Source organism: Pinus tabuliformis, chromosome 3_1 (assembly GCF_031772625.1).
Source record: "Pinus tabuliformis cultivar Carrire ecotype Pingquan chromosome 3_1, CPIR1, whole genome shotgun sequence".
Taxonomy (NCBI): domain Eukaryota; kingdom Viridiplantae; phylum Streptophyta; class Pinopsida; order Pinales; family Pinaceae; genus Pinus; species Pinus tabuliformis.
The window spans coordinates 920,816,500-920,888,588 of record NC_142301.1 but is presented as its reverse complement, the minus strand read 5'-3'; the positions used below and the strand labels follow the sequence as shown (position 1 = coordinate 920,888,588).

At 39.0% G+C, this 72,089-nt stretch overlaps 1 protein-coding gene across 5 annotated transcripts; it reads right to left on the bottom strand.

Annotated features, from left to right (window-relative positions):
- Window positions 1-35,187: 35,187 nt before the first annotated feature.
- Window positions 35,188-52,716, bottom strand: LOC149190751 (V-type proton ATPase subunit G 1-like). Of its 5 annotated transcripts, XM_089412253.1 has the most exons (6): window positions 52,550-52,716; window positions 52,210-52,421; window positions 39,231-39,384; window positions 38,955-39,055; window positions 38,637-38,827; window positions 37,974-38,349 (listed from the first exon to the last, which is right to left on the bottom strand). In XM_089412253.1, the coding sequence occupies exons 3-5, from the start codon at window positions 39,316-39,318 to the stop codon at window positions 38,684-38,686; spliced, it is 333 nt and encodes a 110-aa protein (XP_089268379.1). In that variant the 5' UTR covers window positions 39,319-39,384; window positions 52,210-52,421; window positions 52,550-52,716; the 3' UTR covers window positions 37,974-38,349; window positions 38,637-38,683. The 5 variants fall into 5 exon arrangements, with proteins under 5 accessions (XP_089268378.1, XP_089268379.1, XP_089268380.1 ...); XM_089412252.1 differs by lacking the exons at window positions 37,974-38,349; window positions 52,210-52,421 and adding an exon at window positions 35,188-35,439 and having other exon boundaries at window positions 52,550-52,715; XM_089412254.1 differs by lacking the exon at window positions 52,210-52,421 and having other exon boundaries at window positions 39,231-39,426.
- Window positions 52,717-72,089: the final 19,373 nt, after the last annotated feature.

Genomic DNA, 72,089 nt, shown 5'->3' with positions numbered 1-72,089 from the left:
TTCCTCGATAGAGGAAGTGGTGATGTTGTTGCATCAAAAGCTAAGTATATTGCAACTAGTTTGGCAATTTGTGAAGCAATATGGCTTCAATAATTTCTCACACGAATGTTTGATCAGGTGCAGGAGACAACCATGACGATAGGTCGAAGCACATTGGGATCAAGTACTGAGACATGGTACATAAGGGAGCAGTGAGGCTCCAATGCATTTCTACAGTCGAGTACGTTGTTGACATCCTCACAAAGCCTCTTTCCCATATAAAAGTTTGTACACTTCAAGGAAAAACTTGAAAAGTTTGTATACTTTAGGGACAAGCTTGAGAAGTTTGTATACTTCAGGGGTAAGATGAGAAGTATGAATACTTCAGGGACAAGCTAGAGTGGTTTAGAATGTTTTCCTCGATAGAGGAAGTGGTGATGTTGTTGCATCAAGGGGAAAACATTCTCCCTAGGTCAGAATATAGACAGGTCAAAGTATTGACCAAAGGCCACAAAATGTGGTTAGGGAGAATGGCCTAGAGAGCATAAAGGCCCAGAGTACTCCCCGAGTGGGTGAGTGAGTACCTCTAGCATTGAGCAGGATAGTTACAATTCAATTAGCATGCAGGAATGGTAATATCCCAGGGTTTTCACCATAGGTCATAGGTGTTGATCAGGTTCCAAGTGACAACTTGGATAATTGGTGAATTACTCCAAATGACGACTTGTTGAGCATGATATTGGTACAGGATGCTTTCCATAGGTAGTGGATTAACACATCAACTTATCTAGTCATTCAGAACCGTCATTCTCTATAAGTCAATTATGTTGACTGAAATTAGGGAGAATGGTCTGGCAGAGGACAACCATTCTTCCTGTGTCAAGTATGTTGACCGAAATTAGGAAGAATGAGCATAGAGGCCCAAAATCACTCAGTTGAGTGGGTGTCTTTCAGCATCAGACTTAGATTCTCCAGATAGGTTGAGTGAACACATTTAACATCGGGCCCGAAATTAGTCATGAAGAACAAGGTGTTTGGAGATTCACCATGAGTCAAAGATATTGACTAGGATGATGGTGAACCAAGACTAGTATGTATACCATGTGTCAGAGGGACTAGAATTATGGTGACTAGTTGATGCTAATGTTATACCATGTGTCAGGAGTACCGACCAGGATTATGGTGATGATGCACCATAGGTTAGAGGAACTGAGAAGAATTATGGTACCTAGTTGATGTTGTAGATATTTACCATAGATCAAAGATGTTGACCAGGATTATGGAAATTAGATGATGTTGATTCTGATGATAAATGATGAACCTTTTCTTAGAGAAATTTGTCAACAAGAGAATATCTGGTAGTCATTATGAATACCTCCCTAGCTAAGAGGGAGTGTTGAATTTTGCAGTTATGGTTGTGTTGAAAATTAGAAGCTCAGGGATGAATTTCAAATAAAATCTCATTTTTGACAATTCTGGAGTGACTTTCTAAAATTAGAAAGTCATGTCTAGCATCTCGAGTATGACTTTCCAAAAATAGTAAACCACCTTGCATCAATTGGTAATCAAGTATAGTTGAAGGAAAATCACTTAACTTATCATTAATCAATCCTAATAGTTCAATCTCGACTTAATCATCAATATTATTAATATTATTAATATTATCCTTTATGATACTATGATATTATAATTCAAAGGAATGACAAATCACCTTACCTTCATCACCTCAATCACTTCGCACCTCTCTCCTTGATGTATTTCATGGCTCTATGTCTCTCTCTCTCTCTCTCTCTCTCTCTCTCTCTCTCGTTTAATGATACGTTACACTCTCTTACGCACTCATTAAAGATATGGTATATTCCTCTTACACTCATTAAAGGCATGTCATAAAATATTCCTCTTACGTTCTTTTTAATGCATATGTTACAAACTCCTTAAATAAGGCATGCATACCTCTCTTAATGGCATAAGTTACTAAGGCATGTGTTCCTATCTTAAAGGTATAAGTTACTAAGGCCTGTGTATCTCTAATTAATGGCATGAGTTATATTCCCTAAATGGCATATGTTACTCTTCCTCAAGGCATGTGTATTTCTCCTCCTTTATGACAAGAATTTTTTGATCCTCCTATATATGTGTCTCATGTCTTCTCACGTAACCACTACTATTGGTGCATTGTGAAAGAAGAATTCAAACTTAAGAGAGAAAGTTGGAGAGACTTGAAGAAGATTGTGAGAGAGAGAGACTTGGAGGGTAAGAGCAGAACTTGGTGAGCCAAGGTTGATTCAGTGCTTAAGTGTTTCAGTGTTTATTCAATTGAAGGGAAGGTTGATTCAGTGTTTGCATCTGATGTTGCTACCAGTGATATTCATGCTACAACTTGTTCAGATTTGGGTGAACTTACTCATTCTCTTGATCTTTCATTGTACTTTGTATCTTTGATGAACAATAGATATCTAAAAAAAAAAAATTCTGGTTGGGTTTTGTTGGAAATACTGAGAGGGGGGGTGAATCAATATTTCTTTTCAACTATTATTTTTCCAGTTAAAACATTTATATTCAGAACACAAGATGAACAACAAGAATAAATGCTTTTATTAATATAATATTTGCAACAAAATAGATACAATATATATATGGTTCCAATCTGTTTCCAAGCACTAACTTGGAATTTTGTGAGGCTCCAACCTCCAGAGCACCAACTCTGTTTTGTCAAAGCACCAACTTTGGACTTAGGAGCACCAACTCCCAGGACACCAATCCTTCCAGTTCTGAGGCACTAACCTCAAGGGCTCCAACCCTCTACTTGTGAAGGCACCAACCTTGGATATAGAAGCACCAACTCCAAGGACACCAATCCTTCCAACTTCTGAGGCACCAACCCCAAGGACTCTGACCCAATCTTGTCAAGGCATGTTTGATAGTAATGTTCTGCTCCCAAAACTCTTCTTTACTGAATTCTGTATGTTTACAGCTTCACTATAGTCTCCATGCTATAGCATCAATGGCAACCAATCTTCGTATGAAGAAGTCTTTACAACTCTTCATACTGTCCACACAGAGTCTGCAAAAGTGATCTCATGATGATATCAAATGGCCAACATGATCTCTGATAATGTCTCCACACAGCTTTAGTGAGTCTATTATTGGCTGCACTAAGCTCTGCACAAGAACCAACTCTCTGTTTCAAGCCTCTGTTCTACCAGTCACAAAAAAATGCTTCAGGCGTGACTGCTTCTCACTGTTCTCTTACTTCCTAGAAACAAAATCACATATGCTTCAATGTCAGTGCTGGCTACTGCTCCCTTCAAACGATGTCAAATAAAACTTTATTTATTATATCACAGAATAGTTCTTCAAAATGCATAATGTACCTGATTAATTCATCTCAGGTCTGAGTCTTTCATAGGGTAACACGATCAACAGAGTTGCTCGTCTTTTGACTGCCTCCTGTCCGGCTGGACCTTCGTCTTCCTTCTGTCCTGCTGGACTTTTGGCTTCCTTCTGTCCTGCTATACCAGCTCGCCAATGTCCACCTTTCCTTGTTCTCTATTATGTATGCCCTCATACACTTGACCTTTGGCTTCCTTTTCATTCGCGCTTTGGCTTCCTTCTTCGCCCGCTTGATCTTCTACTTCCTCTGCGCTTGCTCAACCTTCGGCCTCCCGATCACTCGCTTCCTCCGTCTCTTCAAGTTCACAAGTCGTGAATTGTTATTTCTTCATTATATTGGATGCCCAAGATCAATCCCAAAAATGAAGTGTTTCAGCTTATATATATATATATATATATATATATATATATATATGACTTTTGCAAATCACCAAAGGACACATTCATTGGAAGGAGAGGCCGACTCATGAGTTTGTACATTAAAATATATCTCGGAGAGTCTTTCATCCATAGACTGATTACTCATGAAAACCATATAAGAGCCCTTATACCCACATGGTGGTCCCACCAGCCACGTCACTATCTCAATCGCAATCGCAAGTTCCTGGAGGTCTTTTATAAGTCATGCCATTGCATAGCCGATGGCCGATGGCCGATACTGGATACGATATGATTATAAACTGTTTTTTAATGAATCCATCGGGTCCATAGTATATATCGCAATCGGCTCTTTATAATGTGGCAAGGCTTTACAATATATGCGATATGCGATGGATGCGATAGTATATTAAATCATATTGCAATGATGTAGTCAGGTCCGCGTTATTATCACAATCGCAGTTTTAATGTGACAAGGGCTTTAAACGTTGCAATACATAACTCCCGATATGACGGACGCGATATACCATTAGGGCGGGATATAATAGGACCATCGGGTCCGCAACTGTATATTGTAGTCGGGGGTTTCGGGGGTGATAGCCCTTCATAGCTTGCGATATGAGAGTCTCGATAGGTGGATGCGATATAACAATACATCATATTGTAATGGTCCCGTGAGTCCATATATATATATATATATATTGCAATCGCATATTTTAATGTGGCAAGGCTTAAAGCCAAAATCCAAGGATACATATGAAATACACAGAAAACCCCGCTCTGAAACACTTAGCCAGACTTCAACTATTTATACTCTCAAACATATATTATCCACCGCTCTTTCCTCTATGCCTCTCTTGCTCCTCTGATTGGTCTTCCTTTGGATTCTGATAGTTCTTACTCTTGGTATATGCGATACTTCCGATAGTTCTTCCTTTGGCTTCCGATAACTCTACTCCTCCGACACTTCCGATATGGCTCCTTGGGCATATATTACATGCGATACTTCCGATATGGTTGTTTATGCTCCTCCGCTACGTGTTCCTCTTTGTTTCTTAGTTCTTACCTTTTTCCGTTGTGTGTTCCTCTTTGCTTCTTCCGTTGAACTTCTTCCTTTGGATTTTCTTTGATTGCTCCTAAACTGAGCTTCCAATGAGCTCTTCCGATGGTTTCCCTGATGGCTTTGCTCCTTGGCTTCTTGCTCCTGTTTCTTCATGGATCTGCTCTGCTTCTCCTTGGCTTCGTATCATCATTTAGTATCCTAGAATATTGTCATATTGACATACTCTTGTTGCTTCATGGATCTACTCTACTTGGCTTCACATCATTGTTCACTGTCCAGAATATTGCCATATTGACATCAATGACAACTTAGATTAACAATCTCACCCTTTGTTATTGATGGCAATATTCTTCTTCTCTCCCCCTTTGACATTAGTCGCAAAGGAGTGCACAAGGACTCCCCCTGTCGAACTGCTACTCTTCTTCATGAATAGTAGATCTTCATGGGTCTGTTACTCCCCCTGTCATAGTGCTCTTCTTTTTACTCAAGATAGAAGGATTGCTGCAACTAGCACATTATCCCCTCTTCATGTCTCAGAACTAATTTATCATGGCTTCAACAATGCTTCAATTTTGTTAGATGCTGCCGACTTTTCTTGCTTCATACTTCATTCCTAGATGTATCTGTTTGTTTGAAGGTTGCCTTTATTTGTGTCCATAATTTACCTGTTCTCACATTCAATCCCTAAGTTGAGGCATAAACTTCTGTAATAACAGCAACATGGTTATTTTCCCTATTTCTCTAGTATTATATGACATTCTTTGTTGTTCCAATTTCTACTTAGTGATCAAGTAGAAAACATCTTCAACAACAATTCAAAGAATAGTTAAGAGATCAATTCTTCAATGGAGTGCTCCTGAGAAATGATCTTTATCAAAGAATGATTGCTAATGTAGCTCAATAAGGATTTCATAAGGACCCTTTCACAAATAGCTTCTGTAATAAGGATCAAGAATCACAGGCTCCCCCTAACTGTATGCATCATCTCTTTTGGCAAAGTCTTCCCATCAAATGCTTAGATTGTCAAAAATCAGGCCAATAACATGTGTTGTTGGCTGGAGAGTTCAAGGGACTTTCGGATTGTATTTGCTTCCTTCTCCATACTTGTGTAACTTTCTTCTTTTGCATGGTTCTAGCTTGTGTAAGAGCCCAAGTTAAGTTACAATCACGTGCCATATGACCAATGTTATGACACTTGAAGCATTCTACATTGTTCATGAATAAGAATTCATGATTTCTTCCTGCAAAATTGTTCCTTGGAGATTGTTGGGGACCATAATATCTATCTTTATGATATGGTTGGGGACCATAACATCTATCTTTATGATATGCTTTACAATCTTTTGCCATGTGACCAAAGTTTGTACAAGAATAACAATAACCAAGAAATAAACTTTGGTACCTGGGAGATGGAGATTTCCTTGATGTACTTCTGAAGCCTTTCTGTCTTGAGATCCTTTGATGATAACCATTGCTTCTAGCATCCTTGACATTATCTACATTTCTTCTTAGAGCAGGATTTCTTCCATTGTTGCCTTGATTTTTTTCCTTGCCTCTGCTGGAACTGGGAGCATCACCATTTCTTTCTGGCTTCTTCACATCCCTTTTGTTTGAAGCATTATCATTATTCACCTGCATACCGGAGACCTGATTTATCAAATGGACATCTTTGATCGCTGAGCATGTCATCCAAGGCTTGAGAGCTCTTCAAGGTTTTGTTCATCCCTTCAACCTTTTTCCTGAGGAAGACAATCTCTTCTTCCAATATTTCACACTCATATTTCTTCTTAGCGACTTGTTTCTCAGTTTCTTCCTTGATATGAGCAGCTTCATTTGCTTCTATTTTAAGGGAGATGATATCTGACTTCATTTTCCTTTGCTAGACTGCTCTCCATTTCTTCCTTGATCCTTGTAGCTTTACATGTTTCAGCCTTGATAAGTTTGATGTTAGATTTTAATTTGAAGATTTCTTCATCCTTTGCTTTTAGTTGACATATCATGGTGTTTCTCTCCTTTTCTGCTTCATCAACCTATTCTTTATGGTTTTCAATGCTTCCATTGTCTTCTCAGCTCCTTGTTCTAACTTTCTTGCTTCTTGTAGTTGAGATTTGAGAGAGGAGACCTCTACCTTGTACTGACCAATCTCTTCTTCAAGTTTGTTCAAGCTCTTGTGCCTTTGTTCAAGTTGACTTGACAAGGTATCTTCCCGTTTCTTTGCTTTATCCAATTGATTTGTCATGGATATGACTTCTTCATGTTGCTTTCTTTTTCTTTGATGAAATTCCTTCTTAAGCTTGGCAAGCTCTTCATCCCTTTCCTGTATTTGAAGCTGGACAAGGTCAACTTTCTTCCTTGTTTGGTCTTGGTCACCAGCTAGTGCTTTCTTCTTAAGTTCCTTGTTTTCCTTTTTCAAATTGATAATCTCTTCCATGGCAGCTATAAGTTGAGCGAGGAGATCTTCTACAAAATCTTTTTCATTCTCTTCATCTTCTAGGTCTTCTTTAGCCTTGATGTCATCATTCTCATTTTCAGCTTCTATGATGGGTTCTGGATTTTCTTCTTGATTTCCATCATCTTCTTGACTGATGGTCATGGTCAATGCTCCTTTTGAGTGAAGGTCATGAAGTTTGTCCCATATACCCTTTGCTGACGAACATTTTCCTAAATTGTTCTTTATATAATCAAGTAGCTCATTCAAGATTGCCTTCATTGCTTTTGCATGGTACTCCTTGGATTCTCCATCCATCATGCTATCAACAATCACTAATTTCCATATTTCAATGCCTTGAGTCTTTAAGAAATTCAGCATTCTTGCTTCCCATATATTAAAGTTTCCATTGAAACATGGAGCCTTCTCAAATTGATTGTCTTCTATTTCAGTGGTAGAGGGAGACACATCTTTAGGAGGATTGGAGACTTTCTTCCTTGACTTCGCCATTTGTGTTCTAAAGATCAACCTTCAAGTTGTTTAGGCTTTAAGTAAAGGTACTGGCTCTGATACCAATTGTTGGAAATACTGAGAGGGAGGGTGAATCAGTGTTTCTTTTCAACTGTTATTTTTCCAGTTAAAACATTTATATTCAGAACACAAGATGAACAACAAGAATAAATGCTTTTATTAATATAATCTTTACAATAAAATAGATACAATATATATATATGGTTCCAATCTGTTGCAAAGCACCAACTTCGAATTTTGTGAGGCTCCAACCTCCAGAGCACCAACTCTGTTTTGTCAAGGCACCAACCTTGGACTTAGGAGCACCAACTCCCAGGACACCAATCCTTCCAGTTCTGAGGCACCAACCTCAAGGGCTCCAACCCTCTGTTGTCAAGGCACCAACCTTGGATATAGGAGCACCAACTCCAAGAACACCAATCCTTCCAACTTCTGAGGCACCAACCCCAAGGGCTCCGACCCAATCTTGTCAAGGCATGTTTGATAGTAATGTTCTGCTCCCAAAACTCTTCTTTACTGAATTTTGTCTGTTTACAGCTTCACTGTAGTCTCCATGCTACAACATCAATGGAAACCAATCTTCATATGAAGAAGTCTTTACAACTCTTCATACTATCCACATAGAGTCTGCAAAAGTTATCTCATGATGATATCAAATGGCCAACATGATCTCTGATATGTCTCCACACAACTTTAGTGAGTCTACTATTAGCTGCACTATGCTCTGCACAAGAACCGACTCTCTGTTTCAAGCCTCTGTTCTACCAGTCACAAAAAAATGCTTCAGGCGTGACTACTTCTCACTATTCTCTTACTTCCCAGAAACAAAATCACATATGCTTCAATGCCAGTGCTGGCTACTGCTTCCTTCAAACGATGTCAAATAAAACTTTATTTATTATATCACAGGATAGTTCTTCATAATGCATAATGTACCTGATTAATTCATCTCAGGTCTGAGTCTTTCACAGGGTAACACGATCAACAGAGTTGCTCGTCTTTCGATTGCCTCCTGTCCGGCTGGACCTTCGTCTTCCTTTTGTCCTGCTGGACTTTTGGCTTCCTTTTGTCTTGCTGGACCAGTTTGCCAACGACCACCTTTCCTTGTTCTCTGTTATATATGCCCTCATACACCTGACCTTTGGCTTCCTTTTCATTCGCGCTTTGGCTTCCTTTCTTCTTCTGCTGGACCTTTCGGCTTCCTTCTTCACTCGCTTGATCTTCTGCTTCCTCTGCGCTTGCTCGACCTTCGGCCTCCCGATCGCTCGCTTCCTCCGTCTCTTCAAGTTCACAAGTCGTGAACTGTTATTTCTTCGTTATATTGGATGCCCAAGATCGATCCCAAAAATGAAGTGTATATATATATATATATATATATATATATATATATATATATATATATATATGACTTTTGCAAATCACCGAAGGACACATTCATTGGAAGGAGAGGCCGACTTATGAGTTTGCACATTAAAATATATCTTGGAGAGTGTTTTATCCATAGATTGATTACTCACGGAAACCATATAAGAGCCCTTATACCCACATGGTGGTCCCACCAGCCACGTCACTATCTCAATCGCAATCGCAAGTTCCTGGAGGTCTTTTATAAGTCATGCCCATTACATAGTCGATGGCTGATGGCCGATATTGGATGCGATATGATTATAAATTGTTTTTTAATGAATCCATTGGGTCCACAGTATATATCGCAATCAGCGCTTTATAGTGTGGCAAATCTTTACAATATATGCGATATGTGAGGGATGCAATAATATATTAAATCATATTGCAATGTAGTCGGGTCCGCGTTATTATCGCAATCGCAGTTGTAACGTAACAAGGGCTTTAAACGCTGCGATACATAACTCCTGATATGACGGATGCGATATACCATTAGGGCGCAATATAATAGGACCATCGAGTCCACAACTGTATATTGCAGTCAGGGGTTTTAAGGGTGACAGCCCTTCATAACTTGCGATATGAGAGTCCCAATAGGCGGATGCGATATAACAATACATCATATTGTAATGGTCCTGTGGGTCCATATATATATATATATATATATATATATATATATATATATATATATATATATATCGTAATCACATATTTTAATGTGGCAAGGCTTAAAGCCGGAATACAAGGATACATATGAAATACACAAAAAACCCCGCTCCAAAACACTTAGCCGGACTTCAACTATTTATACTCCCAGACATATATTATATATTATATACTCCTTCGCTCTATGTATTCCTCCGCTCTTTCCTCTATGCTTCTCTTGCTCCTCTAATCGTTCTTCCTTTAGATTCCGATAGTTCTTACTCTTGGTATATACGATACTTCTGATAGTTCTTCCTTTGGCTTCCAATAACTCTACTCCTCCGACACTTCCGATATGGCTCCTTGGGCATATAGTACATGTGATACTTCCGATATGGTTTTTTATGCTCCTCCGCTACGTGTTCCTCTTTGTTTCTTAGTTCTTACCTTTTTCCGTTGTGTGTTCCTCTTTGCTTCTTCCGTTGAACTTCTTCCTCTAACTTTTCTTTGACTACTCCTAGTCTGAGCTTCCAATGAGCTCTTTTGATGGTTTCCCTAATGGCTTTGCTCCTTGGCTTCTTACTCCTATTTCTTCATGGATCTGCTCTACTTCTCCTTGGCTTCATATCATCATTTAGTATCCTAGAATATTGCCATATTGACATACTCCTGTTGCTTCATGGATCTGCTCTACTTGGCTTCACATCATTGTTTACTCTCCAGAATATTTCCATATTGACATCAATGACAACTTAGATTAACAAGTTTTTCCCTAGTCATTGGGCCTAAATTCTCTGTGTCTCATTTGTTCTTGGTTGTCTTCTATTTTGCATTTGGTTTATGTTCTATCTACAATTTCTTAACTAGTATTGCAGCATAAAGAAGTTTTGAAATAAGTGATTGTTACAACATAGAAAATCAAAGTTTCGGCATGGTATTAGAGCTTTGGTGAAGACAAGCCAAAGAAGATAAGAGTTATCACTCATTTGCATAAATTTTACTTCAAAGAGATCTTACTTCTTGTTGAAATTTGTTGCCCAAGAAGATAAGAGTTATTACTGCTTTTGCAGAAATTTTACTTCAAAGAGATCTTACTTACTGCTGAAATATGTTTAACTCGATCAAGATGTCTTCTTCTTACTTCAATAATGAATAGAATTTGAATGATACTTTGAATTTTGGTCCATGGAAGGCGAGATTGGGTTTTACTCTTGAAGAACATGATGTACTAGAATATGTGGAAGGCGAGGTAGCATTACCACCAGAAAATTTGAATGTTGTTGTCAAGGCCACATTCAAGAAGAGAGAAGTCAGGGCCAAGAAGATTATCCTTTATTCTCTTGGAGACCATCTCATCACCTATGTCTCCAAGTTGAAGAAATCTAAGGAAATGTATGACAAGTTGATTGAAATATATCAAGTAAACAACTTGAGTCAAATCTTTTCTTTGAAGAATAAATTCAAGGACATTAAGATGAACAGAGAAGATATCATTCAAGCATACTTCATGAGGATATCAAAAATCAAGGATTAGTTTTCAACTATTGGTGAAATTGTATATGATAAAGAGATAGTGTTGATTATGCTTGGAATTCTTTCTCCAACTTGGGAGAATTTTATTATTACCATCAACAACAATGATAAGTTTCCCACATTTGATGAGCTCCTAGGAAAGTGTAATCAAAAAGAGGCTAGAATAATTTATAGAAGAAAAAGTCCCAAGCATGAAGAGGTAGAACCTAGTGCCTTTCTTGTCCAAGGCAAGAAGAAGAAAGGAAAAATAGGTCATCACTTTTCAAGAAAGTATGCTCCTAGATCCAACAGATCCTATAAATGGAACAGAGATTTATCAAAAGTTCAATGGTACAATTGACATAAGCATGGTCACTATGCTCGTCATTGTTCAAAAAATAGAAGAGCACCAAGATCCAACTACAACAATCATAGCAACAATTTTAGATATGATTGTAGAAGAAGAAGAGAAGCTCTTGTTGTTCGTAAAGAAAGCTATCGTTTTTCCAAGAGTTCAAGGAACCCAAGGTATGATAATAATGCAGTTGAACACAATCACAATACTTTCTCATTTCTGTGCTTTCTAATTATTCTCTTGTAGATTCTTGTGATGGTTGGTTGATAGTGGTGCTTCAAGACACTTTACTGGTTATAAAGAAGTTCTCTCAAATCAGGTTGAGAGAGAGACGGATTTGAAAATAATTCTTGCAGATAACTCTACATATCCTATAAAGGCATCTGGGTCTATTTATTTTCATCTGGATCAAGGTAAAACTATATATGTTCAAGAAGTTTTGTATGTACTTGGTTTTAAAAAAATCATGTATCTTTATATACCTTAGAAGAAAGGAATGAAAATTGCTTTCATAAATAGAGAATTTCTCACTTGGGCAATGAGATCTAGCATGAGAAATGCCTTCACTCTGAGATCGAGATTTGAAGGCCTTTAGAAAGTCAATGGAAGACCAATACATGTGCTAATTCATGACAACAATCATCAATGTGAACTTTGGCACCGAAGATTAGCTCATCTACACTATAAAGTATTGGCTCATGTGAGAAATATGGTTTCCGAAATGCCTCAGATTAGAGTGGATCATGATGGGGTCTTCCAAGGGTTTGCAAGTGGAAAGCATGTAAAGGGACAATTCCCTTCAAGCAAAAGAAAAACTAGTCAAGTACTTCATTTTATACATTCTGATTTATGTGGACCTATGCCCATAACTTCTATGGCGGCTACTTGTATTATGTAATCTTTGTGGATGGTTTTTCTCACAAGACATGGATTTTATTTTTGAAAAACAAAATTCAAGCATTTAACATGTCCAAAGACTTCAAAGCTCTAGTAGAAAATCAAATTGGAAAGCAGATCAAAATCTTCAAATCTGACAACGAGGGAGAGTTCAGTTCAAAAAAAATCATTGACTTCTACAAAGAAGTTGGAATCAGGAAAGAGACCACCGTACCCTATAACGCAAAACAAAATGGTGTGGCTAAGAGAAAGAACAAAACTATCATGGAAGCAGACAAAGCTATGTTGCATGATCAAAAGCTACCAAAGTTTCTATGGGATAAAGTTGCTAAAACTATTGTCTATGTCCAAAATAGATTTCCACACCAAGCCTTAAACAACAAGGCTTCTAAAGAAGTCTTCACTAGTGAAAAACCCGAAGTTGGGCACTTGAAGATTTTTTGTTGCTCTATATACTTTCATGTGCCAAAGGAAAAGAGGAACAAGCTAGAAGCTTCAGGTAAGAAAAATATGTTTGTTGGTTATTGTGAAAATTCTAAAGCTTACATAATATAGGTATTCGGTCAAAGAAATATAGAGTTTAGCAGGGATGTAATATTTGATGAAGATACAACTCTTGGAAAGGAAAGATACACTCCCCTTCCTCCTACTAATATTGATAGACAAGATGATGCCTTTGAAATTCAAGAAGATTCTGAGATTGAGTCTGATCTTGTTAATGAACCCATGGAGCCCATGGACTCATTGGATCCTCCTCCATGTGATACTCCTTGTATAAAGAGACCATTATGGCTTCGTGACACTTTACAAGATGTTGATAGACATGTTGCCCTCAAAGGATCCTTTAGAGAAAGCAAGAAGCCATGTTGGTTCCAAGAATATGTTGTAGCCATGAGAAACATTATTCAAGATGAATAATGCACTTTTGAAGAAGCAGTGAAAGATCAAGTATGGAAAGATTCAATGGCCGAAGAATATGAGTCCATCATACATAATGATGTATGGGAAGTAATTCCAAGACCCAAAGGTAAGTTTGTTGTGACTTCTAAGTGGTTGTACATAAATAAACATGGTGTAGATGGAAGTCTTGAAAAATATAAAGTTAGATTTGTGGTTAGAGTTTTCTCTTAGAAAATGGGGGTAGACTATGATGAAATTTTTGTACATGTTGCTCGATATACTACCATCTTATCTATTGTGGCTCTAGCTGCTAGCGAGGGATGGACTCTTCACCAAATGGATGTGAAAATTGTTTTTGTGCATGCCTTAGTCAAAGAAGAAGCATTTGTGGATAAACCACAAGTATTTGAAGTACATGACAGGAAAATTCGTGTGTAGACTGGAGAAATATCTCTATGGATTGAACCAAGCCCCAAGAGCTTGGTATGCCCGCATTGTTAGCTTCTTGATGAAGTTTGGTTTTACCAAAAGCAATGTCGATCCAAATTTCTACTTCAAAACACTCCAAGGTATGCCTTTGATTTCGGTATTATATGTTGATAACTTATTCTTGACAGGTGGAGAACCTCTTATCCTCCAGTGTAAGAGGGAGTTAGCTTCTAAGTATGAAATGAAATATCTTCATTTTATGCACTACTTTCGAGGCCTAGAGGTATGGCAAAGACCTTGTGATATTTTTCTTTCTCAAGGAAAATATGTTGTTAAAAGTGAAAATTTCCAAACACGAAATTCTACTACAACAACTAATTTATTTCACCTACTTAGTTCTCACAATAAGTCATTTACCAAATCCCTTAAGTAAATATTAAAATAAATTCTCCTGTAGTTATCACATAATTACATAGAGAAAATAAACGGTGATATATAAGTACAAGAACCAATCACATCAACACAATTGTTTTTGGACAGTTGTCCCCGGAAAAATCCAATGTGGGAAAACTAGTGCAGCAGATGAGGGTTTTATTAATCTTCAACAACAATCGCTTTACAAGGAATGATTTTACAAAGAAACTGAGACACTATTGAGAGAAAATACCTGAGGCAAAGTTCATTCCTCTCCTGGAAATTTTTTGATACCCTAGAGACCCTTCTCCCACTTCTGCGTCACTTTTGTGTCACTCTACGTCCCTCTGCATCATCTTGCGTGAGGACTGCATCTTCCCTCTGCATTGTCTCTCGATATCCTTGTGTCACCTCCTCCTCAGTCACTGACTACTATCGATGCACTCCTCTTCCTCCACCCTGCAACTCTCCCTCTAAAATCGATCTCCTTCTCTTTGAGAATTGATTTTCCTTAGGATATCGAGTATCTGTCGATGTGTCTCCAAATGATCCTCAAGTATTCTCTTATATTTTTCCTGTTGATGAATCAACGGCCGAGATTAAGTCTCTAATCAATGGCTAAGATTAAAACATATTTGATCCTCATCTCTTAGAAGCTTCTCACACTTATCTTTATTAATACCCATTAATATTTTTATTTTCCTAAGTTTAGACTTAGGAACCCAGTAAAAATATTAATTATTTTAATAACTCCTCATCTAGGTGGAATTGCTCCAAACGATATCTGGGTCTTGGAGATCTCATGTATTCTAGCCCCTCCACAAAATTTTGGAGCTAGAGCACATCCGACGCTACCCAAAATCAACGCTCCTTCTTAGCGAGGAATGTGCTCTAATAGTGCTTCCCAATAGAAGCACCACACTGATCCATGGCATCGGTCCTCTGCCCCTCATCTACTGCACTGTTGCAACTTGTACTGCTGCCCATGACACTGCAATTGTCACTACTACATCTGTATTGCAGCTCCCTCTAAATAAGTTGCATCATGTTGCCCATAGTATTGTCACTGCTAAATGTTGCACCGTAACTCCTAATACTATCCGTTTCTGCTACTGAAATGGATTCTTCACCATTCCCACCTTCTCCCTAAAATAAACAAACTTTGTTCTTCCTAAAGCCTTAGTGAGGATGTCTGCCACCTGTTCTCCTGTTGGAGTGTACCTCAACTGTATTGCCCCTCGTTGGACACAGTCTCTGACAAAGTGACACCTGATATCAATGTGTTTCGACCGATCATGAAATACTAGATTCTCAGAGAGCTTGATGCAACTCTGATTATCACACAAAATCTTGGTCGCTTCCATCCTTCTCCTGAATAGATTCACAAGCAATTTCCTAAGCCATATGGCTTCACACGAAGTTGTGCTAGTTGCCATATATTCTGCTTCAATTGAGCTCAGAGCCACAGATTTCTGTTTTCTACTACACCAGGAGGTCATTCCTGATCCAATGTTGAAACAGTACCTAGTTGTACTTTTCCGATCTACTGAACTTCCAGCCCAATTTGCGTCAGTGAACCCACTCAGCCTGATGTCATTGCCTTGGATGTACAATAATCCATGCTCGAATGTTCCTTGTATATATCTGAGAACATGTTTGGTTGCTACCCAGTGTGCCCTCTTGAGTTCCACCATGAACTGACTAAGGGTGTTGACAGCATAACAAATGTCTGGCCTGGTATTGACCATATACATTAGGGACCCTATAAGTTGCCTATACAAGGTGGGACCGACATCTTTATCTTCTAATGATATTCTGCTTCAGTTTGGAGTAGCCATAGTTCTACAGTCCTACATCCTGAATCCTTTCAAGATCTTTGTATCATATCTCCTTGTCCAAGGAAGATCTCACCCTTCTGCTGCCAAACTTTCAACCCCTTGAAATAATGCATCTGTCCCAAATCCTTCATGTCGAATTCTATGGCTAGGTTCTCCTTGTAGTGTTTGATGAGCCTAGATGATCCTGGCAGGAAAAGATCATCCACATATAACACCAGGATTAGAGGCTCATTCTCTACGACAAGACAGTAGAGATTAGCATCTGCACCTCTTGACGAATCTCATCTTCCGCAAGTAGCCATCAATTCGACCATACCATGCTCTAGGTATCTGTTTAAGCCCATACAAGGCTTTCTTCAACCTACATACATGAGATTCCTTCTCATGTGTCTCAAAACCCTGGTTGTTCAATGTATACTTCTTCTTCTATCACCCCGTTCAAGAACGTCATCTTGACATCCATCTGGTGAATCTCCCAACCCATCTGTGTTGCAAGGGATATCACAGTTCTAATAGAATTATACCTGGCTACTAGGGCGAAGGTTTCTTCGTAGTCTATCCCTTCCCTCTGAGCATACCCCTTAGCCACAAACTTGGCTTTGTATTTCTCCACACTATCATCTGCATCATATTTGACTTTGTAGATCCATCTCGAACCTATCACTGACTTGTCCTGAGGCCTAGGTACCACTTCCCAAACATCATTGACCATTATAGAACTGTATTCCTCCACCATAGCATCTACCCATACTTGATGTTGAACGACCTCCTGAAAACTAGATAGTTCCCCAACCTGAGCTACTAAGGCCCAGTGTTTGTCTAGTTGTCTTCGCTCCCTTTTATCATTCCTAGGTGCAACAATGAAGTCCTCTGCATCTCGTAAAATCTATCAGAGTTCCCGGCTTGTTCTTCCTCTTCCTGAGATTCCTCCTGTTCTGAATCTTTGCTTTAGTAGAATTGTTGGTACTAGTTTATGCTGCTCGAAGTGGTTGGACCAATGGATCATCTTTTGACTGCTCTTCAGAAGGCGTTTCTTGGGATTTCCTAAAAGCTTTGTCCTCCATGAAATTTACATCTCGCCGAACTACTACCTTCCTATTCCCTGGAAAATGGACTCTATATGACTTAGCATTCTCGCTATATCCCACAAGATATCCTTTCTTAGCAGTTTGATCTAATTTCTTTCTCTTTTCTTCGGGTATACGGCAATATGTCAAACTCCCAAATATCCTGAAATCACTGACTTCAGGTGTCTTCCGGTGAAGACACTTTCCGGAGTGATCTTGCCCAATGCTCTATGTGGAGTCATGTTCTAGACATAAAATGTCGTGTTGCATGCTTCTACCCACAAAAAATTGGGCATATCCTCATCATATAGCATTGCCCTAGCTGCTTCCACAATAGTCTTGTTTTTCCTTTCTGCTTCGGGTTGTAGGGAGTTGTCCACTCTCTTTTGATGCCTTCCCTAATGCAAAAATCGGTGAAGTCCTTGTCAACATACTCTCCACCATTGTCTAAGCACAACACTTTTATCTTCTTTCCTGTCAGATTCTCTATTAGAGCCTTGAACTCTTTGAAACGACCAAAGACCTCATCCTTGGTTTTCAGAAAGCAGATCCAAGTCTTCCTGGAATGTTCATCAATGAAGGTGACGAAGTATTCGGCACCACTAAGAGATTTTGTGGACATAGGCCCGCAGATATTTGAGTGTATCAATCCCAGAACACTTTGAGCCCTATTGTTACTTTTGGAAAAAGTTGCTTTGGCATACTTTCCTAGAGCACACCCTCTGCATACATCATCGCTTTCAGTACTTAATTCTGGAACTCCTGCTACTGTTTTCCCGAGAATTCATAGGGCCCCATGGTGTAAGTGTTCCATCCTTCTGTGCCAAAGTTCATTCAAATCTTTATCCCCATTACTGCCTATCAATGCCATTGGAGATTCTAGATGTAATCTATACAACCTGTAACTTCTGATTCCAATATGGGCCTTCTTTTTCCAACTCGGGTGTTTGACATAAACTTTCTCCTTAATGAAGAAAATGGCATAGCCCTTGTTTTGAAGTTGAGATATGGAGAGTAAGTTCATCCCCAATCCTGGCACATGTAGCACATTGGTTGCTCGAAGCCGATCTCCTGCGTCTATTTGAAAGACTACGATACCTCTTCCTATAGGGGTACATTTTGCCTTATTTCCCATGGTGATCTGAAAATTCATCCATTCTTCCTGATAATTCGAAAAACGTTCTCATATTCTTGTAATATGCCAGGAAGCTCCACTATCTATATACCAAACCTCAGAGGAGGCAAAACTTGCTAGGCAAGTGACTTCTTCTTCCAATCTAGAAGCTAACATAGTATAATCATGATCCATGTTCATCGTGCTTTCTTCTTTCTCTGGAGATCTGTGTGAGTCCCTCTAAGTTGATGCATCAGCATCATGCTCCTGACTCATAGCAGATTCTTCCTTCCTGTTGCCTGATCTTTTCTCTGATACCATGTGAAAATTTCCAAACAAGAAATTCTACTGCAGCAACTAATTTATTTCACCTACTTATTTCTCACAATAAGTTATTTACGAAATTCCTTCAGTCAATATTAAAATAGATTCTACTGCAGTTATCACATAATTACATAGAGAAAATAATAGTGATATACAAGCACAAGAACCAATCTCATCAACACAGTTGTTTTTGGACAATTGTCCACGGAAAAACCCAATGTGAAAAAACCAGTGCAGCAGATAAGGGTTTTATTAATCTTCAACAACAATCGCTTTACAAGGAATGATTTTCCATAGAACTGAGACACTACTGAGAGAAAACACCTGAGGCAAAGTTCATTCCTCTCCTGGAAACTTTCTAACACCTTGGAGACACTTCTCCCACTTCTGTGTCACTTCTGCGTCATTTTGCGTCAGCGTTCGTGAGGATTGTGTCTCCTGGACTGCGTCTTCCCGCTGCGTTGTCTCTCGATATCCCTGTGTCACCTCCTCCTCAGTCACTGACTGCTACTAATGCACTCCTCTTCCTCCACCCTACAACTCTCCCTCTGAAATCGATCTCCTTTTCTTTGAGAATCGATTTTCCTTGGGATATTGAATATTTGTCAGTGTGTCTCAAAATGATCCTCAAGTCTTCTCTTATACTTTTCCTGTTGATGAATCAACGATCGAGATTAAGTCTCTAATCAACGGCTAAGATTAAAACAGACATGATCCTCGTCTCTTAGAAGCTCCTCACCCTTATCTTTATTAATACCCATTAATATTTTTATTTTCCTAAGTTTAGACTTAAGAACAAATTAAAAATATTAATTAATTTAATAACTCCTCATCCAAGTGGAATTTCTCCAAACAATTTGTGGGTCTTGGAGATCTCATGTGTTCTAGCCCCTCCACAAAATTTTGGAGTTAGATCACATCTAATGCTACCCAAAATCAACATTAAGCTACTAGAAATATTTGGTATGACAGAATGTAAGTCCATGAATACACCAATGGAAATGAATTTCAAAAAGTTATGTGGTGAAATTGTAGGTCCTGATTTGGAAAATCCTTCTGAGTATTGACAATTTATTGGGGCATTGATTTTCTTAGTGAATGCTAGACCAGACATATGTTTTGTAGTCAATACTCTGAGCCAATATATGATTAAGCAATCACATGCACACAGGGTCGTTGCAAAGCATGTGCTGAGATACCTGCATGGGACCATCAATCTTGGATTGAGATATACTGTCAAAAATGTGAGACTACATGGGTATTTTAATGATGATTGCGTTGGTAACTCTGCTGATAGAAAGAGAAAATATGGATGTTGATTTAGCTTGGGTTCTGCCATGATATCTAGAATGAGCAGAAAACAAAGGTTTGTATCCCTTAACACATCTGAAGATGAGTACATCGTTGCTAGCATGGCTAGTTGCGAGGCAGTATGGCTAAGGAAGCTCTTTGGAGAGTTGTTTGAACATGTACTATATATGACAGTAATATAATGTGACAATAAGAGTGGCATTTGACTTGCAAAAAATCTTGTCTTCCATGACAAGTCCAAGCATATTGACATTAAATATCACTATATCTGAGATATGGTGCAGAGAGGAGCAGTGAGACTCCATCATATTGCGACAGATAATCAAATCGCTGACATACTTACCAATCCTTTGTTGAAAGGAAATTTCTTGGTATTCAGAGAGAAACTTGGACTAACAGATGTGACTCTTCCTGGTGGGCGCAGTTATGGATGATCGAGAACACTGAGCTACACTCTTCCCTCTTGTTTGAGCTCACAAGTTGGGAATGGAGCCATGAGAGCTCTTAGGGTTGAGGGAACTCTTGATTGTAGGTTGTGCGCAATCCTTGTCATGTGTTGACAAGTGGTAATCCCCCTACCATCAAGTCTGAGACTTGCCAAGAGTATACCCCAGTATGCATCCTACCCACAAGTTGGGCTTGTTGGGATTGCCACCCATATGGCCAATGGGTGTGGTAAATCTTGGTTATGCATGATCCTTGTCATGTGTTGACAAGTGGTAATGCTCCCAAGCAAAGATGAGACTTGGTTGTGCGTGATCCTTGTCATGTGTTAACAAGTGGTAATCCCCCCAAAGTGTGTGGATGGAGTTGTTCTACCACTTGACTCTTATGGTAAAGTTTAGTTGCATGTAATCCTTGTCATGTGTTATCAAGTGGTAATCCCCCCAAATCTGTGTCAAGGTGGGAAGATCGATGGATATAGGGTGATAGATGAATCTCCCCTATGATGATTCTTCTTCATTAGAATGAAACATCATTATTCTAGAGCAAAGATGAACATATATGAGCAGAGAAAGTAGAGATATTTGTTGCAAAAAGAAATTCCTACCTAGCTGAGAGGGAGTGTTGAAAATTGGCACTTGAGGGATGAATTTCCTTAAATAAAATTTCAATTCTTATTATCATTTATAATACTATGCTATTATTAAAATAAATTACAAGTCACCTTACCTTCATCACCTTAATCACTTTGCACCTCTCTCCTTGATGTATCTCATGGTTCTATGTAACTCTCTCTCTCTCTCTCGTAATGATACGTTATACTCTCTCTTACACAGTCATTAAAGACATGGCATATTCCTCTTACACTCATTAAAGGCATGTCATAAAAGATTATTCGTACGCTCTCTTTAATGCATATGTTACATTCTCCTTAACTAAGGCATGTGTTCTTCTCTTAATGACATAAGTTACTAAGGCATGTGCATCTATCCTTAATGGAATATGTTACTCTTCCTCAAAGCATGTTATTGTTCCCCCTTTACGACAAGAATTCGTTGCTCCTCCTATATATGTGTCTCATGTCTTCTCACTTGACCACTACTATTTGTGCATTGTGAAAGAAAAAATCGAACTTGAAAGAGAAAGTTGAAAAGACTTGAAGAAAATTGTGAAAGAGAGAGAGAGAGATTTGGAGAGTAAGAGCAGAACTTGGTGAGCTAAGGTTGATTCAGTGCTTTAGTGTTGATTCAATGTTTGCATCGGATGCTGCTACCAGTGATATTCATGCTACAGCTTGTTCAGATTTTGGTGAACTTACTCATTCTCTTGATCTCTCATTGTTCTTTGTATCTTCGTAGAATAATTGATATCGAATAGAAGAAGAATCTAGTTGGGTTTTCCCCTTGTGGGTTTTGCCCTGGCCATTGGATATAAATTATGTCTCATTTTGTTCTTGGTTGTCTTCTATTGTGCATTTGTTTTATATTCTATATACAATTGCTTAACTAATATTGTAGCAGAAAGAAGTTTTTGAATAAGTGATCGTTACAACATAGAATATCAAAGTTTCAACAGGTCGATCTTCATAATTAATATTTTAGCCCTTGAATTATGTAAGCCATGTTCTTCATGTCATTTTTACTTTAACCGTTGAAATATAATTAATGTAAGACATGTTCTTCATGTTGATTTCAAAAAAAAATTTGAATTTTCAAATTTAAATTTTTGGCTCCAAATAAGGTCAAGTTAGCCCTCCTTCAAGTCAATTCAGTGCCATGCAGAGAGATACTCATTTGTCCAGCGAAAATCACTATATATATGCCATTCAACCTCCTCCTATTCAGCAATTCAAATCACACAAGACAAAATACGTTTTCTGGGCATCTAAATGAAGAAGGAGAAGATACAGAGGATGAAGACGGACAAATATATCTCATGCACTCTCTCTCTTGTTTGACCTCACACGTGTGATTTTCTAAGGGTTTTCTGGGCAACAGTTTCTACGCAGAAGTCAAATTTTCTAGGAAACAACAAGGCCGAGTTTCTGGGAAATTCTAAGAGGTCATACTTCAAAATAGGTAGATCAGACTAGGCCAAGTTGATTGGGCACCTTTGTGACTTGGCCTAAGGGCAGTTTGACTAGGTTTGACCATAGTGATATCGTTGGTTAGTTTGACCTTGTTATTGGTTAGAAGAATTAGATATATCTCTGTTGACCTAAATAATTTCTCTAAGGAAAATGTTGTTGTGTTTTTTCCCCATGTGGGTTTTCTCAGGGTAAATGCTTGTGTCTCTTGTTTGGGTATCTCTTTATGATTCTACTGCTATATTGTTGAAGATCTTTTGTCTAATCACTTAATGATAAATGTGAATGCAAGAGAAATTAAATGAACATCATTAAAAGTAATTATCAGATAAGAAGACTATGAAAAATCAACACGGTATCAAAGCAAAGTTGAAGAGCAACCTTGAAAAGGTAAGTGTAACCACTTAGCCCTAGTTCTCTTTCCAAACAAGAAACCTAGTTCTTGCTACAAAAATTTGACATAAGGGCCAAAGAAGGTTGGAAAATTAGGTAGGTCGACAGAGTTGGTTACAGATAGGTCTTGATTATCTGAGGATAGGCCTCAGTGCGAAGTGCCTCATAAATCCAAAATACCTCAGAGGTCGAATGTGGTTACAAGAGGCTAAATATGCCCACATGTGGCTAAAGAAAATTTGGTAAGGAACCCCTCAAAATTTGTCTCAGTGACCGAGAAGCCTCAAATCCGAAAGCCAAGGTTATATAGATAAAGTAAAAAGATTACACTTTTGTATTAAAGTTTTTGAATCATACCACACTGAAATATCGATGCGAGATTTTGAAGTAGAACAAATTGTTATAATGTTTTTTAAAAGGATGAGTCATTTCCATAATAGAAGAGGCCAATTCCCTTAATTTCTTGAGGAGTTGAGTTGGTGTCACTTTGGAGGAAGCACCCAAAAGAAGTTTGAAATATCTCTCTCTAAAGATGAGTCAACAAAATAGTCTTTTGTGCATATGGTCTACTTTGAATCCTTGAGTTGTGGCAGGCATTGCACATAAAAGAAGGGATTGCATTGATGTCTCAGTTTAAAGTGCTTCACACCAAAGTCTCCTTGAAGGCCTATTATGGATACTAGGATTGATATAACATACAATACATATCATCTAATCTGAAGGACTTTGGTTCCATGTCTTATTTCCATACAAAGCACATTGGTTCCATGGAAAGCACATTACAATGATGAGTTCTTCAAAGAAGAGTATGAGGATTGGAAAGACAGCCCTAAAAAAGAAACCAGCAAAATTATGTCAAAGTCTGAAGTTTCACACTTATGTAAGTCTTGTATCAAATTGGCGTTCCACTTCTTGTATCAAATTGGTGTTCCACTCCTTAGTGAGATCATAGGATTGTATTAAAGGTTTGATTTATTAGGAATCCTTGAAGAAACCATCAAGGGCGGTTATGATGTCTAATGAAGGAGCCACGTAACCTACAATAAACTCACATATGATCTTCAATCATACGGAAATATTGTTAGATACACCTACTAATTTGTGGAAGGAAAGTCATCTTGATATTTCAAATGGCAACATCATAATTTGGTTTATGGCTCAAAGCAAGATAACGCCAACACTGAAAGTTGAAGTGTGAGATAACAAACATGTGTTTTTCCTTTAAGATATTGCATTATGGTCAGAAGCAGGATGTTGAAGCTACAAGCTCTTAAAGTATCAAAGCCATTTGTTGTCATGAACCTTGCATTGTTAAATAAAGGACTTAGAAGATGCATTGCATTTGTTGATTGTTGATGCCTAGGGTATTTTGAGGATGGAACCTATTTTTGTTCAATCCTAAAAGCCAAGGATTCAAAATAAGGAAAAAGGATCATTGCCAAAGCACATTGTGATGGAGCAAGTTCGCTTTTTGACATAACAAGCTTATAATGAAGAAAAAGTTGATTCCCTTTCAAGTTTGGAGACAAAAGTACTCTTAAGAAAGATGAGTGATTTGCAGAACTTGATGTGTCATTATTACTGTTGCTATGATGAAGTATAGGCTACTTGGGTTGAAAAGATATAAAATGAATTTTGAAAAACTAGGGTTTGAATGGAAGTCTTGGATGTGAAAAACTTTAGGATTTGTGGATAAAACCCTAGAGTTGGACCTATATTAATGTTTCCACTGAAAAAAGAAACCCTAGCTCATGCAAGGAAGGAATGACATCATGTTGATGATGAGGACGAGGTTGATAAATTTGCAAGATGGATGCAAGAAGGCTAAGATCAAGAGGAAACTAGCATTTTCCTCAAAAGAGAAGTAACTTAGATCTCTTCCTTAATTATTATTATTATTATATTACTATTAGTTGGCCTCTTCCATGGCCTCCTAGTTAGGATTGAAGGTACATAGTGAGATTGCCAAGGCTCTGGCAATAGATGGAAGTAGTGGAAAAATGAAACAAAGCTTGTGACAAGAGGACTTTCCCAGAATCAGTGATTTGTGTTGAGAGATATTGTACTAGATGAGGTACGAGCTTAGAGGGAGTAGGCGGATCTGCAAGTTTGAAGTATACCTTGATTGTGTCAAAGAGAATTCAGTGGTGACTTCTAAATGGATCTACAAAATTGAGTGTGCAGCGGACTATAGCATAGAGAGACTATAGGGCTCTCCCAGAGAGAGGGACAAGATCATGAAAATACATTTCCTCCAGTTTCCAAGTACACTTCTATTAGAATTATTGCTTATGTTATGGAATTACATTAGATGGATGTAGAGGTTGTTTTTTTTTTCTCCAAGAAGAATTTGAAGAAGAAGTGTACATGGAACCACCTCAAGGCTTTGAGGGACATGAAGAAGTCTCCTACTTGCAAATAGAAGATTGCACATAAGTTTTGGATTGATGGATCAAGGTTGATCCTATATGATTTCTTTCTAATGAGAGCAGAAAGAAGCTAAGTGAAAAAGGGAGCAGCTAGATTGCTACAACAGGGTCTACTTCAGTGTCAAGTAGTTGTGGTGATGGTTCCAAGGACGTAGCTACAAGGATATACATATTCAAATTAGGCAGAGAGTGTTGAATAAATGAAGATCACATTAGGATGATGATTCAATTTGGATTCTGCATGGGCAAGAAGCATACATTTGTCGCACTCAAGACTGTAGAAGTTGAGTATATTGCAACTAGTTTGGCAAATTGTAAAGCAGTATGGCTTCAGTAATTGCTCACAGGATTGTTTGATCGGGTGCAGTAGATGACCATGATGACAGGTCGAAGCACATTGGGATCAAGTACCAAGACATGGTATAGAAAGGAGTAGTGAGGCTCCAATGTATTTCTATGGTTGAGCAAATCACTGACATCCTCACAAATCCTCTATCCCAGGGAGAAGTTTGTATACTTTAGGGACAAGCTTGAGAAGTTTGTATACTTCAAGGACAAGCTTGAGAAGTTTGAATACTTTAGGGACAAGATGGAGTGGTTGAGAAAGTTTTCCTCAGTTAGAGGGAGTGGTGATGTTGTTGCATCAAGGGGTAGACATGTCAAAGTATTGACCAAGGGCCACAAAATGTGGCTAGGGAGAATGGCCCAGAGAGCATCAAAGCCCAGAGTGATCCCCAAGTGGGCAAGTGAGTGCCTCTAGCATCAAAAAGGAGAGTTACCATTCAATTAGCATGCAGGAATGGTTATAGCCCAGGGTTTTCACCATAGGTCACAAGTGTGAAACAAGTTCCAAATGACGACTTGGATAATTGGTGAATTGCTCCAAGTGATGACTTGTTGAGCATGATGTTTATGCAAGATGTTTTCCACAGGTAATGGACTAACACATCAACATAGCTAGCTCATTCATGATAGTCATTATCTCTGAGTCAAGTATGTTGACCAGAATTAAGGAGAATGGTTCAGCAGAGGACAATCATTCTTCCTGTGTCAAGTATGTTGACTGGAATTAGGTAGAATTTTCCTAGAGGCCCAGAATCACTCAGTTGAGTGGGTTCCATTCAGCGTCAGGCTTAGACTCTTTAAGTAGGTTGAGTGAGCACATTTAGCATCAGGTCCAGAATTATTCATGAAGAGTGAGGCCAATGGAGATTCACCATGAGTCAAAGATATTGACCAAGATGATAGTGAACCAAGACTAGTTTGTATACCATATGTCAGAGGGAACGGAATTATGGTGACTAGTTGATGCTAATGTTGTAACATGTGTCAAGAGTACCAACCAGGATTATGGTGATGATGCACCATAAGTCAAAGGTACCAACCGAAATTATGGTATCTAGTTAATGTTGTAGATTTTTACCATAGGTCAAAGATGTTGGCCAAGATTATGGCAATAAGATGATGTTGATGCTAATGATAAATGATGAGCCTTTTCTTAGAGAAATTTGTCAATGAGAGAACATTTGATAGTCATTAGAACACCTCCCTAGCTAAGAGGGAGTATTGAATTCTGTAGTTATGGTCGGTCTTCATAATTAATATTTTAGCCCTTGAAATATGTAAGATATGTTCTTTATGTCATTTGTACTTTAGCCCTTGAAATATAATTAATATAAGACATGCTCTTCCTGTCGATTTCAAAAGAGAATATTTGAATTTTCAAATTTGATTTTTTTGGCTCCAAATAAGGTCAAGTCGACCCTCCTTCAAGTCAAGTCAGCCCCGAACAAAGAGACACCCATTCGGCTAGCCAGAATCACTATATATATGCCATTCGACCTCTTCCTCTTGGGAAATTCGGATTATATAAGACAAAATATGCTTTATGGGCATCTAAACGAAGAAGATGAAGACACAAGGACAAAGAAGAAGGGCAAAGATATTTCATCATTCTCTCACTTGTTTGGCCTCGCATGTGTGAGTTTCTGAGGATTTTTTGGGCAACAATTTTTGTGCAAAGGTCTAAGTTTATGGGACAGTAATAGGGCCGACTTCCTAAGCAATTTTGCAATGTCGAACTTCAACATAGACAGATCATACTAGGTCGAGTTGATTGGGCAACTTTGTGACTTGACCTAAGGAAAGTTTGACTAGGTTTGACAATAGCGATATTGTTGGTCAGTTTGACCTTGTTCTTGGCTAAAAGAACTAGACGTATCTCTGTTGAACTAAATAATTTCTCTACGGAAAAGGTTATTGGGGTTTTCCCCCATGTGGGTTTTCCCAGGGTAAATGCTTGTGTCTCTTATTTGGCTATCTCTTTATGATTCTACTGCTCTATTATTGAAGACTTTTTATGTAACTGCTTAATAATAAATGTGAACACAAGAGAATTTAAATGGGTATCATTTTTGGTAATTATAAGATAAGAAGGCTATGAAAAATCAACAATGGGATTGGAAAGACGGGATGAATGACAAGACTCGGAGCGAGATGAGAAGAAATAAACTTTTCTTCAGTTGCAAGGAACCATGGGAATCAGGTCACATATGCTTGGGAAAAGGTAAGGTTCATTACATTGAGGGATTGTCAGACAACAAAAATGAAGAAGATATAATGCCAATACCAAGTAGTGATCCTAGCATTTCAGAGGGGAAGCAATTCAATGAGGAAGCTAAAGGGGATGAGAGGCCTTGTATGGGGATTAGGGATGGTACTATCACCACTCTTTTCGGAGCTCTTAGGTACTAAACCTTTAGCACCAAGGGGGCCATATTGGGACAACAAGTCACAACCTTGATCAATGGTGAGGCAGCCCACAACTTCATCGATGCAGCCTTGGTGGCAAAGAGGAGTATTTCCACAAAAGAGTTTGAGGGCTTTAATGTTGTGGTGGTTGATGGATATAGCATGACATGCACACAGAGGGTTCCACGCTTGAACGTGACACTTGGAAACTACACATTGATTGATGACTTCTATGTAGTGGATCTTGCAGACACCAATGTTGTATTGGGTGTGCAGTGGTTATACTCATGGGAAAATTCTCAATGAACTACCAGGTAATGGAGATGGAATTCAGGGCCTCAGGTGGTAATAAGGTAGTGTTGTGGGGTATGTCCAATAGCACTTCTTGAGTTGTATTAGCTAAAATGGAAGCTATATTCAGGCATGGGGATATAGCTTGCACAACAAAATGTCTAATTACGAGTCAATAGTCATCAGATAGTAGAAAATAGTATTAGGCAAATATTCAATTCTTGTTGAATAAGCATGATCAGGGCTTTTAGGGAGACCTCTTAACAAGGGTTTTGAGCACACCATCAACCTAGAGGAGGGGGCCAAAGCAGTGATCACCTGTTATGCAACCAGCTCACAAAATAGAAGAAAAGATAGATCAACGACTTCAAAATAAGCCTCTTCGAGGGGGCAACCTCCTTTACATTACACAAATGAACAATTATTGGATGATACAAATGATAAGAAATCATTTCTATATATAGGAGTCTAAGAAGTCACAATATAATCAAAGCCGACATAACATTAATAATGTAAGGGCACAACAATAACAATAGTGGGCTTCTATGTGGCACAATAATAACAATATGGGGACTACATGGGCACAAAAATACAATAAGGGGGTTGCACTAATAATGATAAGGGGCTACACTAGTAGTATAGGGACCTAACATGCCCCTCTCCTTCAAAAAGTGTTGTTCTCAACACTTGAGTAGCTCTAGATGCTTTTGTATAAAATTCTCGTCCTCCCATGTGGAATCTTCAGCGGGTAAGTTTTTCCACTTTATGAGATACTCTGAAATTGATCGATTTCATAGTTGTTGGGTTCTTGTTTCCATGACTGCTTCAAGTTCCAATATGATTTTTCTTTCATCGTCAAGTTTCGACAATATCGTTTGAACTGGGAGCTTGTCACCTATAAGTTTCTTTAAGCATGAAACATGGAAAACTAGGGGCACTTGGGAAGATGCAGGAACCTCCAATTTGTATGCCATAGTATCAATCTTTTGTAGTGCCTGGTCCTTGTATAAGCTTCTTTAAGCATGAAACATGGAAAACTGGGGGCACTTGGGAAGATGCAGGAACCTCCAATTTGTATGCCATAGTATCAATCTTTGTAGCGCCTTGTAAGGACCATAGTACTTTGGTGATAATTTATTATCCTTCTTAGCTTTCTTGAGGGACATTTGTTTGTATGGTTGTAGCCGTAAAAATACCCAGTTACGTACATCAAAACTTCTTTCGTTGTGATGTTCATTTGCATGTTGTTTCATTCGATTATGCGCTAAAGTGAGGTTATCCTTTAAGAGTTGGAGAACTTGTTGTTGATGCTCGATGTAATCTTCCGTTGGTTGAACCTTATAATTTTCTCTTAAAGATGATGTGATGGATAATGGATGATATCCATAAAGTGCCAATGCATTACAAGATATGGTCATATCCATTTCTTCTCTCTCTAGGGTTGGTTCCTGGTGTTTATCCTCTTCTTTTGACGTTTCTTGATCCTTTTCTTTCTCTTCTTCACAATTATGTAAATTAATTTATTCTCAACACACTTATGATATTTAGTGTATTTGTTATCACAACTGTAACAAAACCCTTTTTCTCTTTTTTCTTCCAATTGTTGTGGTGTCAACCTTGTAGGTTGTGGAAGATTAGGAGAAGCAACACTTCCATCTTTATAGTGATGAGTGGTAGACTTCCTTGTCGCCATAATTTTGCTTTCAACTTTTCTTGCCACCCTAAATGTCTTCTCCAATGAATCAGGTTCCCAAAGGCGAACCTCATGTTGGATGTTATCTTCTAAAGTCCCTAGGAAGACATCAATCATGTGCTCCTCTGGAATATCGGTTACCCAAATATTCAATTTTTGGAAGTCCTCAATGTGCTTTGTCATTGAACCCTTTTGTTTGAGATTTATCAATTGGATAAAGAAAGTGAGAGTAAGTTTTATTTTACCCAATTTTTATTCCCGAATACCTTACCTTTTCTTTCCCCAAAAAAGAAGAACGGAAAAAATATCAAATCACACCATCTCTGTAATAGGTAAATGCTTCTTTCTCCCCCGGAGCCATCGGGATTATTCGCAATAATATATCTGCTACAATTGTGAAGGTCTTATCAATAAAATTGTCATTTCTCTGAGATCTAGGCATAGTCAATTACAGATTTGATAATTTCCTTCATTCCCTTACGCAAATGATTCCATGAACGAAATTTTTTTCTGGTGCACAATACCATAAAATGGATTTCCTTACAATTGTTGCTCTTTGTAGCCTCATAATATGCTATAATTTCCTCCATAAAAATGGACCAAGTGACCATTTGTTTACAAGAGAAAAGTTATCGATACCATGAAAACTGACTGGGTTCTAAATATAAAGTTGCAAAACATACCTTTCATGTGTTTTGCACATTATGGAGATCATAATATTTCTCCATCTGTAGTATCCATGTCACAAGGTCCTTGCCATCAAACTTCCTCATATCGATCTTTGGAATATGGTGGGTCTTCAATCCAACATTAGATTTTATGAAATCATGATTAACATTTCTTTTGTTCTCATCATGAGTTTCATCTACTACATTTTCGCCATTAGGTCTTTCTTGTAGTAGCTTTGTCCCACCTTCCTTCAAACCTTCGATGTCTGTCTTCAAATCTTCCATGTATTTCTTCAAATATGTTTCCATACCATCGATATTAGCTTCCATGGCATAAATAAAACTATTTATCTTAGCTTCGATCGCATTCTTCAAATCATCCATCCAATTTTTCTTACTAGGTGTTTCTATTTTCTTTATTCGAGTCATTTTTTTTCTTTCTTTTAGGAGCTCGATATTTAAACGATTGTAACTCTGTAATTTTGGATCTTCGAGTTCTGAAATTTTGGCCTGTGGTAACCCTTTGCGTCCTCTTTCCAAACCCACAAGTTTTATCAAGATTGGATTCTCCAAGAAAGAGTTATTCCCAATATCCCAGGATGACCTTATTATAGACTGGTTCAGTAGAGCAAACTTGTATGATGTGCCACGTGTCACTGTTTCGACCTTTGGCCCTGAAATCGGTACCCAACTAACTACAGTCTATCCTATTTCTTTCACTTTTTACAAAATTTGAATATGATGCTCAGAGAGAAAGTTATGACAATTTTCTCAAGGTCACCTGTTTTAGATGGAATTCGGGAGCCTGCAAAAACCCTAACTTCCTCAATTCATATCTCACAAATATAGCAAGCAACAGTATGGAATTTGGCCATGACGTTCATCACGATTTCGTCTCAAATGGGTTTTTTCAGCGTCTGAAGCTTCGTAGAAAAAAAGATATAACAAAAATGCCATGATGACTTGTTTGAAGCAGTGAAACCCTAGAATCCGAAGCTTTGATACCAAATGTTATGCAACCAGCTCACAAAATATAAGAAAAGATAAATCAATGACTTCAAAATAAGCCTCTTCAAGGGGAGGGGGCAACCTCCTTTACATTACACAAATGAACAATTCTTGGATGAGATTGGAAAGCCCACCTTTGTGGAATATTCCAAAAACAAGTTCGCTTATGAGTTAAAGGACGATCTTATCCATGATGGCAGGTACATAATAGCAGATGGTGTCATTTCTATAAACACATGCTATCTTTGGTCCCTGAATCCACACTCAAAGAGATCTTAAAGGCCTCACATGACACATCATTGGCAGGGCACCAGGGGTTCTTCAAAACTTAAGGTTCTCGTGGCAGGGCCTCAAGGATGATGTGTAGAGGCACATGAAAAAGTGCATGATTTATTAGTAGAATGAGCCCAAGCATATTCTTCCCGCAAGATTGTTACAATCCTCGCCAATTCCAGAGCAAAAATGGGAGAGCACATTCATGGACTTTATCTACAAGTCTACCTAAGGCACATGGCAAGGATTGTATCTACATGATAATTGACAAGTTGACAAAATTCACACATTTCTTTGCAAATTCAGTAGATTATAAGGCGACACAAGTGGTGGAGTTGTTCTTCAAGGAGGTGTTTAGACTCCATGGGTTGCCTATAATATAGTTATGGATCAAGATAGCAGGTTTCTCAATGCATTTTGACAAGAGTTGTTCAGATTGGTGGGCACGCATTTGACCCCTAGTACCAATTATCACCCTCAAACAGATGGTCAAAAAAAGATTGTGAATAAATGGGTTGAGGGGTATTTGTATAATTATGTGTTAGGATAACAAAAGGCATGGATCAATTGGTTACATCTCGGGGAGCAGTACTACAACACCACTTACCATTTATCTATTGGGATGGCCTCATTCAAGGCATTGTATGGGTATGATGCTCCATCATTTATCGATTAGGCATTTGAGGATAGCAAGGCTCCAAAAGCCAAAATTGGATACAGGATAGCTAGGACATCCTTGAGATCCTTAAGGAGAATCTACAGGCCAACCAAAACCAATAGAAGAAATATGAAAACAAGCATAGAGTAGAGTGCAACTTTGAGGTAGAAGATTTGGTTTTCTGAGATTACAACCATATAGACAATCTTCACTCAAAAAAAGAAATGCAAAGAAACTAAAATCAAGATTTTATGGGCCTTACAAAATAATCAAAAGGATTGGTGAAGTAGCATATGAGCTTGAATTGCCAAAGGGGAGCAAAATCCACAATGTATCCCATGTATCTTGCTTCAAGAAGGCAATGGATCAAGAGGTTACTACTTCATCCAAGTTGCTCCCTTTGGATGAGGAGGGACAATTAATATTGATTCTGGAAGCTATCATGGATGTTCGAGAGAGGAGATTGAGGGACAAGATGATCTCATAATACCTTATCATGTGCAAAGATTAGCCCAAGGAGGATGCCATGTGGAAAGGAGAACATATCTTACAACACCCAAATTTGCAGTTGCTTGAGGGTAAGCAATGTCCAGAAGGAGGGATTGTAATATCCTCAAGTTAATTTCCCAAGGAAGGACATAATAGCCTATCTAGTTCCACGAGCTATAGTCATTTCAAAAGGGAGAATTATTATTTAATGTTACTTTAGTAACATTAGATAACAAGATTAAATTGGGGAAAAAGGAGGGAAACTTGCAAGTCACTCATTTAAATTGTCACAAGGAGAATCTATATAAAGGGGGAGAGTCATTAGATCATCATGGATTATCTTTTTTTTATCATGGGGTTGAGGCTCTTGGACTAGAAAGGGTTTTAAGACCCTTGGTTTCTGATTGGTTTTGATGGTGAAAGATTCCACCACAGCCAATCTCTTCTTTCATCTTTCTTTGCAAAGGTCACCGAGTTCAAGGTCTTAAAGCTACTGATAGGTTAGATTCTATTTTTTGTGGCAACAAAATGGCATAAGGCCGAATTAGGGGCATAAAGGTGTTGTGGAGGTTGAGGCAGTGAGAATCATATTTTGTAAAGGGCAACAGATTAGATTTAGTGACGCAACGAGTGGTTGGATTCTTGTAGCAACAAATTGTCATAAGGTTAGTTTTAGGGTATAAGGTACTGACTAATTGGACATTGAGGCAGCGAGTGGCCTAAGGGGCCAAGCTCAAGGTCCTAAGGTTGTGGTTCGTTGGGAACTAAAGCAACTAGGGCCTAAGGGAGCCAAGTAAGGATGTTCACTAAGGGGTTGGTCTATGTAGGGTGTTGACAATCGAATATTGTAGCAGTGCAAAGGCCAACTGGCTAGATTTTGTGGCAACGGTTTGACACAAAGTCGAGATAGGGCTCTTAGGGTGTCGCTTGTTGAAACAAGGCGGTCATGGGCTTAAACAATGCATGGAGAATGCTCGAATCACTGAGCCAAGACCTTGATGACCAACAAATTGATACCAGGGGTGCCATTTTGTAGCAAGAGGCTTAGGGTTACAAGCACTAAGCAATTCCATTAGAGCACATTTAAGCATAAAAGCAGCATTAGTGAATATGAGACTAGGCCATAGTTTGTATGTCTAAGAAAACTAATTTTGTTTTGATAATCCTATTGAGAAACTATGGATCTCTATACTACATGTGAAGAATAGCAAGTCTGTTAATTACTTGTGAAATTGGCTCTAGTTGTACAGTTGTTGCTTGTAGAATCCATTGTTGTTTTAGTTCTTTACTATATTACTAGTGCGCACAATAAAAGATCATCACTATTATAGAGTTTGATGAAGTGTTGCAACATTGTTATAAAATACAATCTTGACATGTGTTTGTTTAAACCCTAACTCATAATTTCATTACAAGGGTGATCTCTCTAACAGGGATATTACACTTATGGGACTTGGTTGTTCCCAAGACATTCTGGGTAAATTTCAAGGATTTTTGGGCACATTTCAAGGATATCCTGAGCATATATATTTAGTTTTGACAATCATGGACATTAATGATTGGACAATATGACCATTTTTCTCATCCATTATTTTTGTATTTACTAAATCTAAAAATTTTGTATACGCTGCAGGTCAAAACATGGGTTTTCTATGATGCGTTTCAATGAGTTTCTGTGAGTCATTCAAGTCTGATGCTTCCACCATCTAAACCTCAAGCATTATGAAAGCAATCAGATAGATAGTAGTGACTTGGATTTGGTACTAGATGTTTGAATAAATTCCTATTCAATCCCCTCCTTTTTTTGATATGTGAATCTAATCTCTTAACAAAACCAAGTATTTTATAGTGGTTTTCAATGAGAAGGGCATCATAATCGTCATTAAGAATAAATATGATGAGGAAAATATGCTATAGAGATAGTTTTATCTCATAGACCCTTCATGGACCTTATTGCAAATTGAAAATAATTATACTTAAGTTTCCTAGAGTTAAATTGTATTGCTATGAGATAGACAACTTAACCTTAATGCCACTCCACCCTTTTTATTAAATTGCTTGATTTATTTTTGAGTTGGGATGTGTAAACATTGTGCTTAATACTATACAATACAACTTGCTACACTTACAAGCTTGAAGCAACTACAAATATTTAGGGTGAATTCTGAATTTTTATAACATACATATTTTCCATCCACAACCCGCTGTCCCCTCAAAAATTTGGGGGTGCATTCTAGCTGTCCCAAAGATGAGTCCCACATCCCCACCATTCCCCTGTCCCAAAAAACAGAGCAACACGGATTATGACAGATGAGAAATGTGCTTTTGATGAAATATTTGAACAAACTGAATGGAGCATGACAAATCGCTGCATGCAGACAAAATTCTAATGAATATGATGAAATATCTGAACAAAAGTACATTTAATGAAATATCTCAACAAAATGAGGCTCCCTGGAATGCTGGGATCACAAGATATATCCAATTTTCAAAGTGAATGCTCTCGAGAGGCTTTACAATTTCTCTCCAAAATGCAAAAGATGGCATGAAACCTAACCAATTTATGTACTCCAAGAGCCTTAGAAAATGTGCCAGCCTTGCTGATCTGGAACAAAGCAACTGCGTTCATGACTAAATCATCAAATCTACATTTAGACTCGTGTCTTTGTCAGCGGTGCTCTCACTGATAGGTACACCAAAAGTAGGAGAATAAAATATGCATCTCATGTGTTCAATACAATCCCTAAACATGAGATCATTCCATGGACTATTGCACGATATTCACAATAAGAACATGGTGAAGAAGCCTTGAAACTGTTCTCCCAAATGTAATTCATGATGTTGAAACCAAACAGTTCGCAATTGTCATTGTTCTCAACATTTGGTAGCCTAGCAGCTATGTAACAAGGAAAGTAGTTTCATGCTCAGATAACAAAATCTGGTTTTGACACACCATGTGTTTATGGAAAGTGCCCACCCTGACATTTATGCAAAAGTGGGAACATAGATGCAAACAAAGTCTTTCACAAATTACCTGAACAAGACACAGTTTCATGGATGATTACTCGTTATGGACAACATGGACATGGTGCGGAGGCTTTGCAACTCTTTTTCCAAATGCAAAGGCTAGCCATGAAAGGAGATTAATTTGCATTATCCAGTGGTCTTGCACCATGTGCCAGCGTAGCAGCTTTGGAACAGGGCAATGTAGGTCATGCCCACATTCATAAAAATCAGCTTCACTCAGATGTCTTTGTTGAAAGTGCTCTAGTTGATATTGATTCCAAATGTGGAAGCATAATGGATTCACACTATTTTTGATAGAATGATTGAACAAAACTTGGTCTCATGGACTACTGATTGTGGGATATGTCCAGCATGGAGAAGCAGAGGAGGCTCTCCGATGTTCTAAGTGGTGGCATTCCGATGGGTGGGATGGCCTTGCCAACTATCTAATAGTGATTAAAGTGTGGGCAAGATCCATGAATAGTGATGAGGCAACATTTTTAGAAAATGTAACTGGCAGGTTTGAAGCCAGATAACATCACTTTTTTTAGGTATTTTGTTTGCATGCAGGCCTTGTGAACAAGGGATGCCACTACTTTGATTCCATTAATTAGGATCATAGCACAACATAAAATTGGAGCAATATGCCTGGTTGACCTCCATGGCCAAGCTAGGAATGTTTCCAAAGCAGAAGATCAACAAAATGCTATATGAATCACCTGCCATAATGTGGCAGCTTTCATGGATGCCTAAAGAACCCATGGGAATATGGAGCTAGGGAAACATGCATCAGAATGCGTTTTTTATTTGGACTCATTGTATCCAGCAACTTATGTGCTGCTATAAAACATTTATGCTGCAGCTGGCAAGTAGACTTATGTAACAAAGGTAAGAAATATGATGAATTACAATGGGTGATCAAGGAATCTGGATGGACTTGGATTGTGCTAAAGATCAAGAGGCATGCATTTATCATAGCAGATATATAACACCTAGAACCCGAGATAATCTATGCAGCGCTGGGGAGATTAACTGGACAGGTGAAGGTGGCAAGCTATAATCATTAGTCCTCACACAAATTTTCTTCTGCATGTTGTGGATGAACAGAATAACCATCATGCCATATCAATTGGAAGCTAATTATTGGTACTGATTTGACCACATTTCAAATAGATTCATCACAAACCTTCATCTATGTGGGACTGGAGATTTGCTTATTTGTAAACAGAAAGGTATCTTGACCTTAAAGACCTAATTGCAGTGAGGATTTGATGAAGCCAAAACTTGTAACAATTTTGCTTTTGCTGCAGAGGATGAAATACATTGCACAAGTTAACAAACACTCTACGAAATCAAGCCTTCACGCCCATGTACAGGTTCACCATGCATTGCTGACTTCTAAGTTTTCTGCATGCATTGCTAACTTCTAAGTTTTCTGCTAGCATTTATTTTCACTCACATGGCATGAACAAGTGGAAACTGAGAACACGGAAGTTATATGTTCAGTAAGAGCATTAATATTTCTCCTCTAACCATGCTAACTTTCTTTCTAGTCAAAGAATGCAATACTATGAAACAGGATCCCATTTTGCTGGACAATTTAGTTAACTATTGTTTCACCTGTAAATAAGCTAACCAAAACTGATCTTGGAAGCACATTTTCGATTCATTATCTCTACCAAAAACTAGATGTTGCAATCTATATATATAAGATATGTACATGCAGAACCATGTAATGCCAAATCCCCATCGACAAGTTCCATAAGAAAATTCAAAGTACTGAAAGGATAAACCTCAATTCCTTCTCTTCAACAATGGATCAATAAATTATTAAATTCCATTTATGAATGACAGAAAGTTGTAAAAAAAATTAGGTTCAACAATAAACTCAAGTTTTTCACACACTTTCTTATACAGACCAGAATCAAAACACCACAGCTTTTCTAATCTTAAATCAGTCTCCTCCAATAGCTCTCTATTTATGCTGGTATACAGCATCCAGATTCCAAACAACCCAAAAAAATTATATCCAATCCTGAAAAGTCAAATTCACAATTTTTGCTAATATATTTGATTATGTTATCAGATGCTAATAATTTAAATCAGTCTCCTCCAAAGGCTCTATTCACATCGGTAGAAAGCAGCATCCAAAACAACCCACAGATTCTATATCCATGCCTGAAAATTCACATGCTGAGAATTAACAAATCTATTTTCCCCCAAATATTAAACAATATTTCAGTCCAGAAAATTAACAAATTCAAAATAAGATGAAATTAAATTTGCAGCTTGGACTGTAGATACACACGCTGTCTCTCATTTCATCTGATTATCTCATAGACATAACATTCCATTGATAATCATTCAAGTTTTCAAATTACATTATTTTGAAAGAATGCCAATTCGACATAAGAAACCAATTCAACCTAAAAGAGTGACCATTCTAGATGTGAAAATTTGCTTACCAAGACTGCAAACCACAACTGCCAGCACTAGCAATTGCACAACTGCATTAGTTCCTCACAGTTGTAACATATTTCATAAGCATGGCAACCACTTCAGGAGAAACTTTAGATGCCTCATTTTGCAAATGCTCAATCTTTGCTTTGGTTTCTTCATCAAGTCGCTTAACATTGGATCCAGAATCACCACTGGTCTGTTTGTTCAAAGTTGAACCCAATGAAATTTTGATCAGCACAGCAAACTCAATGCTTTCAAAAACAAAAAAACGTTATATTAACTTCAGAAAATAAACACAACCAGTCTGGGAATAAGTTTGGCACCTCTGCGACCTTCCTCCGAAATTCAGTTTCCCTCTGTGCCCGGTAAGAAGCAATTTCCCTCTCAGCTTCGTCTTTTGCTTGTTTCAATCTAGCCATTTTTGCTACAAAACAAAGGATGTAACTTTGCTTCAGCATAGCGCAACAGACCATAATCAATTGCATGCAAAGACAGAATCCTTCATTTCAATACAACTTCATGATTGCCCTATATTTCAAATAATCAATAACCCAATAAATATGTTTTTTCCATAAAATTAAAAGAAAGAATCAACTAACCAGCTCTAGCAGAAGCAACAATGTGTTGTGCCTCCTGCTCTGCAGCCAGTAACAACTGAATTCCACCCTGCCCCTTGTTTGAGCCCATGACTGCCTACCTATACAGTGGTTATATATCAATCAAAGAAAACCCTGGATGTTCAATTCGTCTCTCCTGCCAAAAGAAAGAACAAACCCTGGATTTCAATTGTCTCTGCTGCCAAAATAAGGAACTAAATTATCATTTGATGAGCCAAGCTATCCACTCTATATGCAACGGTAGAATTAATTCAAACTGCAAACCAATTCAGTATCCCACGGTACAAATTGCTCAGAAAAAAAAAAAAGAACGAAAAACAAATAATTCTATGTGAAATTATCTCAATATTGAGAGATTCAGCCTTTACTTTGTTTCTCTGAAACACGTGTATAAACTATAAACATACCATTGAAAACTACAAATAATTGCAACAATGTCAAAGATAAAGATATTTATTATAACTAATCATTCCTATCACCATGTCCATCAGGCTGTGGCCTAGTGGCTGAGATAGAGCTTCACCATGAAAAGTTGAAAACCACCTAGGTTCAAACACCAGTGGGTATAGAGCCCTATAATAATGTGTGTATTGGCCAAGTTTGATGACTACACACGTTGAAGTGGGCTTTTAATAATTCAGAATTGGGGTTTGTAGCTCCTCACAAATAAAAAAAAGTAACCTTACCCCAAAAAAACGTAAGGCATTCATGACATCAAATTAGCAAATCAAAGGATATCACCAGGATGCAGCCACAGATCCTGAAACACATCACCTTATATCTTGATCAGGTTCAAGGCGTAATCCTAGGGTTGTGACCATGGCTTGAGCGAAGTCTTGGATCAAACATGGAATGAAGAGGAAATTTCTTAGCCATACTCACCAACTTACGGAAACAAATGGTCTCAGCTCACAGTGGTGAAATAAATCACTTTAGACACCAAATGCATACATATCGCTTTATGTTAATTTTAAATTCCCAATTTGAAAAAATCAGTCAAATTAATGAGACCAAATAGAATTCAATCTAACTGCACAGAAAAAAGACCCCAAAGGTTTAAAAATACAAAAAACTAGTAAATATATGAGTGCAACATGGAAAATAGAGGTGGAGATGAACCCCCCGATGGGGGTGCGCATGCATTGGTACAAATGTGTTAAGTTATGGTATGTTCTATGCTTATAACAGTTTACTTATTTTTCTTATTATATTCCACAGATTAGCAATCACATGTACATAAAGTAAAGTGCAGATAGAACATTAAACGATCGACAGAAAACAAGCCAAGACAAGAGACACAAGATGTGGCGGCTAGCCAGGGACAAACCCCACATTGTGTGGGGAAACCCTTTGATCAAATCTTCTTTTATCTTCAATAATTCAACAGAGAGAAACAGTACAATAAATCTGATTTATATTAGCAATAGCAAACCCTAGATCAGCAGCATCAACATTAGTGGCTTCATTATCAAACTAGGGCAAACGATATCTCACAAACCGACAGTCTGATTGACTTCATTCCACCACCAAAAGTTGCGGCTTCCAGAGGAGGTTCAGATGAACCTACAGCGCAGTTCAAATGAGGAGATCTTCTAGGCCACGCAGGTCAATCTTTACTTCTGCAGTTGCAGCTTCAGTTTCAGCAGTTTCCGGCTTCAAACTAGGGCAGTCGATATCTTGCAAACCGTTTGTCGGATTGACTTCATTCCACCACCAAAAGTTGTGGCTTTCAGAGGAGATCCAGATGGACCTACAGCGCAGTTCCAAAGAGGAGATCTTCTAGGCCACGCAAGTCAATCTTTGGATCTGCAGTTGCAGCTTCAGGTTCAACAGCTTCCGGCTTCACATGTGTGAGAGAGAGACCCATTTCTGCGCAGTAGAGAAGAGACTCATTTTTGCGCAGTAGAGAGAGAGAGATGTGATGAGAAGAGTGAGTGCAAATGAGGAAAAGTCCTCTTATATTTATACACAACGTTGGTGTTTGAATAGATGCGACTGTTGGGCTTCTGAGCCTACATGAGTTGTAGGTCGGCTTGATAATAATTCCATAATCAAAATAAATTCATATCTCCATGAATACTTATCGGAATCGGATGATCTTTATATCAATCCTACACCTCTCGACGAGAGGAATCTAATAAAAATATTATCAGCCATGAATAAGATGACCCACATGAATTTTTGCCCTGGTTGCCAATTTTAACACTCCCTCTCAACCAGGGAGAACTTCATCTGCAATCTGTCTATCGGTCGTTACTATTCATCCATCAAATGCACTGCCCTATACAACCTGACCCTTGCCCTACTCTGCTCTATTCTGCCTATTCTGATTTGTCTTGTTCTGCCCTGTACTGATCGGTACTATTTTGCTCTATTCTGCTCTGCTCTTGCATTGTTCTGTTCTGCTCTGCTTTTGTCCGAATTATGAAGAAGAAGAATTGATCGAGGATGTATCATACTGACTCAAAAGTCAGTCTCAGAGTATGTACCACTGGCCCCAGACCAGTCTCAACCAACCCAAAGTCAGCGTCATAGTGAGTACAACTCTATTGGTCCCAGACCAGTATCATCCTCTACTAACTCAAAGTCAGTCTCAGAGTGCATACTACTGGTCCCAGACCAGTCTCAACCGACCCGAAGTCAGCTTCATAGTAAGTACCACTCCTACCACTGGTCCCAGACCAGTCTCAAAGAGTGTACCACTGGTCCCAGACCAGTCTCAACCGACCCAAAGTCAGCATCATAGTATGTACCACTCCCACTGGTCCCAGCCCAGTACTGCACTGACACGAAGTCAGTCTCAGAGTATGTACCACTGGTCCCAAACCAGTCTCAACCGACCCGAAGTCAGTGTCATAGTAAGGTACAACTCCTACCACTGGTCCCAAACCAGTATCGTAGTCTCAGAGAGTGTACCACTGGTCCTAGACCAGTCTCAACCGACTCGAAGTCAACATCATAGTATGTACCACTGGTCCCAGACCAGTCTCAACCAACCCGAAGTCAGTGTCATAATAAGGTACAACTCCTACCATTGGTCCCAAACCAGTATCATTGATCCCAAATCAATGGAGATCATCCTAGCGTAGGGAGTACGGTAGATACAACAATGCGTCCAGACTCCATCAGTACTACTATGGTCCCTAACTTCATTTCCCTGCTCATTGATCAGATGAGAGGTACTTCCCATGAGTCCTAGACTACATGGGTAGGATGCCTCGACAGGAGAACTAATCAATCCTGTCCTCACAGGAGAATACATCAATCCTGCTACAATCGCCATGGAGAACACATCAATCCAGGCCTCACAGGAGAACACATCAATCCTGCTACAGTCGCCATGGAGAACACATCAATCCAAGGCTCACAAGAGAACACATCAATCCTGCTACAGTCGCCATGGAGAACACATCAATCCAGGCCTCACAGGAGAACTAATCATCCTGCTACACAAGAGAGCGAATCATGTTGTTCCACGAGAGCGAATCATCTTGTCCCACAAGAGAGTGAATCATCTTGTTCCAGTGCGCACCACCAGGGGAGGGTGAGTCACCCTGTGGTCGTATGTTGCTCCAGTAAGAACCACAAGCCCTCAGAGCTCCCAGAGCTCAATGTATGCAACATGCAAGATCCTTGTACAAGGGTTTCTTGACGACTCCAAGTCGTTTGGGAAAATCACAGATTAGATCTTTCCTCGGGGCTTTGACAAGGTGTATCAACCTGTACATCATCTTAATGCGATGGAGCCTCCTTGCTCATCGACTTACCATATCCCAGATGATGTCTATCTGCTGGAGCAATCGACGAATACGGGATTCCTCAATAATCGAATCCCACCTCTGGTTGTTACAGAGAATCACAATGGTATGTGTTCAAACAGCTCACTGAAGAGCTTCCCCAACCAGGCAGCTTCATACGAGATCATACTCGTAGATATGTATCTGGTCTCGATGGTGCTTATGGCAACTGACTTCTGCTTCCTGCTCATCCATTATATCGAAGCAGAATCCAAAGAGAAACAACACTAAAAAGTGCTCCAGTGATCCTCCACACTACATGCCTAATCAGCATTCAAATAATCATGTAGTTTCATATTTCCGGTAATGTATCTCAATCCATTAGTAATTGTGCCATGAAGATATCTTAGAAGATTCTTAGCATCAATGCAGTGAGGCTCAACCAAATATGAGCTCACAGTGCTAACTACAAAACATATGTTCAGAGGTTCACCAAGAACATCAACGTGAATGAGTTTTTGAAACTCAGAGGCATTTCCCAAATCTGGTCCGACATCACTACCATATAACTTCTAAAAGTTAAGATCCTCGAGGTAGTCACAGGCTTGCAGTCCATCATACCAAATATTTCCAATATCTTTACCACATATTTTCCTTGAGATAGGAAAATTTCCCTTGGCTTCTGCCATACTTCAAGTCCTTGGTCCTTCATTTCAAATTCAGAAGCCAACTCCCTCTTACATTTGTGAATGAGAGGGTCTGCACCTGTTAGAAAGAGGTCATCCACATACAGCACCAGTATGAGAGGCTTGTCATCTTCAACCTTAAAGTAAAGGTTAGGATCGGCTTCACTCCTAGTGAATCCCAGCTTCATCAAGTAGCTGTCGATCCTCTCATACCATGCTCGGGGTGCTTGCTTCAGCCCATAGAGAACCTTCTTCAACCTGCATACATGAGATTTTCGATCATAAATTTCAAATCCTTCAAGGTGCTCCACGTAGACCTCTTCTTTGATAGAGCCGTGTAAGAACGCAGTCTTGACATCCATCTGATGTATGTTCCGTCCTTGTGAAGCAGCAAGGGCTATGATCGAGCAGATGATCATATATCTGGCAACAGGTGCAAATATCACATCATAGTCTATACCTTACTACTGGGAGAAACCACGAGCAACAAAACGAGCCTTATACTTTTCCGTACTTCCATATGTTGCATGGTTTATCTTGTAAAGCCATTTGGAAGTAACAATTGTCTTGCCCTGGGGTCTAGGAACAACTTCCTAGACATCATTCTTCGTGATAGACTCATATTCTTCGGTCATAGCATCCTTCCATACTTGATGCTTGACGGCGTCTGAGAATGATGAAGGCTTATTTTGTATGATCGTGCTCATGATGGTCAGGTATCCCTGATACCTATTAGGTTTCTTACTTTCACGAAAGGTTCCTCGGGGTGTAGCATGTCCTTTAGCATCATCAAGTAGCCCCCTAAGCCATGAAGGCCTCTTCCTAGAAGAGGAAGGCTCATGTGGAGGAGGATCAATCGGATCCATGGGTTCTTCTACATCAAGCATTGATTCATCATCCTTTTCTTTCGGTTCCCTGGTGTTGGCTTCTTGAGAGCTCCTCAAAGTCGGAAGATTGTCCACCTTGCTGAGAGCCATATCTACGTCAAAGGTGACATCATGACTAATCACGACTTCCCTTTGACCGACTGTGAACTTTTCTTCAGGAGTCTTGGAACCCAATGCTTGATGAGGGCATCGATTTTGTACATATATGGCAGTGTTTGTAGTTTCAGCCCATAGAAACTTCGGAAGTCTTTGATCATGTAGCATGGCCCGGACAACTTCCATAATCGTGCAGTTCTTCCTTTCCGCCACACCATTTTGTTCAGGAGTACGTGGTATAGTAGTCTCCCTCTTAATGTCAGCCTCAGATATGCCTGAGTGAACCAACTGTAATATATCGGAGGTCTTGCTTTAGCTTGAGGGGAATGGTCCCCTTTTGAGCTTTCCTTCGGCACATCTCGGACATACACCATCTTTCTCTACTTGGAATTCGAGCATCCCAATTATCATCTGTCTTAAATCGGGTAGAGCTTTGTAATGAAGGTGGGCAAACCTCCAATGCCAAAGTTCGGACTGAAGAGTTGTGTCACAAGACATGACACCTATCGAACTTCCATCGACCTGATATAATGAATCAACACTAAACCCAAGAGTAAAGGCATCTTTAACATTATTTTTCCATATATATACCTTGCCATTGCTGAAGGTTACCTTGTAGCCTTTGTCTTCCATTGCCGAGATGGACACTAGGTTCTTTTTTAGGTCAGGTGCATTTAATACATCCTGGACTTTCTAGCCTTCTTGAATGGTTGTCCTCTTCCTCGATCCCCAACTCTCCTCTTACCTTTGCTGTTGAATTTGTCATTCCTTTGATTTGCCATCAGAGGGATTTTGATCATCGTCCCGGTGTGAGTCCTTTCTATCAAGGCACTCCCTTGCATAGTGACTTGCTTTATCGCAGATGTAACATCGTCCTTTTCTTCCACCCTTAGGTCCAGCGTTTCCTTTTGATTTAGTCCTGGAATTATTTCTTTTCTTAGCATGAGAAGAAAAGGCAGCAGGAGGACATTTAGGCATGGGAATTTCTAGCTCTTCTTCCCTTGTTTCTTCTTGAATGCATCTAGCCATTAATTCCTCGAAACCAGGAATTACATTATAGTTCAGAAGAGTAGTCCTAAACACATACCATTCGGATGGTAATCCTCCAAGAGTCGTGAGTGCCATTTCCCAGTCTATCGTAGATTTCCTTGGAGGTGTCCAGTTCAGAGATGTAGGCCACCAAGTGCTTGTCGATAGAGTCCCAGATGATCTTCTATTTTGACTTCTTCGGTTTTCCATTTGTTCCATGCAGCAGCAGATGCATTTGATGGAGGCTCAACAATATTGCCTCTTACATGGTCCAGCACTCCTAGATCTTCTAGGGTTAGATCAATAGACATCTTCCATGCGTGATAGTCATCTTTCTCACGGAGCTTGTCTTCAGCAGGAAAGAGTGTTGAGGACCCCATAGTTCTTTTGGGATAGCCTTGCCGATCTTCTCTTCGGTGATTGCTCTTGCTCTTGCTCGGGCTTTGTCTTCACCTCAACTCTGATACCATGTTAAGTTATGGTATGTTCTATGCTTATAATAGTTTACTTCTTTTTCTTATTATATTCCACAGATTAGCAATCACATGTACATAAAGTAAAGTGTAGATAGAACATTAAACGATCAACAGAAAACAAGCCAAGGCAAGAGACATAAGATGTGGCGGCTAGCCAGGGACAAACCCCACATTGTGTGGAGAAACCCTTTGATCAAATCTTCTTTTATCTTCAATAATTCAGCAAAGAAAAACAGTACAATAAATCTGATTTATATTAGCAGTAGCAAACCCTAGATCAGCAGCATCAGCATTAGCGGCTTCATTATCAAACTAGGGCAGAAGATATCTCACAAACCGACCGTCGGATTGACTTCATTCCACCACCAAAAGTTGCGGCTTCCAGAGGAGGTTCAGATGAACCTACAGCGCAATTCAGATGAGGAGATCTTCTAGGCCAAGCAGGTCAATCTTTACGTCTGCAATTGCAGCTTCAGTTTCAGCAGTTTCCGGCTTCAAACTAGGGCAGTCGATATCTTGCAAACCGTTCGTCGGATTGACTTCATTCCACCACCAAAAGTTGCGGCTTTCAGAGGAGATCCAAATGGACCTACAGCGCAGTTCCAAAGAGGAGATCTTCTAGGCCACGCAGGTCAATATTTGGATCTGCAGTTGCAGCTTCAAGTTCAACAGCTTCCGGCTTCACATGTGTGAGAGAGAGACCCATTTCTGCGCAGTAGAGAAGAGACTCATTTCTGCGCAGTAGAGAGAGAGAGATGTGATGAGAAGAGTGAGTGCAAATGAGGAAAAGTCCTCTTATATTTATACACAACGTTGGTGTTTGAATAGATGTGATTGTTGGGCTTCTAAGCCTACATGAGTTGTAGGTCGGCTTGATAATAATTCCATAATCAAAATAAATTCATATCTCCATGAATACTTATCGGAATCGGATGATCTTTATACCAATCCTACACCTCTCGACAAGAGGAATCTAATAAAAATATTATCAGCCATGAATAAGATGACCCACATGAAGTTTTGCCCTAGTTGCCAATTTTAACAAAATGGCATGTGATCGGCCATCTGGGCCTGCCTCCCCTCCATGCGCATATTAACGCTGCAGCGATGACAAGACCCGATACTTACTCCTCTGGCGTGACACTCCTCCTCAAGCGCTCTGAGGATAAATGCGAACCTTGGTACATGATTTGGCTCAATTCGACAGTTTGGGCAATGAGTTTGGGTGGTAAGGAGTTTGATAGCGGTCGGGTTTGTGTTTATGGTGCCTCACTGGGGCTCTGGCCTTGGGTGAGGAAGGAAAAAGACACTTGTAGTAGCTTGAAGTGGTTTGACATCAGTCTCCTGGTCTACCCTTGGGACCATGGTACACAGACAGTCACGGTTCGGTTCTGCTCCCTCGCTTCTGGTGGAAACAAGGCCTTTTCATCACTCTGCCAGCTCTTGGCTCCTCTCCCACTCGAGCGGACCACCGCAGGTCTTTACAGGTGTGTGGGTTTTTATTTGGCATTTGGTAATTTATGCTCTGAGGTTGGGTCTCGCCTTTGGCCCAAAGGACTTTATAGTCTCTCAGCGAGCATTTGGGGGTGGGGGTTATGTTCATGTGCAGCCTTGGGGTGGTGTCTCATAAGTATTTCACTCTGGTACCTGGGCTAGGTAAACTGGAGCCCCTCTCGCCATCCTGGTAGTAGTAGAGAGAGTGGCTCATTCCTGCTGGGGTCTGTGGTCTGTGTGTCTGGAGTATATTGCTACCTTTGTAGGTATTCGACAACTTTCTCTGCGGGCTCCCCTTGTTGCGAGCCACCACCATCCGTACACAGCAAAATGCCACGCCAGCAGGGCCACCCTTGTCACAGGCGGGGGCAAAAGGCCCAGGAAGGACACCCTGTACCAGGCCATCATTCGTCCTCCGCTACCTCTTCCAGTCAGGAAACAAAGGATGTTGAGGCTCTTTCCCCAGCTAATTCGCCAGGCCGCCTAGTAGCTCCTGCCTCTATGGAATCGATCGTTGAGCAGCTGCGGCACATACAAATTGACATTGACATTCTCCGAGACCACAGGTACGAAGACTGCAATGAAATTGTTGCCTATCTCACTGACATTCAATACAACCAGAATACCATTCTGGAGCAGTTGGACAACCTCCGGCACAGCCAACGTCGCACAAACGACCACCTCCGCAACTTAGAGGCACGGGTGGAACATATTGACTTCCACATTCATGACCGTGTTGGCTACTTTGCAGCTCCCCCTGTAATGCCCCCCCATCCCCCTCCTTGATTCGCTGCCATTAGTTCTGGTTTCTTTTTGTGTCTCTCACAATATGCTAAGGCCTCAGAGCCATCCAAAAATAATGTATGTAAATTGTCTATCTTGGTATTCTCCAGCCCCCAATCTCAAAAAGTCTGGTCGGAATGAGGGAGCGGGGGCTGTTGAGAGCATTTTTGTACGCTATGCTATTTTGAACATCTAATGAAAGCCATTTTGAATGACAAAAAAATAAAAAGGTGGAGATGAACCCAATAGGGATGAACAAGAGATGTAAGGTTCAAGATCCAATGCTTACCTGATTTGTAATGCTTCCTTGAGTCAAAGGGCTGCACTACACCAAGTGGCAATCCTGATTCACTAAAAAACCAGCGTATGCACTAGCATACCCCTGAAACAGATAAAGGGGGAATGCAGAAGAGAGCTTTGTTTGGGTCTCGACTCTCATGTTTCTGTGATTCTTAAAATGCGTATCACCACAATCATGATAGGTCTTGGAGTGGCCCTTCATGTGACCAAACAGGCCTTTCCAGGAAGTAAATTCCTTCCGACATTCCAATCCTCCTCCTCCTCTTTCTCCTGGACATGCAACTATACAAACATACACAAAATTCAAATGTGCATACACTCACTAACAACAGCATAACATTAGTTATAATCTATCTAAGATGGCAAAGGGACGCAAGTTATTGAGTTTAAAGTTGGAAAGAAGGACCGATCCAGCAACCAGAAAACTGGAGAATATATTCATGTTCCTACAGATGGGAATCAGGAGGTCCTAACATCAGTACTCTGGCCATCAGGTACTCGAAATATTTGGCAGCCATCATTTAACATGCTGAAAAGTCAGCTGCATGTGACAACAGGGCATTTTTGCAACATATTGCAATTCCTTGGTTGCCTTATTTCAGTCAACAATAGATTCTGCAGTCTTTCATCGTCGATAGGTATACGAAGTAGGGTCTTGTGGATTTGTTGTCTTTGTTATTTAGATTTCTGGTCATGGTGATAACTCTTTAATATTCTCTCTGCTTTAGAAGCGTATTTAGCAATGTATTTCAACATTGCATGATGGCAGAAGACAGGTCGGCAATCCACATTTGCCTTTCATGTCTTAAGTATCTCAGGATCATCGATGCTTCTTCAATCATCATTATGCAGAGCCAAACCTGCGCCACAGAATGGAATTGGTTGTTGGAACTTGGAAGCGAAGCAACAAATCAATAAAACACTTTATTTCTTCCTTTTTGCTAGCCACTTGTCAAAAAAGTGTATATGTTCATATGCTCCAGTCCTTTTAGGATGTGATATAGCTTTAGCTTTCACTCATTGTTATAATTCTCTGGCTCCTTTGAATAATCTATTATCAGATAAGATGAGATAATTTTATTAATATCCAACAGATGACTACAAATAGTAAGTCAGTGGGACTAAATGAGTACAATTAGTAAGAGTGAAATCCTATAGCTATGCTAGTAGTAACAGTAAAGGATCTAAGAACAAAGCTGCAAAAGGCTAAGAGTCTAGTCCAAGAAATAGAAATTAAGCAGCAACCAAAAAAAATGAGTACATAAGTGAAATCTAAAAACAAGTCAAGAGATATTGGAACTAGAAACCGAGGCAGAGAGAGGGGAGAGAAGAAGTCTCCTCATTCAAGTCCTCCATCATTGTGAGGGGGGCAACACACTGTTTGACAAGGTTGTCAAGGGAGAACCCAAGGCTGAGGGGGCTATGGAATCTGAAGTGTAATCTTAGGAGGGATCCTGGGGGGGCTCGATTGAGGAGGCCCATCAATCTTAAGACTCAAGCCTGGGGAAGAACGTTTAAATAGATGACCGGTTGCTCAATAGAGCCTAGGGGAAGGCACTTTATCAAGTGAGTCTGTCTCTGGCCCTGGGCCATCCTAGAATTGCTGTCTCTACCAATACGTTGAAGTCTATCTCAATGTTTGGGATGAGAGATTCTCAAGAGTCTTGCAGAAGTAAGACAACCGATAGCAGAGGATCGAGAAGACATCTATGGCCTTCACCACTCTATATTCGAAAAAGTATGGACCTCTGGCAGTTGCTCATTATTTGGAGTTGGCCAAACAATAGTGAAGAAAGAGGTGATCTTCTTGGAATGATCAAGATGGGGAGGACCATGTAGGCACTATGATCTATACCCAAGAACATCCCTAAGAAGAATAGCTATAAGTCTATGATGTCGATACCAAAAAAATATGAAGAGGAAGCCACCTCAATCGGATAAACGCAGAGAAACCTCCCCTTATTTTGTACTAGATGGGGCATATGGAGATGAGGTGACCGTTCGATTTAGCATCCTGCAATTGGCAAAGCTGATAGATCCCATAAGGGAAAGGAAGGTGACAATTAGTTTCGATCTGAAGCCAATGACAGCCCAAACGAAACCAATCAAAGGGGATCTTATGGGTCTGCATCCAATGTTTGCAAGTGTATGCAGGTCAGATGATAAGGCCATCACTCAGCTAAGTGCTTCAAATGGAAAGTCGTGTTAGGGTAGGATCTGGATATACTGTCTATAGAGTCTAGACGTCCTCTTTGATTACTCTTCATTGCCTGTTTAGACTGCACGAAGTGGCCCAGATTTGACACCGCTCTTTATGAATACTACATTTAGAATTCAAATAAGTAGCTTGCTTATGATTTCCTTATAGATGGATCATGGAGATATGTGCATATCATAATCTGATTTCCTAGTACAAAGAGGAAACGACTTGACAAGATTATAGAAATTCACCTACATGGCTTAGAATAAACAGTGATTGGGTGTACTGTTAAGTCAGTCCTTGATGTGAAGGTCACTGGTTCAAGACTCCGTGGCCAAAAATCTAGCCATGTTAAGAGCTGGTGTGGCCAAGACTGAGTGGATCCCCAAGTGAGTTTGACTATTTACATGCCTCGCATGCCCCTGGATGGCAGTTTCTCAAGCCACACAGGCAGTTTCTCAAACCACACAGGTCAAGCCTCTCAACCCACACAGGTCAAGCCTGATGTAATATTAGAAGAACTCGAACAACTTAGACAAACTAAAAAAAATTATAAAAAGCCAAACACCTTGTCCAGAGGATGAACCACATTAGTTGGTAATCATATGATTAATCCGAAAAACATTTATCTACAATATGGATCACAAAAGTGTAAGATATAAAAAAAGAAAAAAACAATATAAAAAAAGAAAAAAACATTAGAGTGTTTGATTTTGGAGTACGTAAATAATGGAACTTAAACCTCCAATGCACAAACCCAATCCTAAGTTAAATTTATGGGAAAATTTACGGAAAAGAGTATTCGTTGCCCTGAGTAACTCGTTTAAAAGGGTTTCAATGAGAAAACTCCTCGACGATATTTCTTTCACGCAACAAATTGTCGCTTTATTTAACTACGGAAATGTAAGTTCTATGTTTTATGTTTAATGGAGAAGTAGACAAATACCCAAAATAATAAATATATAAAATGAGAACTGAAAAACCAAATTTTTGTCACATTCCCAGAGTAATTCAATCCAACACCAGGCAAACAAAAAAAAGTGATTTCTCTGTTGCTCATTTTACTCTAAACTTATCTAGCCTGTAAAACGGTCTATATATTCTCCAAATATAATGGAAAAACTCATGTACCGAATCTCTACACAGACATTAAAGATTAAAAAGAATTCAAAGTTGTAGAAATCTATTTTTTTCGACAATTCCCCCGCTCAGGATGCTCCTCTATTTCGTAATTTCAAAGTGTATGTAAAGAGATCCTGCAAGAAAATTCTACCTGGTCTTCTCTGTTAGGATTTAACAAGGAAGATCCCCACAATTAACGTACATGGGCTTCTCTGAAAGGAATTCGTCAGACAATCAATTCCAAACTACCCACATAGCCGATCTGTAAGACAATCAAATCCAAGTAGTCCACATAGCAAATCTATATAGGCTTCTCCGAAAGGATTTAATAGACATTCAATTCAAAGCTACCCTACCTCATATCTACATACAATCAATTCTAAGTTAGCCACGTATCAAATCTATAAAAGGTCGAGAGATCGAAAAGAAAATGGAAGGATCACCCTTGATTGAAATCTTTGAAAATTGGCGGAATAGGAAATCAAGAATACCTCGAGAAGATCGAGATGGAAGGCCGGGATGGCTGTCGGAGAGAGCTCTTTCCTTACTTTCTCCGAATAAATGAAATTGCTTACACTAAGAAACGCCTCGGGTATTCAGGGGAAAGCCTCGCCCCAAATTGAGTTGCACGTCAGTTTATGCATTTATGAGGTGAAATGATATATAACAGCTGATTTTTACAGTTCTGAGAGGAACGATAAAAGTAATCGTTTAATATAATGCTTCATAAATGATAAAAGGACTTATTTCCATTTCAGAGTAACAACATTATTACTCTCAGAGAAAACTAAAAATAAAATATTTGTAATATTTTACTATCACTAATATGGATAATATTTAAAAATTGTGGAATTATAATCGGTTAACTAGAAATATGTTACTCTCGTCACTTGGTGAAAATGGTAAGTATATAATTGATTATTGGGTTGATCGATTGCAGTTAAAATGTATGTATAAAAACATAAATGGTTTCATCATATGTTTTAATTTGTATATGCAAATAAAATAACAGTTTCAATAAAGGTTTTACTTTTTAGTTACTGTGAATTATGATGGAAATGTTATGCGTTTTGATATTGATATTGATGAATGTATCATATTTTAACGTCCACCACATTAAAAATAGTTTATGGGATTATTGGTCTCTCTGTTTTTTATTTTTTGCAATTCAATCATTTTTTTATTCAAATTGATAATGAGCTGACTCAACCTTCTAATAGTGCTTTCAGTGAAAAGACAATGTAGGGATTGATGCTAACACACTACCATAACTGTATGTGATGTCTCTAGAAGCATCACATTCCAAAATAAAATGTTTTTCCGATTCCACTACCCAGAAGTGTAAAAATACACACCCCTTCTTCCCAAACTTCTTTAGGTCTTTTCCATCGTCTTGTTTCACATCAAAGTTGATGCAAGTTAGTTCTTAATTGAGCAATAAGAATCTTTGTTCTCTACATAATGCTAGCTCCAATGTACTCTTTTTGTTAGAGATCACAAGTTTCCCCATGAACTTCTCCGTAACAAAATTCTTAACTCCTTGTTATTTTTGCATCCATTTGTTATTTTGTCTCATCCATGATTTCTTTCATTCATTCATGCTTTCATTGAAGATAACTTTAGGCCATCTACCTACTCGCATTTGCTCAATTATTTTTAGGTACCTTATGAGAGGTACCATAGCAATTGCTTCCATGGGAGTTGCTCCTGTTTCACTCAACATTCTCTCATGATCAAGCGTTTTTTAATTTTCTCAATTTGTTTCCATCTTGAGACAGGGTAGTGCTAGTCCAAAATTCACACCCATGTAATATCACTGGACAAACTAGGAATCCAAAAAGTACTTTAATTGTTTTCCAATCCCATAAGTGTGTCTCCCTACGTCTGTTTTGAAGAACATATACTTTCCACCCTCCTAAAATTCTCTTCTTTATGCAGTGCTCCCAATTAAGTTTGTTGTTGAAATCAATCTTGGAATACTTGTATTCATTTACTTCTTCAAGAACATTTCTTTCAAAGAAAAATGTACGCTAGCTCTGCTTCCTTTTATTATGTGATCTTGGAAAGGAATGATACGAACCAGCAATGAATTATTTTTTATATCAAAATTATTATTTTAAGAATATAATTAAATAATAAATTATGTGTAATTATATTAGTATAATAGGTTAAATCTTAGCTAGTAAATATCGATGGGCATCGGTGGTTGTTTGAGAGAATTACCTCATTTTCTCAATCAGTTGTCGATGCCTATTAGCGTTTACCAGTCGAGACTTAGCTAGTTGTAGCCTTAGCTCCCCGTGACTTTACCATTGGGTTTGGGCATCATGTAATCCTAGAATTTAGTAAAATGTAAATGTGAAATCAATTATTTGATAATTAAAACAAACTTAAGTCAACTAATTGATAACTAAAACCTAAAATACATTTTTAATTATTGGTGCACTTAGACATTAAAATGAAAATTGGTAATCCGCATGTAACCAAAATTGAAACTTGGTAATTAAAACTTGAAATCGATTAGTTGTTAAAAGAAACCTAAGATCTGGTAATTAAAACCTAAAATCTAAACTTTGGTAAGTGGCTTATATGTGCATTAAGTTGAAACCTGGTAAGTCGTGCACTTGAAACATATATCAGGATTCCATGACTAATGCTTAGAAAGTATTAGAATACTTTAGGAATATGTTTCCTGATTGGCATATGGTGGAAGTAGACTCTATCGGTCTCTCGGGGGGACTAGTGGCTCTATGGAATCCGAGATGGGTTATATTTAAGGCATATAGATGTTTCATTGGTATTCTGCTCACTGGTAGACTACAGGGATTGGTGGGTTGTTTCCATATACTTAACCTATATGCCCTCTACAGGGACCAGAATACTTTTTGGACAGGCTGGTGGATGTTGATATACTTAAAATGGGTTCACTCATTGTGGTTGGTGATTTAAATGCCACCATTAGGCAGGATGAATTATGGGGCTCGACATGCAAAATGGACCCCCTTGCTGATAAACTCAAAACCATTTTTTGTGATTGTAACTTGATGGACATTCGACCACAAAAATTGGCTCCCACCTGGCACAATGGGAGGGCTGGAACACAACACATTGCAAAGCGACTTGATAGATTTCTCGTGCATGAAGACCTATTAGAGAGGATGGGTTTGCTACAATCGATGATTTTGAAAACATACACATCTGACCATTTGCCCATCACTTTAATTTGGAGGAAGGAGGAATCTAGATTTAATCGCATCTAGCTTGAAGACCCTGATTTTATCAATCTGGTTTGGGATTTCTAGGCCCAAGACGGGGAGACTGAAACCTCCCCCATGCTGGCTATTGTTGAGAATCTCTGTGCACTAAAAATGGAGGTAAAGAAATGGGAACGACAAAAGAAAAAGAAGATTATTAAGGAGCTAGCCAGCATTAAAGTGGAGCTAGAAAGATTAGGTTGAGCCCTGGATGTGGGGAACCCATCCGCAGATCTCATTAACAACATCAAAGGACTGGAGGCGAAAAAGCAAAAAATTCTACATATACAGGAAATCACTTGGAGGCTGAAGAGCAGGGCACTGTGGCTAAAAGAGGGGAACAGGAATACCAAATTCTTCCACATATATGCAAACTATAGAAGACAGGTAAATACCATTTAGGGCATTAAGGACACAAATTGTCACGCCGCCAAGCCGGCGGTAGTCTTTCAACCGCTCTTAGCGAGGTGAGGCACCATCGAACACTTTCTTTTCACCAATACTTACGCCTAATTCACTTTCTCTTACTTAGTTTGTGTTTCTCAACCAAGTATTATTATGTTTAGCCTTTATACCAATGAACACCCATACTCATTCATTATCAACAACAATTATAACAAGAACACAATTGCACAGTATAAAGGGAGGGGCAACTCCCTGAACAATGAGTCTGCCCGAAATATATGTATTAATCAATCTTTCAATAATACAAGCTTTTACAAGTATTCTTGGCAAAATCCAAGTCTATACTTAGCCAATTTACAATCGTGGCAAAACTGCCTTTACACACCTTTGTGCTCACCTTGCACGGTGGGTGGGTGCTCACCTGAGCTACTAAGACACCCCCGTCAAGTCTTGACACAAATCAGCACTTTAATCAACCCACGGGCACGCCTTGCCCAATCTTCGACTAACTCCAAGTGTGTCCACCAAATGCACGACGCAATCAAGAAGTGTGCATGAGATATGCGCTCTTGTCCTTCTTATTTCTGCGCACAAGTCTTCACCTCCAAGTTCTATGCGAAGAGGCTTGAGTTGAATGATCTTTCGATGCTCCAAAACGCATAACATATAGCCTTTGTAACATGTGGGTGGGGCTGCCCAGCCGACCACCCAACCCGCGGTTGCACACCCTTTGAACGCCCTCAAGACATGTGTACCAACTCGCCCGCGCGTCCTTCGTGCGGCCCAACTCGCCCGCGTGCCCGTCGTGTGGCCTAAACCGCCCGCGCGCCCGTCGTGCGGCCCAACTCGCTCGCGCGCCCGTCGTGCGGCCTAACTCGCCCGTGCGCGTGTCGTGCGGTCTAACTCGCCCGCGCGCCCAGTCCACCCATCACCCAACCGAGTTGCACAACCGAGGACCTTACACAAATGGTTGCATGGTACACACACTACCTGAAATACAACAGGCGGCGGTAAAGTTCTTCGAACATGCCTACAAAAATAGAGATACTAATGGAATTGAGGACCAGATTTGGTGGTCTGATTCATACCCAACCATGTTTGACTCGACCAATAATGAAGACTTATACAAGGCTATAAATATGGAGGAGGTCTAGTCATTCCTTAAATCCTTCACCAAGGACAAATGCCCAAGCCCAGGGAAATGGACAGTTGAGCTCTTCCTGTTTTTCTTTGATCTCATGGGACCGAACTTGGTGAGGATAGTTGAAGAGTCCAGAGTGGGAGGGCACATCACTACGGAAATCAACTCTACATACATTGCACTTATTTTGAAACAGAGTGATTCGGCGACTTTCAATGATTATAGCCCATCTCTCTTTGCAATCTGATATACAAATTGATATCCAAAATCATTGCTCTTCGGATTAAGAATACACTGTTCACATTCATCTCCCTGGAACAATATGGATTTTTACAGGATAGACAGATACATGATGCAGTTGCAACGACACAGGAATGCATCCATTCCATACACACAAAGAAGTTGAAAGTTGTTGTCATGAAGGTGGACCTACAAAGGGCATATGACAGTGTTGATTGGACATTCCTGCGCATTGTTCTACACATAATTGGTCTTCAAATGCACAACATTGAATGGATTATGGCCTGTGTTACTACTATCAGATATGTTGTCATTATAAATGGATATCCTACATGCTATTTTGGGGCGGGCAAAGGATTGCGACAAGGATGCTCACTTTCCCCGTTGCTTTTTATCTTGATCATGGATGGCCTCAGCCACAAAATTAAAAATGCTTGCTTAGGGGGCGATTTTCAAGCACTCACTATGGGACGGGGTATTAGGATCTCACACAACTTCTTTGTTGATGACATTCTCATATTTGGGATGATATCCAAGATGATGTGGGCTACTTTACATAACATTTTCTATAGATTTGGCAGCGCTTTTGGGCTTCTTATGAACAAGGGAAAATCAGAACTACTTTATGGGGAGGGACAGTAGGAGGATATTGCACACATCGCAAACCTCTTTGGTGTGGAAGCAAAACCGATTTGCACTGGACTGAAATATTTGGGTTTCAGCATCAAACCAAATAAATATCGGGTCAATGACTGGTTATGGATTGTTGATAGATTCCAAAAAAATATATATGGATGGGAACATAGATGTTTAACACTTGGGGGCAGAGTCACCCTCACCCAGTCTATCCTGCAACAACTAGTTGTATATTGAGCACATTTATTCTACATCCTTGCCACCATCATTTCGAAAATTAATAGGATTATGGCTAGATTTATTTGGGCTGGATCTGGAAAATCTCACAAATTTCACCTCACCAAGATGGATAAGATCACCAAGCCTAAGTCTATGGGGGGCTGGGGAATATTGAATATCAAATTGTTTGGTTGGGCACTTCTCATTAAATCATTATGGCGGGGGTTGTTTGGTACATGCCTATGGAGTGACATTATGAGATACAAATACCTCAAAGGAATTAAGGTCATACACTAGATGAGAGAGGGTCTTGTGGGTAAAATGATTGGTTCCACCATCTGGACAAGTTTTAATAAGGTCAAATTCTGGTTAATCAAAAGGGCTTGCTGGATTTTTGGCATGGGGAGGGAGATTATCATTGATCGGGACAATATCCTTGGAACTGGGATTGAGATGTATTATTCAAATGAACTTACTCACAGCCTTAACTCTGAGGGATATTTTTACTTTGACCAGGCTATCAGGGCATGGTCAGGCATCACTCTTGTTTGGAAGAGGGCAGATGAAATAGGACTGAGGGGGAAATAGTTGGGGCCTAGAAAAATATACTCGAGGCTCTACGTAATTCAGGTATTTTCAAAGTTGCACATGGAGATCAGATTGGGTGGGATGGGAAGTTGAAGAGAGGATCTATCTCTGTATCAGATACCTATTTATTCATCTGCAACAATATACATAACATTCAGAACCTTTGTTGGTTTACAAAATTCTGGAAGGTACAAATCCCAATCAAGATTATATTATACACCTGGCTTGTATGGAAGAACAAGACACTGACTTGGGAGAATATGAGGAAGAGAGGCATGCTTGGACTAGGAATATGTGTGTTCTACAGGCAGGAGGAGGAGGACAATTCACACATTCTGTTAGCTTGCCCTGTCGATGTATAGGTTTAGAAAAAGATTTATGTTTTACTCTCTTTCACTCACATTGAACATGTATCTATTGAAGCATGCTTGATTTGGTGGAGTACACAGGGAAAATATAGAATGGTCATTCCCCTTGTGACATTTTGGGAAATCTGGAAAGCAAGAAATAACATCATTTTTTAGGGCAAAACCACAATGTGGACCAGATTATTAATAATATACTCACATGGACGAGACCATTGTTGTTGTCTTATCCTGGGCCACCATCGACCTAGCATAGAATAATTGGACCGGATATATCTTTTCCAGCGGGTTTCTTTGATGGTATTGAACAGGGGGGGAGATGTGGATGCAGGGTATGGATTTGCATTGAACAAAGCCAACAATACTGAATCCACTGGGGAGGAGGCAGAGGAACTAACATGAAGGCTGAGGCAATTGCACTTTGGGGATTACTATGGTTTGCTTGTTTTTTGGATATACAAAATTTGAACATCTATGGAGACTCCCATGCCATCATCAATCATGTGTTGGGAATCTCCACAATATCACACCCACATCTACAGGGCTGGCTCTGGAACATCATTCATCTCCAAGGCACACTTCAAGGGTCACCTTTCAGCACATACACAGGGAGCACAACACAATTGCAGATGCCATGTCTAAGTTGGGTCTTATGGCTTCCAATGATGGATTACATATCACTTTGGAGGTGGATGGTTGTTCCATGGATGCTGGATATTTGTCATTCCCCTGACAATGGTTTTCTGCTGGTTTATCCAATGTTGTTATGTTTTATTTACTTTGTAGAATCACATTTTCCACTGTTCTCTATATTTGTTTATGCTCCTTCCCATACTGTATATGGACATATGATGGACAATCTGCTGGTTTTTTGTTTTATTTCCTGGTGTTTTTGGGTTTATTCATGGGGCAATATGGGGCCCTGAGAACTTGTTTAGGCCTACACTAGATTTGATATGTTATTTTGGTTATGGTTGCATTTTCTTAATGGTATGCTCTCATATATGTAGAACTTGATGTAGTTTCCAAATGGACTAGATGCACTGGTTTTCACATTTTTAATAAACCCAACGTTTATTTCAAAAAAAAAAAAAACGGAATACCTTGTATACCTTATTAAATGGAATGATGGAAATCGAATAGTACAACAGACATCAAATGGAATCAAACATGCAGTGATTGTAACTAGACCTAAAATAGAATGTGATTTTTATTTATTTTCTAAATTGAAAAATGAAATGCTCACTTATGTTTTATAATTATGTTAGGTTTAAATTTCTCTTCCACCTCTTATTCATGGATAAATTGCATGGTAAATGTTAAAATATAAACATAGATTTAGAAATGCAAAAAGGTTATTATTGAAAACTCTATGATCCATGAGACCACTAGAATATGCGAGTATCTTTAATTCAGGATCATAAGATCAAATTTTTAATTAAAAGATAAAATAATATGTAAATATTCAATAGTGGATTTTTTTAATTAAAAGATAGATTAATATGTAAACATTCAATAGGGATGTCTTTAGACATGATTAACCCATTTTTTTAATATGTATATTGTAAAGTTTCCTCTAAATAAGTGGTTTCTGAAGAAAAAACACAAGGCCTAGGAATCCCTGGACCGGAGAAGGTGGGATTGAGGTAAAGTCATATTTTGTGTACCTTGATGGGCCTAGGAATCCTCGACCGGTGAATGGCGGGATATACGGTAAAGCCTAGAGGTGTGTGCCCTCGATCAAGCCTAGGAATCCTCGACCGGTGAATGGCGGGATATATGGTAAATCTTGGAGGGTGGCATCTGGATTAGGCCTAGGAATCCTCAATCGGTGAATGGTGGGATATACGGTAAAGCTTAGAGACTAGGAGGCATGTAAATTCCTAACAGTGTAGGTGGAGAGATCCGGAAGCATCCATGTTTGTTTATGGCCTAATGATCTAGTGGGGATTGTGGTAAAGCCTGAGGAAACCTAGTTTGGTTTTGTTGTGAGTTCCACATTCATGCTTGGAATATGGCACGGGGGTGATTGGCTAAAAGAAAGATTTGGTTTAGCCCAATATATGGTCGGGTGGTTCATGGAAGTCCCATACCTAGTTGGCTTATGCATTCATTAATAAGAGCTCCTTCTCCTTGGTATTTCATGTGTAAATGTATTGGTTCATATGTGATTTTTATGGTTGTTGTATCCTTGTTATTTATGTTGGTTATAAGTATGTTTTATGACAAACTTGATGTATGGATCTCATCATGTTTTGATTAGAAAATGAATGTACAATGAATATATGACCTAATAGATGATAATGCAATTATTATGATAAGGCAATAATGCTTCTTTACGAATCTCAAATAAGTATGAGACCCATATGCTCAGATATGTTGTTATGAACTGTAGATTACATATTTGTGACATGTTTGACGAAATTCCTATCATGGCTAGTAGGGTTTAGATCAAGTACTTGTACCAATGATTGCATTAGTAGCCTTATTCCATTATTATTTATCATTTCTGAAAGTTTCATGAAGTTCTGGGCAGTGGCCTGAGACTTATCCCTAAAAAAGTGGTTCAGAATCTAAGGTCGCTCACACAAAACTGTCTGAAAAAGTCCATAGTCGTTGGCATGTCTTGTTGTGGGAGTGAGTGGAAGGCCTCATTTGCATGCATGGCTTGTCATGGGAGCGACTGAGGTTCAAGATCAGTAAATGTCAAGTTTTCTCATGGGTTGGTCACTTGGAAGGGTTGGTTGGCTCTTGAGGGTTCTGAAGCATGTGTGGAAGGTTAGAATGGTTTTATGTTTTGTTGGTTCCACTTCCTTAGATGTACATGGGGAGTTGAATCACATCATAGTAGCCTCTCATCACATGTTTACCCTAGTGGACCAGTTAGCTTGGGTAAATGTGGGAGGAGGGCATTACAAATCTCATCACTTACATCACTTGCATCAAGTTGTCCAAAGTTTCAAGAAACAAAATTGTCTAAAGCTTCCGAAAAAAAATTAGGTAAGTTTTTGTTGCTAAAAAGAGTAATACAAAGCAAAAATATGAAACATATTCCAAGCGTTTTTGCTTTTGGTGTGTTTGAAAAAAACTCTTGGGATTCTAATGGCTTTCAAATACGTAAGATTCAATTAAATATGTTGTCTCCTCGTGGCCCATGTCAATGGGAGGAGAATTATGTTGTTCAATGTCCATTGGCTTCTTGCGTTAATGGATTATTTCTTCTTCTTTGAAGACTACATGTGCTAAGTTGTTAGATGACCACTTATTGGAAGTTGTAGAAACAACATCCTTCCAAAGATTCAAAATTAGATTTCTCAAAATCTTACAATCAACTTTAAGAATGCTTGTCCTCTACACTTCTTAATAAAATAGCACACCTTCTAAATATTGAACAACTCATCTCTCAATTACCATTAGTTATTGTCAAAAATTTTCCATGAGTTGAATTCTATAATTTAATATCGAAAAATTAATTCATTTTGCAAATTTTAACAAACAATGCAAAGTAAATTTTTTTTAATGTGAATTTGAACTAGAAAAAAATTATTATATTAATAAGGATGTTATAGTAATTTGTCAATTGGGATTATCCTATGTTGTTAGGAGGAATGAATGGGACCCTCCCCATTCAAGTTCAATTCCCACAAGTGACATGGAAAACTTTGATGTAATACACAAAATATTTATATTCCTCATATGGAATATAGAGCACTATAGTTGCGAAAAAAAAAAAAAAGGTGCTATAGTAGATCACTTACATAAAATTGTCCAAAGCTTCAAGAAACAAAACTAGAATTTTTTTGTTGCTAAAAATGGTAATTCAAAGCGAACACCATGAAACATATTTCGATTGTTCTTTCTTGTGGTTTGTTTGACAAATATTTCTAGGATTTTTGTGACTTTCAAATACACAAGATTCAACAAAAGACTATTATTGTGTTTAGTGGCTTTCAAATACATAAGATTCAACAAAAGACTATTATTGTGTGTCTCCTCTTGGTCCACATAAAAGGGAGGAGAATTATGTTGTTAAATGTTCATTGGTTTCTTGAGTTGATGGACTATTTCTTCTTCTTCGAGGACTACCTATTGCGAGTTGTTAAATTACCACTTATGGGAAGTTGTAGACAATGTCCTTGCAAAGATTCAAAACTAGACTTCTCAACATCTTACAATCAAATTTAAGAGTTTTTATCCTCTCTCTTTTTTTAATTGGCACACCTTCTAAATATTGAACATCTCGTCTCCCAATTACCATTATATTGTGGAACTTTTTCCATTAAGGTAACATTAGATTAGCCTAAAGGGTTAGCTCAATTGATCGACTCCTTGTCCTTAAAGCACCTCTGTTATTGAAAGGTCACAAATTCAATTCTCGTGATACTTTTAAGGTCAGGCTCCATGGTTGACCCAACAGGAAGTGATCCCTTTGGGTGGATCTTCCTGGGACAAATATGTCGTGGACGTAGCAGTCACTAATCTCAGGGGACCATGAACCACATAAAAAAAGAAAAAAGAAAAAAAAAGGTAACATTAGATTAAAAAGAAGAAGGAAAATAACATAAATCTAAAAACTATTTTTTAATGGGACATAGATGAATTCGATAATTTAATATCAAATGAATAATTCATTTTACAAAATTTAACAGACAATGTAATCTTTTTTTTACTATAACAAAAATATTATATTAATAAGGTTAGTATAGCAAAGTTAACACTAATTACATAAACTTGTCCAAAGCTTCAAGAGACAAAACTAGTTAGTTTTTTGTTACTTAAACAAGTGAATCAAAGCAAAAATTATGAAACAGATTCCAAATGTTCTTGCTTGTGTCTTGTATGAAAAAGATTCTAGTGACTTTCAAATACATATGATTCAACAAAAGACATTAATATTGTGTATCTCCTCTTAGCCCACGTCAAAGGGGCGAGAATTATGTTGGTAAATGTTCATTGGCTTCTTGAATTGATGAACTATTTCTTCTTCTTTGAAGACTACCTATGCTAAGTTGTTATATGACCCCTTATTGGAAGTTGTAGATAGAGCGTCCTTGCGAAGAATCAAAACCAGATTTCTCAACATCTTATGATCAACTTTAAGAGTGCTTATCCTCTACTATTTGTGAACCAACATATTCATTATGTTGGCATGTTGGGATACATAATAATGATCAATTTCATTTATCTTTAAGGAGATTGAAATTAGGTTGTTCTTGTTGAAAAGGATGCCTTCTTCATGTCTTTGCATGATTCGTTTGAACTCTGAGATGTCTTTATTGTCCATTTCATTTGGCTCAATAGACCAAAATTGAGAAGGAGAAAGACTCCATTGTACTCTAATTGCTAGATTTATCCTAGAAATATAGTTAGAACCATAGGCAGAGTTACATTCACCAATTGTTTTTATAGATGCCAAAATAAAGAATAGGATTCTAACTTAAAAAGGAATAAAAATTGAACCTCAATAATATTCCTAGGAATGTCGAGGAGTGGTGATCAACCTTAAAAACAAAAATCCTAAGTGTTACCAATCAAATATGTCTCAAATCCCCCCTGCTTCTAGTATTTTCATATTAGCCAACCCAAAATTTCTCCCAAATGCCATAGTAATAGCATGAGGGCTCTCAAATGCCTTATGTAATGTCCCCTACTGAAATAAACTTGTAATTTTGATTTTCTTATCATTTCAACATTTTTTCAAACACTTTGTAGGCAATCATTTTGTTAAACACTTTGTTGGTAAATAAATATGAAGACCATACAACAAATAACTAGAAATATTACCATAATAACTTGTAAGGGAAATCCCTCTTATAGTGAAGTAAACTCAACCAATATACAAAATAAAATTCCATAGAAAAATACTTTTGTTAACACATTAATTCACCATCATACCATAGGAAAATAAATAGTAACAACTAACCCAATTATTTATTAATATTAATCACGATCTTACATGCTAGATAACTTCTTTAGGACGCAATAAGTTTATTTTGGGAACCTGTGATTAGCTCCAACCAAATGCCTTAATCTAGTTGATTGGAAGATGTTGCTCCAATAAGGTTGTGTCCTCTCTAAAATAATTTAGAATCCTCACAAAGGCCACAACCTCCTCAAGGAAAATGGCCTCCACAAAATACAAGTTGTTGTAACAGATGAATCACTGCACCCTCCATCTCCCACAATATATGGCAAATGAACTTCTTTGATTGAGCACCTGTGAGAAATTTGAATGATTCATCCACCTTGACTAGCTAGGGTGGATATATCTCAAAACTAACCAATCTTGATTAGCCAGGGTGGATTTGTCTCACCACTGAAACTAATCCACACTAGGGTTCTCACCATTTTCTCATAAGCTCCAAGGGCTCACTAAATTAATTTAGACAAATAACCAATTCATGCTCAAGAGTGAGATGTAATTCTCCTTTTATAACTTTTATCATTATAATACCATAGGCTAATACCATGAGTCATCAAAATATCATGGGTCATCAAAATACCATGGATTTCCCCTTTCCCCTTTTTTTCTCGCTCAATAATATAAAGTGACTTTATAAATTTTTTATTATTTTCCCCATAGTTGCTTAATAACACCCTTTTAATTTAATTATTCACTATCACTTTTAAATGTTGCTCTTTTCACCCAAATGACTGTTAAATAATTAAATTAATCAATCCCCTTTTTGTTGGAAATACTGAGAGGGGGGTGAATTAGTGTTTTTTACTTCAATTAGTATTTTTAACTTTTTAGAGCATTAAACATTATTGGCATTAGTGAAACGTAAATAGTCATTAACACCATTCAACAATGCACATAATCAAGATAGTAGACACCAACGATTTTAGGTGGAAACCCTTCTGGGAGAAAACCCATTAAATGCTTCTTAATATTTGTCTTCAATAAGTAAATCAACAGGAAGCTCCAACTTCCATCATTTTAAGCTACAACTGAGGGAGGCTCCAACCCCTAGTTTACAAGCTACAACCTAACGGATGCTTCAACACCCTGTTTTCTAGTTGCTACTAGATGGATGCTCCAATGCTCAGCTTTACAGGATCCAACCTAAAGGATGCTCTAACACCCTATTCACTAGCTTTGACTGGATGGATGCTCCAATGCCCAAATTTACAGGCTCTGACCTAAAGGAAGCTCTGACTCCCCGATTCATTGATTGCCACTCGAAGGATGTTATAACACCCTACACAACCTCCAACCCACACTAGCATCACTCTGCCACCCTGAAGTGTTCTCAGGCTCTAACTTAAAAGAGACTCCACTCTCTTGCCTTGCACCACCCTGTCACCTTGCTTAGCAAGTTACCACTTGCCCTGAAGGCTCCAACCTTCAACTCACCACGTTGGACCACGTTTCACAATTTTCAGACTAGATCCACCAATGCTCAAATAATTAATATAAAACAACCTGCAATACACTCTCTGGACAATCATATAAACCTCTGCTCAATCTGCACACCAAACCTTAGCTGCATCAAAAAATACTCCATTGCATATCATTAGATCGCAAATCAATACTATCAAAACCCTTGATCCACTAATTTCTCTGCTCAACAGTAATTCTTCTAGAATGCCTATGCTTGTGAAGATAACATTAACACACCAACTGCCAAAACCCTAGACATTGTCAAACATTTAGATAATAAGAAACCTTAGCTCATCAAACATGTATCATTATATAATAATGCTCAATACTTCTGCTAATATGACTATTATGCTCCAGCCCAAGTTCAACATACAATATAGAAGTACTATAATCTAGCAATCAGAAGTTCACACAATTTGTTGTGAACCCTAATTCAATAATGGCAGTTTTATTTAATTCTTTCTTTGGTCAAGCAATCAACTTGGTATTCCAAAATCAAACTCTTACTTTTGCCACATACATTACAAGCTTTCTCTCTTTGTTCACAAGGAACTATCAACAATATCCTTCTCTACTTATTAATTCTAATAACATGCTCTATCAAATTCACTGATAACACAACTTGCTCAATAGCACTCTCTCCCTAGCACACATATTACTGCATCTTCTACAAACTTTGTAATAATTTGTTACTCCAAACAAAATCACTCAAGGTCTCTCTGTGTTTTGAACTTAGTGCTTCTTTCATTTTTCAAACAGGGTCAATTATGACTCCAGAAACTAAAGTTAACCATATAAAAATATATGATATATTGATCATTCTACAAAATATCACATCTGGGTGCTTTTCTACAAATTGCTCCAATGTTGAGTCCAGTGATACAAAATTTCAGTCAAACATTGATCCAGGTGGATATTGGTGGCCACCTGCCTATTCCACCTAGACCTCCAATCAATTTTCATTTGTTTCCTTGATTATAGCAGCATTTACTATTTTTAGCAGTTTTTCGGGTCCTGAACTTTTGGACCTGTTTTGACTCCCTAAACAACATTTTTTTGAGGCCTGCATCAGGTCCATAGCCAAAGGAAAGGGCTGACTTACAGAAAATCTTGTAGTACTCAGAGAGATATTTCCAACGAGGTATCGTACACACCAAACATAGATCATATGACCAAGTTACGACCCCAGGAAGTTGGCTACCCAACTAACCCCAACAGGGCCAACAAATTCTTGGCATTCCATCTCTTAGGGTTAGGGTTTTTGTTGTTTAGGGTTTTCCTTTGTTGTTCAATAATAAAAAGTCCCTTGAGCCTCATTGTAACATAGTTCAGAGACACGCAGTTGCCACATCTCTTCTCAGAAATAAGCTACCATCACCTGAGCTAATTTATTTCCATTTGTATGTAAGCATATTTCGGTTCTTTGATATTAATGAAATGAAGTTTTATTTCTACTGCATCTTAGTGTTTATGTTTGTATCTATATTTTGTTGTGTTTCTTTATAAGTTCGGATCAGTGGTATCAGAATGGTCTGCTCTTTCTTTGTTTTTCTTTGCATGTCCCCAACGAGGTTAAGGTATAATGAGTTAAGGCTCGAACTAGTTGAACCTTTGCAAGACCAGCCTCGCAAACCCCAACGACCTCGCATGGCGGAAGAAAAGAAAGATGAGGGAGCAGGAGATCCTTTCAAAATATTACTTGAGGAAGCTCGGATGCATCTTCATCCAGCAGTCACTCTAGAGGTGCCACTCCCTTTAAGGTATAAGTTAACTTTTACATTTCCATATTTGAAGGCCAGATAGATGCAGATGTCGTAGATAGATGGTTAAATATGTTGGAAGGATATTTTTTGGTTCATGACTTTTCCAATCGAGAAAATATTACTTTTTCACTCCTCAAATTTGCCCCCCATGTCGAGGACTAGTGGGAAACCTACTGTGAATAGAAGGACAAGAGTGAACCCTCATTGTTTTTAATCGCACCCACTTGGAATTATTTTTGAGATGCCATCAAGGAACAATATTATCCTTTCGGGAGCTAAGAGGAAACATGCATAAAGTGGACCACGTTGCGACAGGGAAGTGACCAAGATGTGCTGGAGTTCACAAATATTTTTCATTCCCTCTGCATGAAGTTCGGTATCAAGGATTCTAAGCGGCATCTGGTACTCAAGTACCGTGATTGTCTACACAAGTACACCCAGGATGAGATGGAGTTCTTGGGCATATCCTCGCTTGGCACCGCCTATCGATACACTGTCAAGTTTGAACAAAAATTTAAACAGAAGAAGTGAGACTATGGATCTGTAAATCTGAAGCAAGGGAAAGGCACCCCCAAACCGCAAAACAAAGGACAAAGCCAAGGTGGGGCGACCCAGGAAAACCCTTCGAAGTCGCAAGCAAAGTAAAATACCATGAAGACAAAGAAAGACACAAGGAAATGGTGTCAGTTCCATAAGATCCCGACTCACAACACAAGTGAGTTTCGAGCCAAGCAATCACAGGTGGCCAAGTTGAAAGCTTCCAAATCAGATGCATGTTCCAACTCTGAGTCAGAACCCAACAAGGGAAACGAAAAATGGAAGCAGAGTATTGATGTGGAGCCTAGTGCCACAGTAACCACCACCAAGATCCAAAAGATTGAGCTTGAAGATCCAGAGGAGGGGGATCAACTCTTCCAATCACAGATGTGGGTGAAGGGTTCTTCGTTGCAGTTCATTGTCGACCGCAGAAGCCAAAAGAACCTCATTTTAGCAGAGGTCATGAAGTGGTTGGGCCTACTAACAACAACACACCCATAGTCATACACCATTAGATGGATTCAGCAAGGATGAAATCTTTGTGTCAGCCAGTAGTGTTGCCTTCCCTATAACATCAAGCCCTTCACAGATGAGGTATTGTGTGATGTTGCTCCTCTTGAAGTGTGTGGTGTATTATTAGACCAACCATACTTGTAGAAGCGTCATGCTTTGTATGAGTCTAGGCCTCACACTATTATTATTTCTTTGGGAAATAAGTTATACAGGATACTAGAGGTAGCATCGCCTACTGCCATCTCTTTGATCTCTGCGAAGCAATGCAGTAAGATCATTTCACGGAACATGAAATTTATCTTCCTTATGATTCGTCGTCAAGGAAAGAAGAAGATTGTGGCCACATCCATGGCCTCCAGACAAGGCTCCTATGCACGACAACAACAAATGGACAATATCATGGAGGATTACAGAGACATCTTCACCTCACCCATGGGGGTACCCCTACACTGTCAGGTCAAGCATTCCATCGATATGACCCCAGTCGCACCACTATCCAATGGGCCGATATATTGATTCTCTAATATGGAGAACGATGAAATCAAGAGGTAGATTCAGGAACTGTTGCAGAAAGGGCACATCAAGCCAAGTTCATCACCCTGTGGGAGCCCGATCGTGTTGTTACAAAATAAGGATGAGACCTGGAGACTCTATATAGACTATCAGGTGCTGAATAAGTTCACTGTTTAAAATAGGTATCCAATCCCACAGATTGATGACCTTCTGGACCAGCTCAAGGGGGCCAAATATTTAAGTAAGATTGACTTGAAGTCTAGTTATCACCAAGTACCAATCGAACTCTCTGATGTGTGGAAGACTAACTTCAAATCCAAGGAGAGCCTTTTTGAATGGTTGGTCATGCCTTTCGAGTTGATGAATGCCCCCGCAACCTTCATGAGGCTAATGGATGACATCTTGCGACCCTTCACCAACTCATTCCTGGTAGTGTATTTGGACGACATTCTAATCTTTAGGTAAAGTTAGGAAGAGCACCTCCACCATATTCGACAGGTCCTCCAAACCTTGCAACAACACAAATTGTGTGCCAATTGGGAGAAATGTAGTTTTGGTATGACCCTGGTACAATATTTGGGGTGCATCATTGATGAGCGGGGTGTGCATGTGGACTCAACCAAGATACAAGTTATTCGGGATTGGCCAACCCCAACCACTCTAACAGAACATCGTAGCTTTCTGGGTCTTGCAAATTTCTACCACAAGTTTGTGTTGGGGTTCTCTCATATCACTTGGCCTTAAGTCAAGTCACCAAGGGTGGAGTAAAATCAAAGTTCTTTTGGTTTGAATCCCAACAGAAGGCATTTTCTGAATTGAAGCATCACCTCTGCTTTGCACTAGTGCTCACATTACCATCACTTCAACAATCATTTGAGATTGAGACAGATGCCTTCGACTAAGCTATTGGTGCAATTCTTACTCAGCAGGGGCATCCTGTGGCATATCATAGTGAGACACGTTTAGACACAGTATGAAAGTATCCAACCTATGACAAAGAGATGTATTCCATTGTGTAGGCCTACTAACAATGGAAGCACTACATTCTGGGGAAGGAAATGACCATCCACGGAGACCACCGACCCTTGCAGTTCATATAGACACATGGAAACTTGCAGAACCATCGCCATCAGAAATGGTCCACATACCTGCAACAGTTCCATTTGAACATTAAGTACAAGAAGAGAAACACCAATAATGTTGCATACTGCTTCTGTCGACTGCCAGTCATGGTGTTGACCATTATGCTCGACTCTTGTGGACACGAGACTTCGGGGTGGCCGCATCTTTATAAGAGCGATCTAGAATTTGGAAACACATACCGAATGCTCTTGGAAAGCAAGAAAGTTTCTGGTTTTCACCTCCAGGGTGCACTATTATGCCACATGGGACACCTATGTGTTCCTTCAAGCGAGTGTGCTAAGATGATTTGGGAGGCGCACTACAGTCGGGTCGTTGGACATTTTGGAGTAGAGAAAACAGTGGCAGTGCTGCAGAAGTATTTTTATTGGCCGAACCTTCAACAGGATGTTGGGAAGTACATCAGATCCTGCACTGCTTGCACCATTTCCAAACTGACCATCAAGAAGCAAGGCTTATATACTCCTCTGCCTACTCCTAGTCAACCTTGGGAATCCATCTCCATGGATTACATGTCGGGCCTTCCTTCTACTAAGCATGGCAATGACTATGTTTTCATGGTCGTTGACAAATTCTCTAAGATGACCATTCTGGCGGCCTACAAGAAGAGTATCACAACATAAGGCACTGCTAAGCTCTTCTTTGAATGAGTGTGGGTACACTTTGGGATCCCATAGTCCATTATCTCAGATCGGGATAGCAGATTCCTAAGTACATTTTGGTCAAGCCTTTGGTCGATGTTGGATACCAAGCTCACTAAGTCCACGACCTTCCACCCCCAAATTGATGGCCAAATAAAGGTCGTCAATAGGATGATCATGCACATTCTGTGCATGTACAACTCAAATCATCCACGCACATGGGATGCAAGCCTCCCTTATGTACAACACAGTTACAACAGAGCTCTGCATAGCTCAACTGACCACATCCCCTTTCAGGTGGGATTGGGATTCCAGCCACTATGTCCCATTGATGTGGCCATGCCATTTGCAACTACTCAGGCACATTCAATTCATGTCCAAGCTGAAGCTAAAAGGGATAACAAATTCATTAAGTGCATTCGGCACATCCACTAGTAGGTCCATCATGTATTGGACAAAGGCAATGCTAAGTACAAGCAACGTCAAGATCAACATTGGGTGCCACACAAGTTCCAAGTGGGCGACAAAGTTGGTTACATCTGTAGAAGGAGCACCTCGTTGGGCCCCACTACAAACTTCACCTGCTTCGATATGGGATGTACACCAACACCAAGGTTGTACGGGACAATGCCTTCGAGCTCAAAATTCCATTGTTCCTTTGCCTACACCTAGTTTTCAATGTGGACCGGTTG

Excerpts from the sequence above, each read along its gene's own strand:
- LOC149190751 (XM_089412253.1), bottom strand. The coding sequence starts at position 39,318 with ATGGGCTCAAACAAGGGGCAGGGTGGAATTCAGTTGTTACTGGCTGCA. Across the intron at positions 39,056-39,230 it reads TGTTGCTTCTGCTAGAGCTG|CAAAAATGGCTAGATTGAAA; the intron begins GTTAGTTGATTC and ends TTTGTTTTGTAG. Across the intron at positions 38,828-38,954 it reads TTCGGAGGAAGGTCGCAGAG|ACCAGTGGTGATTCTGGATC; the intron begins GTGCCAAACTTA and ends TTGAACAAACAG.